At 40.8% G+C, this 72,089-nt stretch overlaps 1 protein-coding gene across 1 annotated transcript; it reads right to left on the reverse strand.

Annotated features, from left to right (window-relative positions):
- Positions 1–13,767: 13,767 nt before the first annotated feature.
- On the reverse strand, positions 13,768–59,925 carry Stmn2 (stathmin 2). The gene is made up of 5 exons (XM_005066780.3): positions 59,740–59,925; positions 32,137–32,232; positions 28,021–28,193; positions 18,313–18,504; positions 13,768–15,121 (listed from the first exon to the last, which is right to left on the reverse strand). The coding sequence occupies exons 1-5, from the start codon at positions 59,756–59,758 to the stop codon at positions 15,062–15,064; spliced, it is 540 nt and encodes a 179-aa protein (XP_005066837.1). The 5' UTR covers positions 59,759–59,925; the 3' UTR covers positions 13,768–15,061.
- Between the last annotated feature and the right edge of the window lie 12,164 nt (positions 59,926–72,089).

Here is a 72,089-nt window from a genome sequence, read left to right on the forward strand (position 1 = left end):
CAGTCTTCAGTACAGCAACATCTTGTTTCAAAATGTGCTCATTTGAAGTTGCTATCATTGGTTTATGGTACAGAGTCACAAAGTTATTGCTCTCTCTGCCCTGATATGGTATGCACCGACATGCTCTGTGACTGAAAGTCAAGTTGCTAAACCTTTTAAACCTTTGAGAGTTCTTATTTGGCATTTATTGGATTTAAAAATATTTTTTCATACAATAGATTGTGATCACATCCTTTTCACTCCCCCAGCCAGGTCTTCCTCTCCCTCCGGCTTCGTTCTCTCTCTCTCTCTCTCTCTCTCTCTCTCTCTCTCAAAACAAACAAAACCCAATAATCAATCAAACAAACAAAAACCTAAAAAGACAAAGAATATGAAACAAAACCCAAATCAAACCAAATAAAACCAAACAAAACGAATACAAAAAATAGGAAGTCCATTTTATGTCAGCATGGGGCTCACTCAGGAATATGGTTGATGTGTGTGTCACTCCATTGGAGAAATCCAATTTTCCTTTGCCAGCAGGTATCATTGCCAACAGTTTCTTGGTTAGAGGTGGGACTTGTGCCCATGTTCCCTTCTCTGTGCTGGGATTTGACCAGCTTAGCTTGTGCGGGTCTCATGTGTGCTACCGCAGTCCCTGTGAGTTCATGTGCACCAATCATGCTGAGTCTCAAAGACGCTGTTTCCTTGGAAGTCATCCATTGTCTCTGCGTATTTGGCTTTTTTACTCTTTGAGGACCCACCACCCAGCTCCCCAATAAATACACGGAGACTTATTCTTACTTATGAATGCCTGGCCTTAGTTTGGATTGTTTCTAGCCAGCTTTTCTTAATTTAAATTATCCAATCTACCTTTTGCCCCTGGGCCTTTCCCTTTCTCTATTTCATATACCTATCTTTTCTTCTTACTCAGTAGCTGGCTGTGTAGCTGGGTGGCTGGCCCCTGGAGTGTTCTCTCCTCTTTTTCCTTGCTCCTCCTCTTCATTCTTCTATCTCTCTGACTGTCAGTCCCACCGTTTTCTCTCTTCTGCCTAGCTATTGGCTGCTTATCTTTTTAGACCAATCAAGTGTCTTCGACAGGCAAAATAACACAGCTTTACAGAGTTAAACGAATGCAGTATCAAAGAATGCAACACATTTTTTTGCATCATTTAACAAATATTCCATAGCACAAACAAATGTAATACATCTTCAACTAATATTCCACAACACCTCTGGTTCTTAAAATCTTTCTCCCTCCTCCCTGAGCCCTGTGGGGAGGGATTTGACTGAGACATTCCACTGGAGACTGAACATTCCAAAGTCTCTCACTGTGCACATTGCCACGTTGTGGGTCTGTGTTGGTTTCCATCTACTTCAAGAAGCTTCTCTTATGGGGATTGAGCCCTGATCTATGGATATGTAATTATGTCATTAAGAGTGATTTTATTTCTATTTTAGAAGAATAATTGTAGTAGGCTTTTGTCAATAGCCCATGACCTATTTAGCCAAGGTTCTTGGCTAGTTTAGCAGTGTCAGGCATGGGTTCCATCAGAAATGACATGCAAAGAAAGGTAAACTATATGTATTTGTGTGTCTAACTGTGGACTTATGCACGTGGATGCAGTGTCTATGGCGGTCAAAAGAGGGCTTGACACCCTCTGGAATTGGAGCTAGGCAGCGCGCGCGCACACACACACACACACACACACACACACACACACTTAAAAATCAAATAGACACCCCAATTTAGAGAAGAACACTCTACAGTCTCTTATTCTCTGGAGATTGTGTCTGGGTCTCTGTGATAATTTGTGGTAGTTTGCTATCTACTATAAAAAGAAGCTTCCCTGATGAGGGCTGAATGGTGTAGTAACTTATGGATACAGAGATGAGTCAGTAGTAGGTTTAAAGCTATGTCTATTTAGCAGAATATAGTAGTAAGTTTCCTCTAGGGCTTGTACCACAGGCTCTTTGTCTCAATTTTTTTTTTTGGTCAGTGACTCTCATAACATTCACACCGCTATTGTTCTAGTGGCATATCTTGTCAGGTTGGTCATTATTGTAGCCCACAGCTGGGTAAGACTGGTGATTACTTTCCTCCTCCAGTAGAGTACACAGCACCTTAGATTGCCATGAAAGCTGAGCATCAGGGATGAAGCTTCCAGGTGAGCACCGGCTTGATTTCCGTGTTCTGTAACCTCAGCTGTGTGATCTTACCGTCAAGCCCTGAAGAGTAGCCAAGAACAATGGCAATAGCCTGTAATGTTTGGGGCCTAGGGGACCCCAATGAACAAAAATCTCCAAAGGATGTAACCCATTCCTGGCACTGAACTTTTGTTTTGATAGCTTATAGTGTCTAGGATGGGGAGCGTTGCCCTATTATCAGGTAACTTTCTATTTATAGGAAGCTTCTATGGCAGTAGGCTTCCATATGACTTTCTCAGGGCTCAGAGGTCATCATGGCAGAGGGGCATAAAGACTATAAGAGCCAGAGGCAGTGGGTGATTGCAGCATCCACAGAACACACAGCAGGGCAGTTGCACTTAAGCATTGCAGGAGTTGTTACTGCATGTGTAATGTCACTGCAAGCTCAAGCCTGACAAAGCACAAGCATGAGGTGTAGAATCACCCAGAAGTATATGGATGGCACAATATTGGATTGCATGGGTTAATAAACAAGGGACTAAAGATTGGGAACTGAGTGGGGAAGTCGGGGTAGGTTTAGGAGGGGGAGGAGTGGAGGGTGACTGTGATTGAAATCCATTGTATTACATTCTCAAAGGATTAATGTTAAAAATGAAAATGAATAAAATTTGAAACAATAAGAAGGCTTTTGTGTTTTTTTTTGTTTCAGCCATTCATTTTGTCCATTCTTTCATTCATTCCACAATTACCTATTAGGCTTCTGCCATGAACCTGTTACGTTGTTAAATGTTGTGAATGGTAAATCACAGAGCTTTCCAGAAACTAAAAGATGTGGCAGACGCTCCCTATCTACAAGACTGTAATTTGGGAATACAGACTCTCTTCAGGGGAAGGAAAATGACCAAAATATTTTAAGTGAGGCAAGGACACGAACAGATTTCCACATTAGAATCCCACCTTAGTTGGAGTGTGGAGCGAATGGCAATGGGTGAATTATTTGGCAAAAGACTATCCTGCTCTTTGAGTTTGAGGCCAGGCTGGACCGACAGCCTCCAAAACAATACAGATAAACCCTGTCTGGTAAAAACCAAAAAAAAAAAAAAAAAAAAAAAAGACTATCCTGCTCTTAGCACCGTTTTCCTTGTTCTCCTCCATTTGGCGTTAGCTTCATTCTAGAAAAGAGAGAACCCAGCCAAGCAAACACAAGCTAGTTAAATTTAGATTTCACTTGATGCTGCAATAGATCTTCTAAATGTGTAGATGTTGCCCACATTTCATAGACTTCCCACCTTCCCCTTCTGTGTTTTTGCTACTCCTTTTGTGACGGCTTGCTTTTTGCTTTGCATTAGAAATGCTGCTCCCTTCTTCTGTAACCATCAATTTCCAACCAAACAGTTATGGTTTCCCAAGATGTTAAATGCTGGGAAATTCTTGAGATGCTCTGTTTGTCCTCATTATTCCCTTTTTGTATATTGTTCATCTCCCAGGGGACAATGAAAAAGCCTATAAGCAAAATATTGTTTCCGAGTGAATGCTTGTTAATGAGCAGATGATTGGATCACACATGGAAAACTGCCCACAGCTGTTTGAATTTATAACCAATTCTTATGCTGCATTTTGCAATGTGTTTCCTTGCAAGAGTAAATGTAGTATATTTAGGTTTCAAAATGATCAGTGGGAATAAATTTACTTGTATTCTCTTCCAAAATTTATGTTATATGGGTCCTCAATATAAGGTAGTTGTGTTGTGTGTATGTCTAAGTGTGTAAATTTAGCTTCTTACTGAAGACACAAACTTAAAAAATGAAATTTCTAATAAAGCTTCCAAAAGACCCTTAGCAATGGAGTTATGACACACAACAACCTTTCAGAAAGTTATTTGAGATGAGTTTAACACAAAGTTCACAAGAGAAGAGCATTCACCTCCATGGATAAAAATTCACCTTCTGGATAAAAATGATGCAAATAACTAATACTTTACATTAAGGAGAGTGTGTGACTTACTAGAGGTCACCCATAGTTGCTAGTACTTGGAGTCACTAGTTCATTCCCTTCCTTCCTTCCTTCCTTCCTTCCTTCCTTCCTTCCTTCTCCTTCTTTTTTAAACAAGGTCTCACTCATCTCAAACTGTCCTTGAACTTGCTGTGTAGCTAAGGATGGTCTTGAATTTCTCATCCTCCTTCCTCCACCTCCTAAGTGCTAGGACCACAAGTACATGCTGCCAGCCTGGCTAATACAGCTCTGGGATTGAACCTAGGACTTTGTGTGTGCTAGGTAAGCACACCACCAACTAAGCAGCATTCCTAGCACCTCATATAATTTTCATTACAACTTAGTAACCTGATATCGTTCCTATCCTGAAGTTTATAACTAAAGAAATAGGCAAGAGAGGGCTAAATAATCTATTTATTGCTACATGACTGATAAGTGGTAGCAATGGGGCTTGAACCAAGCCCTTTGCCTGAAACATCTTTGTCCTCGCCCTCTACACCCTGCTGCTTTTGTATAGGTCAGAAGCTGACTCCAGAATCCAGATCCTCGATAGTGGAAGATTAGGTACAGATGACAGAGAATATGTACACATCTGTATCTGGACAGGGTTTGAGAATAATGTAGTTGTTGGGCATTTGTCCCAAGAGTTTAAGACAAACCTAAGATGATGACAAGGATTTTGACTGAGCAGTTCAAAAGATGAAAACAAAAGAGGATGGGAATGGAGGCAGGTTTGGGAAGGAAGGTTGGGAGTTTTGTATATGATGTCTTACTTTGAGATTGCCATTATCTGCAGAGATGTTGGGCCACCAGTTGGACACAGGAGACTGCAGTTTGGGTGACATATAGAGAGACAGATTTAGAACTGCTAGCATATGGGCACTGTTTGAACTGTAGTCTTGGCACAGTGCTCCGAGGGGGTGACAGCAGACAGAGGGAGGAGGAAGCTGGAGCACTGACTCCTGCAGGGGTCTGACTTGTACTCATTGGCTTGAAGAAGTGGGGCCAACACAGGAGACAGCGGAGCAGCAACACTGTGATGAGAGAAAGCCGGGAAAGTGGGGCCTGAAAGACCAAGGGAAGAAAGATAACGAGGAGGACCGAGTCGCTGGTGAAGTCAAACCGCAGGTTTGGACTGAGTCGCTGGTCTCAGGGCCAGTGGAATGAGCGTTGAGAATCTCCACTCTGCACCAGTGGGGTCACTGGTGACTTGACCGGAACCACACAGTTTTGGTAGAATGGGGTAAAAGCCGCATTGCAGGGGAATGAGGAGAGAAGGGAAAGGAAGAGAGGCCAGAGTGTGAGTGGAGACAGTGCTGCTGCAAAGTGCAGCTGGTGGGGATTTTTTTAAAAGAGAGATAACATGGCGAACTTCTGGAAAGGGAAGACTCTCTGGAGCAGTTGATCTGAGGTGCTGAGGGGAGCTGGTCCTGGAGAACAGAAGGAGAAACCTACTTTGCATAGCCCACCTGTAGCAGTGGGCCTAAGGCAGAGCATTTGAGTGGAGACGGTCAATGGGTGTTCTCATGGTCTAGACATGTATTAAAATTTCAAAGGTATCCTCTGAAAGTCCAAAAATCTGGAAACAGGGTCCCTTACGGAATCACATAAAAGCGGCTAAGGTGGATGAGGTAGGGGCCTGACGAGGATGTTAGGTCATGGGAATACCACCCTAGGAGGGGTTGACAGCAAGCTCGTGGGAGCAGGACAGGACTCATGCAATTGGATTAGGTCTCAGGGAGTGCGTTATTATAAGCTGGGGCCAACCCATGCGCTTCATCCCTTCTGCACAAAGCCGGCTCCCTTTGCGATTTTCTGCCTCATTGTAATGCAGCCAGCAGATCAAGACCAAAGGTTTAGATCCTCCAGCCACAAGTGGGCCAAATAAACATCTTTGTAAGGTATCCCAGTTGCAAGTATTTTGTTACAGCAACACAAAACGGACTAAGATAGGAGTCCTTGGGAACTATTGCTTCATTTCTTCAGGAAATCAAAAGGAACAGTCTTTAACGACACGACACGGTGGCAGATGGGAGTGCCAACAGGCTCTGGCAGTCCCACCCCTGCAGTCTAATTGGATGCAGCCCTCATGGCTGCTCTGGTCTCGCTGTTAGACTGGTGCTTGTCACTGTCCGAAGCTTCACTTGGTAGACACTCTGTTCCATGTTGCCGGCATCTCTTAGTTTCTTAGGTCTCCATCGAGTCTATCTTTCAGGGCTCCGTGCATCACTGCCTTAAGGGGATGTTCATGGAATCTGACTCTGCTCTGTGTGGTTTGAACTCTCAGCCTTTCCTTACGAAGCCGAGTGGAAGCCTCCACGATCCTGCAGCTCCAGCATTCTGTATGTGGATGATGTCACAGGGCTACAGATGGATTGGCTGGTAGGTCCCTCTAAGACATCATCTACAAGAGCCTCTGAGTGCCTGGGTGGCCGAACCTGGGAAAACACTTTGCTAGGTGATTCCCTGTGAGCAGAGCTCCCTCCTTCCCCTAGGTGCTGATACCCAAAGAAAAGCCTTTCTAATGGGTTTACAATACTTCCTTCAGCGCTTCCCAATATAGTACCACCAGATGGACCAAGGCCTTAACATCTGAGCCTTCAGGAGACTTTTCACATGTATACTAGCAAGGGATATGCACAGCACATCTCTCTGAGATCTGTGCAGACTGTGTGTAGAGGAAGCAGAGTCCATGTGAGACACACACACACACACACACAGAGACAGAGAGAGAGAGAGACAGAGAGAGAGACAGACAGAGAGAGAGACAGAGAGAGAGAGAGAGAGAGAGAGAGAGAGAGAGAGAGAGAGAGAGAGAGAGAGAGGTTTAGATGTTTAAAGGAAGACAGCACACAGGGTTAATACAAAATACCAGGGCTACCATGTTACCAAACCCCAAGGCCAGCATGGATGTATGCTTACCCATCTGAAGACAGCTTAGTTCAGTTAGATGCCACTTTGTCAGGAACAAGCGGGAACTTGAGGTTTCAAAGAGCTGCCCAGCTGCTGCCTTGTGTAACACGATTTGCAGATAGCCTGCAGCCCAGGAGATGGACTCACTGGGCACCAATATTGGCTTGGTGTTTGACCTTAAAATTCTACCTAAGGAGCTGTGTACAACTGGGTGGTAGAGATTTCTGTTTTTCACAGAATCTTACTTTTCTTGTCATTTAGAATAGTCCTTTGTGGGATGGAGAGATGGCTCAGTGGTTAAGAGCACTTGCTCTTGCTGGGGCCCCAGGTTCAATTCCAAACACCCACATGGTAACTTACAACTATCCATAACTCCAGTTCCAAGGTATCCAATGCCATCCTGTGACCTCCACAGGCACTAAACCTGGACTTGGTGCATAGACACAAATGCAGGCATAACACTCATGTACATATAAAACAAAATAAGTAAATAGAAAATAATAGTTCTTTCTATGATACAAAGCTTAACTTCAAGGTCAAGCAGTGTAAAAGCAAGTATCTCTATATTCTCTATCAGAATATAGAGAAACGAGGAAGTGGAACTCATAACTGTCTGTGGTGAAGCGTTACACTGAGTATTTTTCTCATTTGAATACATTAATTCATTTTCTTTGTTTGCTCAGCTACTCCATGTGGAATGTCTGTGTGTATTGAGCACTTATTAAATGGTAAAAACTCAGCAAAAAGTTGGAGACTGTCTCTTACAGGAGAGTATGGATAAATGAATAGAAAGTTTAGCAAATAGGAATTATAATAGTGTGAAGTGTATTAATAAGCAATAGCTACCCAATATTTCTTATGTACTGGGTTCTGCCTAAGCCCTTTTATACCAGCTCCCTTACTCTTCTTTGTAGTCTATCAATAGTATATGAATCATGTAGACAGATATTTACTGTCTGGAATATTTTCTTTGCAGACTGATGGTCAGCCAGGCTTAGTTCTAGGCTTTTGCTAGGTTCCACTCTGCCCCACAAGTCTCTACTTCCTCTTTGTTCCAGAAGTTTCTCCAGAACATGGTCTTATGGCAGATCATAGTGGGGTGCCAAGCTACTGGACATTTAAAATTCTAACCCAAACATCAGGTTCACCGTTACTGCACCGGTCAGTGTATGAATGACGCATGGCCATCAGTAAGATTGAGAAACTCATTGTTCCTCCTTTAGTGGGAGATACTGGATGCTACAAGCTCATGGATCCATGGAACAAGTTAAAAATGGAGTCCAGTGACTGAAAGAGAGAGCTTCTGTTCTGTCATCATTTGCTAGGGGAGAGATTTAATGAAGAGAGAACAAGATCGGTACACCTAGAACCCAAGCCTGGACGCTGGAGACCCCTGACTGAAAAGATTTTGCACAGGATGCTTTGTGGGCAGGTAGGAGCTTGGCTGTGTAAGGTAGACTGTGTAAGAAAGATCATGTTTGGGGCAAAGCCTGAGTGCTGTTGGGTCAGACTTCAAACCTAACTGTGGAAAACAACTGAGGTCATTAGCACTTGTGAGAACAGTATCCTTGGGGGAGGTGAGAACAGGCAGATGGTGGTTGACACGGGGGTGGGGGGAGTGGGAAGTGAAGGAAGAAGGCCAGCTTCTAGAGCCTGGCTAAGATGAGTGGGGAGTATCCAACAATGGGATCGAAATAGAGAGAAATGTCGATGTCGCCTTTTTGTTTTTCTTAAAAGTCGAGGTACTTTATGTACTTTTCGTCATCTATTAGCTTGGGGTCTAGCTTGTTGTTTCCTGAGACTTTGGGACTGGTCTTTAGGTTACAAGCTTCATTCTCCCTGGATTTTGTGTGTGGACTCTCATTGTTACACTTCTGTCTGAGAATGGCCTTTACTGTGTCTAAATGCTTTTGCTTTCATTGGGCTCTAAGCATTTTTTAATTTTCTCCCGGAGTTGTGTAATGTCATCTCTTGCTGTTGACTTCTAATTCTATTCCATTATTATGTGATGGGGTATAAGAAGCAGTTTTATCTCTTTTTGTATTTGACTTCCTTCACTGCCTACAATGGAATCTGTTTTGGAGAAAGTTTCATTGACTGCTAAGAGTGTGTATCTGCTGCTCTTGGATGGAATATTCTGTGGATGTCTATTTGTGTTGTTGATTTGAGGTAGGGTCTCAGGTAGCCTCGGGTGGTCGCAAACATGTTATATAGCCAAAGATAACCTTGATGGTTTTGAACTTGTAGATCTAACCCTGTAGATCAGGTTGGTTTTGAACCTGGTTTTGTAGAGGTCTGCCTGCCTCTGTCTCCTGAGTTCTGGAAGTAAAGGCATGGTTTACTCCCCTTAGCTACGTTTTTTATCCATTGCCTGTAACTGCAGTTTGAATTAAATTTTCCAGTTTGAACATGGTTTCAGGAAATACCATTCCATTTTTCAAGTGTTCAAATTTTTTTAAAGATTTTTAAAAAAATTTATCAATATACAGTGTTCTGCCTACATGCCAGAAGAGGGCAGCAGGTTGAATTGTAGATGATTGTGAGCCACCATGTGGTTGCTGGGAACTGAACTGAGGACTCCTGGAAGAGCAGTCAGTGCTCTTAACCTCTGATCTATCTCTCCAGTCCCACGTGTTCAATTTTTGTTACTAAACTCTTGTAATAATTATTATCTAGAACACTTCAGCCCAACTGATATATATCCATGCTCACGGTCAGAACATAGGGAATCAGTGCAGGTGTCATCAAAGATGAATGAAGACAATGTACTGTCCACAGGGGACTTTTATTCAGCTCTTAGAAAGAAAAAAGTGATTGGAACTGGAGGTCACCATGCGAATCCAAATAAGCCATGTCCAGAAAGACAAATGTCGCATTTTCTCTCATATGTGGACTATACACTACAAGGAAAACAAAACTTGAAAATAAAGAATTATTTTGGAAGAGGAGATACTCATGGCGGAGGGGACCAGAAGAGAGTAAAGGAGAAGGAGAGAAAAATCAAAGTATCCCTGCTTTTAATCCCAGCACTCAGGAGGCAGAGACAGGTGGTGACTAGCAGGGTGGCTGTCATTGGTGCAACTCACTAAACATTTTTGGTTTTCTTACTGAGATTATGATGGGGGTGAACCTTCTTGTGTACTTGATGTAGAATGGGCCCATACCAGTTGCTTGGGTGTTGTGTATGCTGCTTTGGGTGGAAGCTTGGAATACCCGGTGTCCGACAAGTCATGCTTGCAATTTCCCTTCTCTACAGTGACCAGAAAAGTCAGTTCCATTGGTCTTTGGCTTCAGAGTGAGAAACGGCACAGACATAGGTCCACACTGACCCATGTTAGCCATGTAGTAGGAATAGTAAGTAAAATATTGCCATTTTAATTCCTTGTGATTGTAAAATGTATTTTAAGATCAACAGCCTGACCATGACTTGAGTTGTAGTGAACTAATTCTATGCAGAGCATGGCATGAGTGTGGAGGTCTGAAAACCCACACTCTGTGTGTCAGAGCGCATAGTACTGTGCAAGAGGAGTGGCATTCTGGAGGAAAGAGGGACTCATGGGACACTAGTGTCATCCTGTGCATGAATGGGAGGGTAGTAAGAAGGCAAAAGGACCAGATCAGTGTGCAGAGGTGGCCGCAGACTGGAGCAAAGTGTGCAGGAGGTGACAGGACGTGTCTAAGAGGGGCCCGATGGAGGCGGCAGTTACAGGATGAAGAACACAGGATGCCGGATGTTGTGAAGGACTAGCTGATGCTACTTGCCGGTCACTTGGAGGTGATAATGGGCACACAGAGGAATCTGAGGGGGTTCTGTGGTTTGACAAGGCTAGTTTTAGGCTCTGCATTTGCCTCAGCAGTTTCCAGCAAATGGCCTGATAACAGGCCAGGGGTGGTTGTGTTGGTTGTTCAAGGCAAGGGCTCCAGTATCTCTCTTCAGGTTCTCTCCCTTAGTAGAAGAGCAGATGGTACAGTCATGCCTGTTGGCACATTCTCAACTTTATCTTCTCTACTGGCATGAGAAGCCTGGTGTATGTATTTAAGTTTGAGTCTAGAATGTTCCCTTAAGTTTCTTGTGTTAAAGTCTTGGCCCTGACACAAACACAAATCTCTCTCTCTGTCTCTCTCTCTGTCCTGTCTCTGTCTTTCTCTCTCTCTTTCTCCTTCCATACCTCCCTTCCTCCTTACCCCTAGGTGAGCAATTCTGCTCTGTCTTACACAGCCATCATTATTTGCTGCTTTTCCACGACCTCTAGCATAAGAGAATCAACCAATCATGGGCTTCAAGACTGTGAGTTAAACCAGAGCTTCTTTCTCGATTGATTGTCCCTAGTACTGGTGCAGCTCTGGTAGATATTCTGACACAGCAGGCTCTTGAGGAGAGAACAACATTTTTCGATATGTGGCTGTTGCATAAATTTTTGGGTATAGAAGATGCAGGAGAGACAAGTAACTCATCAGATCAATGGGATCTTGTGAGTTTTCACAGAACCTTTCAGTGGCATTTACACAATCTAAACAACTCTCAGCAGAGCTAGAGTGTGTTAAATATATCTGTAAGTAGATTCAGGCTACGAACTGGTACTTCTCTAAATGGTATGTCTTCCACAAGCAGCTCCTAGTTCATCTGTGAAGGGGCTGGAGAGACCTGAGATGTTGTTACCACAGCCCTTCCTGTACACCGTTCATTACCACGAAAGCAGCACTTCATTTCTTCCTGCTTGGACGCCTTTCCACCCCACCCCGAGCTTTGGAACAGGATTCCATGGGTTTCCCTTCATCCCCTGGTCATCATGGGACATGCCACCAGGACTCCGCCACAAAGCTGGAGCACGGTGTTTGTGGTGAGGCTTGGAGGAGACAAGCTGGAACCCCAGCATCCTCTGGTGGAGGTGGCAGCGGTGAACACTTTGGCCTCAAGATACAGAGGTCAGGGATAGAAGTCCTCCAGGTGGGGGTCTGCAATTTGGATTTTGTTTCCCTTTATTTTCCATTGCTGAAGATCAAACCCAGGGCCTCATGCATCCTAGGCAAGTGAACAACCAGCTATTACCCAACCCTCAAGACAACCCACTTTGAGAATTCCTGGTAGAGTAACTTCACAGACATAATCTGTCTTCACCAGAGAAATGAGATCTGAGAAGTGTTTGATGTAAGTATTTTCAAGTCATGGGAGGCAGGCATTGTACCTGGAGGCACGGCACTCACTGTTTTCTGTTTTGTTTGTTTGTTTGTTTGTTTTGAGACAGGGTTTCTCTGTGCAACTTTGTAGACCAGGCTGTCCTTGAACTCACAGACATTCTCCTGCCTCTACCTCTGGACTGCAGGGATTAAAGGCTACCACCAGCCACTGTTTTTTTTAAACATGAGACTAGCTCTTATTTAGGGAGGGACACACTGTAGTGTAAGTATGAGGGGGTGTCCACTATTGTAACATTCAGAAAGCCTCATGGGGATGACCTCTTTCCCTTCAACATGCTGAGTGGACAAGTAATATCACTTACTGTTTTGGGGCCATATTAAGTTTTGGGCTTGTGGTCATTCATGGTCATATTCTTAGGGGCCAGTGAATAAGCTCTGAGGTCACATTTTCCTACTGACTTATGTAAATTAGTGTGAAACAGAGCTTGTCCCACACCAATCAGGAGTTCAATGTTTAAAAGCATGTGCATTGGACTGAGAGATGCTCAAACACTTAGCAGCCCTGGCTGCTGTCTCAGAGCACTGCCTTCCAGTCCTAGGCCAGACATTGCTCACAACCATCTGTACTTCCAGTCCCAGAACTGACACCCTCTTCTGGCTTCCTGGGGTACTGCACACATGTGGTACATAGACATATAGGCAGATAAAACACCCATACACAAAAAATAAAAATAAATAAAATCTAAAAATATTTTTAAAGTGTGTGTATCTTTTTTTTTAAAGACATGTTCTTGGTGTGTAGGTTAGCCATTCTAGTACTTGGGAGGCAGAGGCAGATAGTGCTTTGAGGTCAGTTTGGTTTACATAGAGAGCTCCAGTCCAGCCAAGGCTACATCAGAGACCCTGTCTAAAAAGAAAAAAGGAGTATGTATCATTGATTACAGCATTGCACAGTGTTATTATTCCCAAATTACTAAAGGATATTCAAGATAGATATCAGGTGGCCTCAACCTTAAACTTGGCCAGTGTTCTTGTGGGTGATAATTCACTTATTCATAAATCTGCATTCTTTCAATTATTTATGGCTTTCTGCTCAAACTGTAGGTAGTTTTGTCCCGTAATATCCATCTGGGTCCCTGGCAGGACCCTGCTGTGTCCATGTGTGCACTGTGCTCATTGGCAGGACACAGTCTGGCAGTGTGGCAGGGAAGTCACACTTTAACAGACGGCCCAGGATGGGGGTGTCCTGTGGGCAGCATGAGAGAACCTGAGGTTGTGCCAGGAACCTCACAAGGCCTGGAATGAGGCTCGATTCCTCAGCACGACAGCCTGGACCTTCGGCTTCTCCTTCACTCGGCCTGTTGCTAAGGGGAGCACGTTGAAGGCCTTTCCCACTGCGTCGGCCTGTCCAGGGGAGGGAAAAAGCAGTGACCTGCTGTTTCACAAGGGAAGTCAACCAGCAGGCCGCCGGCTTCCTCCAAACTAATTACTGCCTGTTTGCTTGTGAGATGGGCCAGTCCAACAGCCACCCTATTGCAATCTGAACACCAGGGTCAGAACATACAGGGCCAAGAGACCAGACCAGAGCATTATTAGTTCACAGAACTCCAATTCTTTATTCATCACAGCTTGCTCACAATGACATACAGGAAAATAGCACTAATGAAGAGTAAATATGCAGGCAGCAACCTTCGGGAGTTGGGAGTTGGGGGAGAAACGACTTCAAAACTGCAATAGGTATTTATGCTGGGTATCTGCTGATTCTTTTCGTTGGCACAAATGCCCTGCCTAGCCCCCCTAACTGCGTCAGCTTCACAGATGGAGTGATTTGGTTTTGTTTTTAGGCAGGATTGCCCTACACTGGGGAGGAAAGACCAGCTTGAGTGAAAGTCCACAGTGTTTGCAATTTTTGTTTGTGTTTTTAATGCAACAACCAGCTCACAGTCTCCAAGTGGAAAAAAATAATCAGTAGCATCATGTGCTTGTACTACAGGCAAAAGCTGAAAATGCACATCATCACCCGTGGCATCCACAAATAAGCCACCCGACACGTTAACTAATTCATTCCACCAAAATAACTGAAACAAGAGAAGTAAGCCCACTTCATGAAGAACGATTCCAGGGCTCCTTGAACCCTTTGACCTTGCGTTTGTGTTCAGAACTGTAAAAGGTTCAGCCTTTTGCTTCTACCCTGATTGAGCTCACATCTGTCTTCCCCATCCATCCCTTTCTAAAACCTAAGCACATTTGTAGCACATAGTCCACGAGAAGCAGAAGTAGCTGCTATGATTGGTGGTTTTCCCTAGCCTGGCTTTGTGGTTTCTAGGCGGGGAGCCGTTTATGAGCCGACAAATGTGGAGGTTCCCATGGAGACACAGTACCTGCGATCTAGGTGTGGTCTTGGTCAAGCTCAGAGATTCTGAAGTCATCTAGGTCATTAGGCAATGGTGGGTTTCTAGCACCATAGACTGTCTACTGACCTCCTTTTTCTGTTGGAATGAAAGGGGCAGGGACTAGAGTTCCACATGGGGAGCTTAAAAAAAGAACCAACCTAGCAAATTCATTTGAGTGGAAAGACACAACATTGAAAGCCTGTTACAGGACATGTAAGATTATGAAATAACTTGCATAATGCAATACTTGTATTTTTTAACAAAAATGTAAATATTTACAAAATAAGATCCAAGGTACTTTTTTAAACACCAAGCAAAACATTCTGCAAAGGGACCGCATTGATTTTATTTTATTTTTGATTCTGTTTTTTTGTTTTGTTTTAATAATGAGTTCTTTTTAAACCATGTCATACATTTCCCATACTGATATCTCATGATCCATTATAATATAGGCAGGGGGATTTACTATGGGGGGGCGTGCCATACCCGCCATTGCTTCAGCCAGATAGTTCAACCTGGAGCTCCTTGTTCCTGCGCACCTCAGCAGCGTGCCTCTCCTAGGAAACACCAAAGGCAGAACAGATCAGTCCGCGTGGTTCTGAGAACGAGGAGAACCCCGCTAGCCTTTGCTGGACATGTTTGGTCAGAAATAACTCAGTGTGGTATCTACTAACGAGGAATTCCTGAAGGAATCTTCACTTCCCAAGGAAAATGTGGGGCCAAGAAACACCACGGTAGAGAAGATTCCAAGTATCTTTATTATCCTATACAAACCCTCATGCACCCTTGCTGCTGGTGATCAAACCCTGGAACCAAGTGCCTTGAAAACAACAGGCAAGCTTTTTATGGAGGAACTGTACCCTACCCTGGACTTCTAATACTAACAACAACAACAACAACAACAAAACTCTGTTCTTTGTTTAAACTCTGATCAAAAGGTCAAATGATTAATAAGAAAATCTTGACTTTTGTATAAATTCTGAAACTGGCAACAAAATATAACACTGTTGGTTTCCCCATCATCTTAATTCTCTAGTTCCTTTTCCAGACTATTTTAAGGAATCTGTGCTTGCCCACAGGCACTTTGGGAAACTGAGATCCACGGAAGACTTGGCACCACTTCCTAAAACCTTGTTTTGTGAAGCCCCTTCAGAACCTAAGCTGAGGAGCGTTTCCAACATGGGCCTGTACTCTCCTGCACACTGGCCCAGTCAGTTCAGCAGAATCATCTTTTCAAGCCACTTCGAATGTTTGGGGCTCCTACTCTCGCATCACTGATGGCTAAGAGTGTAAGTATATGCTCCAAGGGCTGGCACAGCCATCCTTTCAGCATTTCATGAGACCACAAAACCTATTGCATCTTTTTTTTTAAAAAGATTTTATTTATTTATTATGCATACAGTGTTCTACCCGCACGTTTGCCTGCATGCCAGAAGAGGGCACCAGATCTTATTTTAGATGGTTGTGAGTCACCATGTGGTTGCTGGGAATTGAACTCATGACCTCTGGAAGAGCAGCCAGTGCTCTTAACTCCTGATCCATCTCTCCAGTCCCTATAATTGCATCTTGAATAGAACACTTACATTAATAAAATCTTCCCTTTCATAGGGCAGTCACATGGTTCTAAACAGGAGATTTCGTCTCTTTGGCTGTGTTTGGCTATAAGATCTCCGCTGTCATTTCATAGCATAGCACATTGCATGAGGTTGTGGATATTTGTTTACATAAGGAACCTTACTATTAAAGGCACTAGTCTTGGGTTGGGAAGTGAACTTTCTACAGGCGGAGTTCCAGGACAGCCAGGGTGTTTGTATCGAGAACCCTGCCTCAAAAAACCAAAAACCCAAACTCACTCTCCCAAAACAAACAAACAAAAATCTCCTGAAACCAAAAACCAAAACAAAAAACAACAAAAACCATGCAGAAAATATTAATTGCTTGTTAAAAGCAACACTTCAAGAAATGCTAGTTGAAGTATCCACATTTTATGAACCAGTTTACAGAGAAAAATCAAGAGGAATATGCTGTTGGTAGGCATGCGTGTTATTTCAGAGTCAAAGTTGCTTCTAGGCTGCTAGTGATGCAGACTTTGCTATGAATGCTGAGGGTGAGGTTGAGTTAGAGAATGAGATCAGCATATTGTATCCTTGGCAAGTGCACTGTATGTATGTATGTATGTATGTATGTATGTATGTATGTATGTATGAATGTATGCTTTGCTGTGAGGTGAAGGCTTTTATGTTGCTCTAGGCTGTAAGTATGGCCCTCTGCTGTCCATGGTACTACTGCCGATAGTGGTAAACAAGGAGCTCCTCTGAAGAGAAGGGTAAACTGAGGAAAACGTGCCTGGCTCAGGATCAGGAAAGTAGATAACAACAGAGGGGCCTTTGCTGTCCTGGATCCCGGTAAGCACATGTTTTGGTGCCATCACATGTGACCTGTGTCAAGCCAAAGTCTGACTTGAGACATTGGGAGAGACAGGGAGCTCTGAAGCACATGGACACAACTGCTTATGCATTTAAAAAAGTCCATCGAACCTGATGGTGGTGCATGCGCTTATTCCCAACACTTGGGAGGCAGGGGCAGGCAGATCTCTGTGAGTTTGAGACTAGTCTGGTCTACAAGAGCTAGTTTCAGAATAGGCTCCAAAGCCACAGAGAAACCCTGTCTTGAAAAACGAAATGAACAAATGAAAAGTCAATGGAAAGTTGATTCTCCTGGCTTCTGCCCAAATCCCTAGGACTTGTTCACACATCCAGGGTCTTACTTCTGTGCTGGGACCTACATCCTTTCCCAGGCAGTGTTCCCAAAAATTAACGAAAAGCACATTTGACTAAAACAATCTCTGGGAAATAACATTTTAAAATGAATTTAGCTGGGTACAATGGTATGCATCTTCAATTTAAGCTCTGAGACTGGGGCAGGAGGATTACAAGCTTGAGTGTAAATTCTCAGTGCTCAGAGGATGACAGTATCTCTGCATCTGTAGGACCTGATAATGTAGTTGTGAGAATGGGCCAAGGGTGACAAGAATAGATGTATCTTTTTCAGGGTTCCTATTTTCCAAGATTAATCCAGTTTCCGGAAATGGACAAAGCAAAACTATCATAGTTACATTGTGTATTGTTTCAAAAGAATTCTTTTGGGAGATGGTTGTGTGTATGTGTGTGTATTTGCACCTGTGCAGGGGGATATGGAAAAAGACCTAAGGATACCAAACATAATGAAATCAGCCTGCTATGCTCCCATGCTCCAGATTTCCTTATAGATCTCTTACAAAATATTCATTTTAAATTTAAAAGTTTGTATTAAGGATATGTATTATTTTAGTGAAATATTATTTGTTAATTTTCTATTAACATTAAGCATTATAGCATTAATACAATCAGTTAAACATCTACACCTTGGTATTTTTGCAACACATTGGTTTGTACAGAAGTCATATACGTTTGAGACCAGCCTTCCTGAGTCCACTGTCAGGTGGAACATTTGATGAGGGCTCCAGTGCTTGTAGAATTCCCCTTTTCCATCACATTGTCAGGTCACAGAGCCAAACTACGTGATGAGAGCAGCCTGAGGCTGACTCTCCCACCTCATTCCCCAGCACATGGCACCTCCAACTGTACATCATAGGGCTTGGCCCCCAGCTGTGCTGCACAGACACGCCCCCCAGCTGTGCTGCACAGGGTTTGTCGTGTCCCATCCGGGCCCCCGCCCCCCCGGCCGCTCAGCAATCTGGTGCCCTTACCTTTTCCTGCAGACGTTCAATGATAGCAGCTAGATTAGCCTCACGGTTTTCCTTAATTTGTTCCATTTTCAGGATCAGCTTCTCCTCCGCCATCTTGCTGAAGTTGTTGTTCTCCTCCAAAGCCTTCTGGAGGACTTCTCGCTCGTGCTCCCTCTTCTCGGCCAATTGTTTCAGCACTTGGGCCTCCTGAGACTGGGGAGGAAAAACATCCATTTCCAGTTATCTGGATGCTGACTTAGCTGAGTGCTAGTTGGTGCTGCAGCCATGAGCGTTGCTGTCCAGCTTCTTCTCGCTCGTAGACTTCAGCACTTTCTCTAGAATGTGTTGGTGGGGAATGTGGCTCCCTGACTTTTCAGCTTTCAAGGTTTTAGATGATGTCTTAGAAATAGCATGAACTCTCATTGACGAGTTTCCTTTCTTTCATTTTTTAAAAATATGATGCTGCTAAGCATTTGTGCAACAGGAAGTGCTACAATGAGCCAGGGGACCACAACATTCTGTGGGAACCTGAAGACAATGTGAACAGCCCGGGGCCTGGATTTCCTTTTCTTCTGCCCCTTTCTCTACCCCACTGTTTTCTGAACAACCATAGGGTGGACCTTATAGGAGTTCTTCAACTCTTGCCAATCAGATTCACTTTCTGTTTGTATTACATGCCTGTCCTTCCCCTTTCTCACTTGCTCTTAATAATGTCTCTCTGGTGCTGGAGATATGCCTCAGTGATAAAGGGCACTTGTTCTTGAAGAAGATCAGGGTTCAATGCCTAGAACCCACATATCGGCAAACTGTCCTCAACTCCAGTTCTAGGGAATCCAATGCTGTCTCTGGCTCCTTGGACACCAGGTGTGCACATAGTGCAAGACATACATGCAGACAAAACATGCATATACATAAAGTGTAGAGACTTCACAACATTCACACAAATTTAGTGTTCAGTATCCTTTTAGCCAAAACCAGCAGAAAGCCCTGAATCTGGCTGTCACTCTTCACATGGACACCCACAGGAATTACTGGGACCTTGTGAGTGAGAGCAGAACCACTGGTGCTAGCTGCGCCTTGTGTGTATTCTCTCTCTCTCTCTTTTTAGTATCAGCAGGATGTAAGGATCTCTGCAAATGTAGTTCCTGGGGGCTTGATAATGATGGAGAACCTGGTATCTGCCTGCTGAGATCCATATCCAAGACTCTTTAGTGAGGCTGAGTAATCTATGCTTTTGGTTAACAATTCCAGTGATTCTATTACTGGTAGGCCATAGTCTACCCTTTTCAAGACACATTGGCCATTTTCCCGATTCAGTCTCTGAGTGCCAAGATTAAAGGAGTGACTCAGCACATCTTACAGTATTAAACTCTGTGTGTGTGTGTGTGTGTGTGTGTGTGCAATCATGTGTGCAAGTGCCCTCCCCTTTGCAGGAATATGTGGAGGTCAGAGAAGGTATTGGGATGTAATCTTCAACTATTTCTCTGCTTTATTTATTCACTTATTTTTGAGATGTGGTCTCTTGCTGACCCAGGAACCTGCCATTTTGTAGACTAGCTGGCCAGTGAGGCCTAGGATCCATCTACCTGTCTCTGACCCCATACTTGGGCTATAGACAAGTGCCTGTATTTTTACATGGATGCTGGGAATCTGAACTCAAGTGCTCAGACTTGTGAAGCAAGCATTTCACTCATGGAGCAATCTTTCCAGGCAGGGCACTTGATGTTCAGACAAGTCCTTCCCTAGATCATAGCTTAGGGGCTCCTGAGATCTCCATACTTCTACTGAAAGTCAGACTTAGGACTCCACTATTGCAGCGAGATTGACTTTATTCACCTGTAACACCCCTGACTTTATTCCCTGGAGAAGTCAACTCTCCCCTGAATTTGGCTCACTCTTGCAGCTGTGCCATCCAGGAAGAAGATTGGTTTCGGTTGCAATATTTGTATCAGGGAACAAATAAGCAATCACTTCAGAACATTATGCAAAATATGACATAAAATGAGCGAGAAGCTGAACAGCAACACGTGCAGCATGTTCCTACCTATGTGTGGGAGTAAAGTTCTCCCTGAGAGGTGTTGCTGCTCTGTGTGGTGACTGGGCAGATTAGCAGCAAGGCTGGTAGTCTGGGTGGGTTTGGACAGAGGTGGAGATTTGGACCCTGGTAAACATGGTTGCATATGAAGTATTCAAAGATAAATTGCGGCCTTGGAGGACTATGGCCGAGAGGTTGTTCCTGACACAGAAGCCCTCTGAGGACTGAAATGGAGAATTGGGCACTGTTGCGGGCAGCTGGTACAAGGCAGAAGTGAGCCAGGGCAAACACGGAGCTGAGTTATTCAAATGTGCCATCTGGGGGGATGGGAGGTCCCTGTCTACCTCATGGCTTGAGACACTGAGGGAGATTGCAGGTGAGCACATCCTAACGTAGAACTTGGATCACTGGAATGGCGATGCTGAAGGTACACGGAGGCACAGTAATGAGACAGGGAGAAGAGTTATTGTCCATTTAGGAACACTTGAACATTTTGCAAAGAGGTTAATTAGCATCTCTTATGCTACTGAGTCTAAGAGTTTAATTACTGCACAAATGAATTGGATGATAAATCTGAGTTAACTGGTCTATAAAACTCACTTTACATATATATAAAAGATTTAAGACTACTCTGTTGAGGCCACCCGTTTCCCATTTGTTTCTGAAGTACGCACACTCCAGCCACTCCATCTTCTTGTCCCCTTTCATCATTTGTGGGATATATTACTGGACACCCAGAGTCATTCATCAAACAGTAAACTCCTTAGCTCCAAAGTACCTTCCCACTAATAGTAGGTTGGGTGCTGCCATGTGCATATCAGACTTTCTGCTAATACTGAAAGAACATTGTTGACATGGCTAAAGAGTGTACTGAAATATGACAATTGAGTGTAGTTGTGTGAAACAAAGACCACAGCACTCACCTCATGCTGAAAAACCAGGACTACAGAACGAGAGTTAAAATGACAACCTGGAGTTCATAATGAGCTCTGAAGCCTGTGAAAAAGGGTCTGTGTGCTCCTCTTGCTTGCCAAGAAAACCACAATACAAAGATTTTATGACAATGAAGCATGATGGCTTCCCAAATACCGAACTGTGACTATGGAAAAACTACTCCCTTTGTCCCTACATTCCATCTCAGGTGCCATTTACCAACTCAAGATGCCAGCTGCAGATGACAATCCCCGAAAGAATGTGAACTTGCCTGATGGTTCCGAATAGACTGATTAGGAGGAACTTCAATGTGAAGTGTCAGAGTATTGCAGAGCTAGGACTTAATTAATTGCAAGTTTACTTGGTATTTGGGGAAACTGGAAACTGTGTTTCTGGACCATGAACGTTCATAACTGACTTGAAAGTAAACTCTTTATTATCCCCCATTTAAACTGAGAGTTGTGTTTGTGTGTGGCTACAACAGGTCACTGGAGGAGAAGTTATTGCAAGAATTAGAAGCTCCTCCCCATAAGGACCGAGAGCCAGCCCTGTGACAGGGTTGGTAACCGTGCAAACTGCACCTGCTTCTGACCTCACAGAAGTCCTGAGCTGGTAAATGCATGGTTTTATAAGGGGACTAGAGGGATCCATTCTAAAGCTTTAGAGTTACAAATGTAGACATTCAGGCTACCTGATTTGCCTACTAATGGTTCCTTTTCACATCATTTCATTTGGAGCAAGGAATTCACTTCTCTTTCCGAGGTTCATAGGTCATTAGAGTTCACTGTACAGTGATGTTAATACTTGAATTAACTATTGATGGACAATTTTGAGTGGGGGAGCCTTTTAATTTAATCTATTTTAGTGTACAGTTTTATCAAGGTCACAAGTATCATTAAATTTTCACCTTTCATAATATTAATGTTTTTCTTTTCTTTGTTTCTTTTTTCAAGACAGGGTTTCTCTGTATTGCTTTGGAGCCTGTCCTGGAACTTGCTCTGTAGACCAGGTTGGCTTTGAACTCATAGAGATCTGCCTGTCTCTGCCTCCTGAGTGCTGGGATTAAATGTGTGTGCTACCAATGTCTGGCTAATATTAGTATTTTTCAAGCCAGTTTTAGTTAAACTAACATACTTATGCATCTATTATTAATCACCCTGATTATTCTATGTATTATGATAAAGACTACTTATATTTAAAATATTTATGAAATGTACTATATGGCAGCAATATTAATCAAGGACAACTTTCCTTTGTAAAATCATTTACTGGACCATAATTTTTGCAAAGCCAGACTGGGTGCATTCTATCCAGGAACAGGCGATGCCTCATGGTGTTCCTTCTATGTGTGCAGAGAGCAACTTCTTCCTTCTCACCACTCTGTGTGACATGGGACCTTTCACAAGTCTTTTCATAGAGGAGAGTGCTGGTCGGGTATTGTCAACCTGACACCTGGGAGAGGGAATCTCAGTTGAGGGATTGCCTCCATAAGATTGGCTGTGGGCATGTCTGTGGGTGTTTCTTGATGAATGGTTGGTGTAGGAGGGCCAGCTCATGGAGGGTGACACCACCCCTGGGCAAGTGGGCCTGGGTTGTGTAAGAAAGAAAACTAAGCAAGCCTGTAGGCAGTGTTCATCTGTGATCTCTGCGCCAGATTCCTGCTTGAGTTCCCAACCTGACTTCTCTCAGTGATGGAGTGTGACCTGGAAGTGTAAGGAAATGGACCACGCCCCTTCCTCTCCAGGCTGCTTTTGGTCATGGCATTTATCACAGCCACAGAAAACAAACTAGGATAATGGGCAAAAGAAGACAGAGTTTAGATGACTGCACAAGGTCAGTAGTGATTGCGTGGAGGGACAGGTTCAACTGTGGACACTGATAATCTGTGTTCTTGGGATGGTTTCAAAGGGCCCTATAAACACCGTGGTCTGCTGGAGACAGACCACAGCCCACCTATGCTGGGGCATGTGGGAAAGAGAACAGCAGAGTGTGATGGATCATCCCCTTGGGATGTGTGGAAGCCTACTTCTGCTGCCTCTTGCTATGTGAATGTTGAATGAATGGGCACAGTGACCAGCGTGTTAGTATCCATTCCCAAAAGTGGTCAGTTGCAATATGAAGACTTTAATTTCAAAAAACATACACTGATTTCCAGAGATGCTTCAATAAGGGAGAAAAAGCAAGAGAAAGTTGTATTCTTTTTAGAATATGTTTTTCTATCAGCTTTACCAATGAACATTAGTTCTGGCTGGAAGGAGCCTGTGCAGTTCCGTCCAAGTTAGTCACCATATGGTCAGTGCTGTGACTGTGAGCAAGTAGCCTAGGGACTTGGGGAAACTGCCAGGATGTTAATGCACAGTACATCTCATCTCCTGTGGAGACACATGGGTAGCAGCCTTCCAGCCCTGACTTCAGAGAGCTCTGTCTGCATAACTTGGGCCCCAGGCCCACAAAGGGCTCCTGGATTCCCAGGGACAGGCTTTAAAGATCCTAAAAATGGTTTTGTGTTTACAACATTCTAATAACCACTTCTCATACCTCTGCCCATATCTACCCCTGTGTTTACGTGGAGTTAGGACTCTGTCAATTTAGTGAGAAAATGTTTACTATCTTAAGATAATTGGGGATACTGACTGGCAGGAACAACTGACTGTTTATAATAACAACAAAATATTATCAATACACATGTGATACTATTAATGCCATGTGATTCTGGGGGAATTATTTAAAAACTTGTGATATATGGGAAAGAAAATAGACCCAGGGTAATGTGACTAGGCTAAATCCCGTTTCTCAGTTTTCAGCTTTTTAATATGTGTTAAAGCTTATAATATTTATTGATTTTTCAAGACTAATTTTCTCTGTGTATCCATGACTGTCCTGGAACTTGCTCTATAGACCAAGCTGGCCTTGAACTCAGAGATACACCTACTTTGGCTTCCCAAGTGCTGGGATTAAGGCATGGGCTACTACCGGCTGGCTGTTTTTATTTTTAACATCTGGAAGCATTTGTTTTATGCAAAAAGTTTAGTATCTCTTTACAGATTAAACAGTGGAGTCTGACCTAATGTTCCCTCCCGACTTGCCTGTCCACTAGTGCAAACCACCATCTTCAAAAGATTTTCATTGTGGTTGTCTGCCTCTATGTGTCCTTAGTTAGGAAACTTTAGTGGTGTTTTCTAATCTATAACAGTGTCCCATTTTCTCTATATATCTAACACCATTTTTCTAGTTTGCCCCTTTAAAAAGACCTTTCTTTAAAACTGGCCTGTGATTCACATTAAATGCACACATGGTTTTATCTTCTTCCTCTGCCTTCCTTTCGCTCAAAGCCAAAGTCCTCAGGGCACTGCCTTCTGGCCTTAACACCTGTTCTTTCCTCTGTGTTCACCACTTCAGCCTCATTGGTCATCGTGGTGTTTCCTAAACACACCAGAACCCACCAACCCCAGGGCCTTTGTACTTGCTGCTCTGAACATTATGTTATCTTCTCTTGCTCATGCTTGATGTTGTGTTTTGCCACGGTGTGTTTATGACTGGCTATTGGTCCTATTGTTCCCTTAGTGAGAGGAAGCTTAGTGAGGATGTCCTTAGTTCCTAGTGTCAGGGTTAGGATAAATAGCTGGTCCCAGATAAATGTTTGTCAGTTGTGTGATTTTAATTCAGGAGATGTCACTGGAAATTTATTGCCTATAATTTTGCTTTGGGATGGGAGTATGGAATACAAAGTTTATACAGCTTATATATTGTTATCTTAACATTTATCCATAGCAACTTAAATGTTTTATTCACTTAAAAGAGTAAAATTTGTAGTGATATAGCCAGACACTGTTAACACACATCTCAACCCTCATGAAGTTTAATGGAGGCTAAAGTTAACTAAACAGTTAATGCAAATAAAAATATACTTTATCAATCACGCTAAGTATTGGGAAGGGAGAATGGGGTATTGTTAATACAACAGAGACTAAGAAAGGACAAGCACCTGGTGAGTGACAAGGATGAGACAGAATGTGGACAGAGACTATGGGAAGCCAGGAAGAAGGTACGGAGCCACAGGTTCTAAGTGCTCCTGTGCTGGCCTTGATAACACAATGAGGAAATCACAGCTTGGGGCAGTCTCTACTTTCTAAACTTCTATGCCGTGGTAAGTTCCAGATATCACATATTTCAAAATGTTGAATATGAGTAATTATTCAGTATCAACTGGAAAAGTAGATGCCAAGTTTTCCCATTGCTTATAGAAGTTGTTAGATCTACCGGTGTGTGGAACTGTTCTCTTTAGTGACTACTGGCCACAGATGCACAGTATGATTGTAACTCTTCACAGGGTAAACCACACTCTAGACTTAAAACAGTATGACAAGAAGAAATGCCTCTATTTCAATGTATTTCTTTGTTGATCACACACTGATAAATGTTTTAAGTGTGAATAAAGTATTAATAAAATTAATTTAACATGTTTTTGTTTTTAATTTGACCACTAAAAGTTTTAATATTTTCATTATATTTCTAACTAGTAATGCAGCATGTGCACAGATCTTTACTTTGTATTTACATAAAAACAACCACATCGGACACCAGCAGGCAAAAGAACTACACATTCAATAGCATACAAACTAAATGATCATCCTGGTTGTCACAGTAGCACTACGGTTTGCAGACAACTATGGATACCTGCAGTTTTGTGTCTCTAAGCTCCACCCCCATCTTTTTCTGATGAAACCTTAATTTTCTTTTGCCCCACACTCAGATTCTGCTTAACCATCTCTGTAGGGCAGAGGCGGGTGACTGGACCAAGTCTGAGCATCACACTCCTGCATCCCCTCAGCCACAGAGCAACCATGGCTGCAAACAGGTTGCAAGGCAGAGAAGCTCTGTTTCTGCCTGAGCTGCTGTGTCATTGGAAAGTGACTGGGGACTGAGAGTAACTAAACTGCTCCAGCAGTGAAGTCATTTAGAGGACAAGAGAGAATGGTGGCCTGAAATCAGTTTCGGATGATAGTACAGCAACATCTCAATTGAGCTATCCTTATTTCTTCAGTCACTCCTGGACTTTTCAGTCTCATACCCACTGCCTCCTTTGGCTAGCACAACTGGATTGAGTTATTTGTGTGTCCCCACCTGGACATTTGCTGAGATGCATGCTGAGGGCTCTTTAAAGAGAATGAACATTTTTTCACATGAGTGCATCAGTGCAATCCAACAGAAAAACAAAATCAATGGATGAATGTTTAAGTCAGTGCTCTCTCTTAATTAGCTGTGCTTTCTCCTAATTAAAAGTCTACTACTAGACCATAATCCAAATGGCGATTTCTTCATTGAAAAACTTCCAAAGTGCACAAGAAATGTAATGGTATACACCATTTAAAAAAAGGTTCTTCCATTTTTTTCTGAATATCAAAATTCTGGCTAATTCTATTTGTCAATGTCCATTAACCTCACAGTCAATTTCTAGTTTGATTTAATTGTTTAAATAACTGTTAATAGTTTACTGCTTCCAGGATGTAAGAGCTTTACCAGAACCATTAATTAGTTGCCTCAGGGAGTTTTATAAATTAACACCTAGTTAATTTTTATTATCTCTGTGTTCTTTTTCCTTCAGCCACTTTCTGTAAATTAAGTACAGTAGCTGCAAAGTGTGTTAACCTAGGAAACTGAACTTTGCTTTCTGAATATCAATTTTAGATCAGTCACTGATTTTGTATTCTGAAGTCTGTGCCAACTTTGGACATGTATGTGTGTAGGTGTGTCCCATGTACATGTCTTCCTGTGCTGTGCTGTGCCCCTTATATAGAGAATGCCTCTGCTGAATGAGAACTTAAATTGCCCAAGTGCAACAAGCACTTCAGGGCTTTAGACAAGGCATTTGGTTAAATCTACAAGCAACAGCAAAAAAGGTTACAAAAACTGAAGTCGTGTGCATTTACTTGGATTAGTATCTCAGTTTCCCAATTTACAATCTAGATTTATAACAATATCAATAGGTTATAGTGTTTAATATATTGCCGGATTTTTTTTGTAGACAGCATAAAAGGAATTAAAATGCAGAGTTTCATTCGTATTATAAACGGTGTGTGCAGAATACTCTTAGTGACCACAGGAGTCTAATACATCATGATAGAGCAAGTGCGATTTACAGTGCAAGGATGAGTTTTGTGAAAGAAGACAGTGGGAGGAAATACCTCCTGTTGGGACAGATACATCTAGCTTCTTCAACACACAGATTTGCTAGGATATCTTATGCCCTCAGAGGGTGGGGGTGTTATGTACATGGGAGTGTAGATGCCTGTGGAAGCCAGAGGCAGTAGATTCCCTTAGACCTGAAGTTGCAGGTACCATGAGTCCCCTGAAGTGGGGGCTAGGAATGAGACTTGTGTCATCTATCAGAGCAGCAAATGCTCTAAAACCATCCCTCCAGCTCCTGCCTTCAAATCTAAAGGTTCATGGCATTCTTAGTATATTACTGCAGAAAATTTAAGGTGTTGAGATAGTGCGTTCATTCAGGTATCGTTCTCTCTTGGAATCTCTGCTTGAAGTCTGTGTGTACGTGTGCATGTATGTACATACACACACGTGTGTCTGTGTAAAAGAGAGGACTGGAGTGGAGGGAAAGAAGGAAGAAAGGAGAGATTTTGAAAATCTCTGTGAGTTTGAGGCCATTCTGGTCTACAGAGCAAGTTCTAGGACAGCCAGAGCTACACAGGGAAACTCAGTCTTTAAAAACCAAACCAAACAAACAAGACAAAACTTAGAGTTACCTTTCTTCTTTCCTCTGCAGCCTCCAGCTTTTTCTGGATCTCCTCCAGAGACAGGTCTTTCTTCTTTGGAGAAGCTAAAGTTCGTGGAGCTTCTGAGATGGGAGATGGTGGCTTTAGGATCAGCTCAAAAGCCTGGCCAGAGGCGCGTTTGTTGATTTGCTTCACCTCCATATCTGTGGAAGAGACATTGGAGAGTGTTAAGTAGGCAGATGAATCACGCAACACTTTAATGACTTGGAGTCCAGCAGTTGCCAGAGGCATCTTTTTCTAGGAAACAGAAACCAAATACTGCACAAAGATAATCAGCTCTGCCTTGTTTCCAGCGTACGTGAATTCCCACAGCTCCACTGCACATGTACTTTAACAGTATAAATGCTTCTGCTGATAAAGTTAGTAAATTCTGTCATTTGCAACATCACGGATAAACCTGGAGTGCATTGTATAAGAGAAAGCTAGGCACAGCAAGACTAAGATTGCCTGTCCTCATACATAGAGTGTAATGTGCCTCTCAAGGCTAATGGATCCTGGGGAGATGTTGGTTAAATTGTAAGAAATTTCAGATGAACAATTAGAATATATCCATGAGCGTGTGCTAGTTTGCTTTCTGTCACTGTGACAAAACATCATGATCAAAAGCAACTTTGGAGAAAAGGATGTATTTGGCTTACAATTCGACATCATAGTCCATAATTGAGCGAACTTAAGCAGAAACCTGGAGGCTGAAACTGAAGCAGAGACCATGGAGGGACACTGTTTAACATTTCCTTTCCATGGGTTGTCCAACTTGCTCTCTCATAAAATTCAAGACTAGGGCTGGCACCATCCACAGTTGGCTGGACCCTCCTACATCAGTTAAGAAATTGCTGAATAGACATGTCCACATCTCAGCGTGATGGAGTCAATCTCCAATTGAGCTTCCTCTTCCTAGGTGACTCTAGATTGTGTTAAGCTGACAACAACTCAACTAGAACAATTGTGATCTACAGTGATAATAGTAATAATAGTAATACAGTGATAACAATGTGTTATATTATTTTTGTGTTTAAAATTGTTAGCATATGTTCACTGTACAGAATGATGGGTAAGATTATGACTTTTCCAACTTTCTTATTATGCATTTTACTCACATTTGTACCCCCACTGCCCCCTCTTTTCTTTCTCTGTCTCACTCTGGTTGGTCTCCTTCTTCCCCCCAAAATTCCTCCTCCTACTCTCATACCATATATATATACACACACCCATGAAGACATCTGAGCGAAAATGAGATATGCACTTTTCTGAATGTGATTTATTTTACTAATAAAACAGTCTCCAGTTCCATCTATTCTTGCAATTAACGATTTTGTTTTTTTATGATGGAATAACATCCCATTTTATCACTGGTCTAAGCATTTTTAATTTACTCTTTCTGATTGGGTTCTTGCCATGAATGCATGGCAACACATGAAATAAGTACATGTTAAGTAACTTGGTTTAGTCATTATAAAATACATATTGTGATTCAAAAATGCACACTGTAGGGTTGGAGAGGTGGCTAAGTAGTTAAGAGCACTGGTTGCTCTTCCAGAGTTTCTGAGTTCAATTCCCAGGAAACTCATATTGGCTCAGAACCACCTATACTGGGATACGATGCCCTCTTCTGTTGTGCAGACCCACAGGAAGACAGAGCACTCATATACATAAATAAATCTTTTAAAATGCATACTGTATACATATAATTTTTAATTGCTAATTAAACAAAAGAGTATAGAAAATTTTTAGCCATGCTGATTATTGGCATATATACTAACACAAGTAGATTACCATACTTTCAAGTTTTAATCTTACGTAATATGATTGATAGGCTTATTATCGTATTTAATCCTGTGCTATCATTTATAATCTAAAATAATCTATAACAAAACAGAAATAGGCTGTGTCTTTGAGTACATTTATGACTTCATAGCTCACAATTTAGGAAAATGTACTGATTTCTTTAAAACTTCACTGGTCAGTTTTAGCCTAGTGCTTTGGTTTGAGCCCCACACCTCAACCCTCTGGTCACAGTCCACTGATCTTTGTTTGCATCCAGAAACTTCTTGGGATTAAGTCACTGTTATGTGTCACTAATATTTCAAATGTGGGTGTCTCCTGTTACCCTCTAGAGTGGTTCCAAGACCCCCAGGGAATTCTTGAACACTCAATGGCCAAATCTCTTACTATGATGCATGGTGGTGTACTTTCATGTACACTCCAGAAAGAACACTTCATGTGATCTCTACATTGCTCAGATAATTACCATAAGGGCAGAAATACAAGGCCAAGTAGATACTCTGGAACTATGAAAGTCTCTACTGAGTATTTTTGAAGTAGTGCATGTGTGATGTGCAGTTGTCTCTTCAGGTTCAAACAGCTCACATAGATTTGCTTTCCTGCCTCTCAGTCCCAAATTGGTAGAAACCACCCCAGCTCTTGGGTCTCAACAATTTGGTGCTCTCCTTGTGTATTTCTAGACTCTTCTACAGAGCCCCGAGTCCCAGGAAGGCAAGGGCCATGCTGAATTCATCACCTGATCTCAGTGACAGCACAGCGCAGCACAGCACAGATTTTACAGTCTCTTAAACACAGCCAGATTCCTACTGACAGCAACATCTGACAGATAGTCCGAATCTATGTAGTTGATTTATTAACTCAGTGAACTTACAGGAATTGGACATGCTGCGTGCATTCTAGTGTAAGTTGTGGTTGGAGATGGATTGGTTACATGCACACAGAGACAGCTGCTTCTGGAAAGTTAATTAGCCCTTCTAATGCTTGTGCCATCAGAACAGCACCGGAAAAAGAATGGCTCTGAGTTCTTCTTTTTAATGATCTTTACATATGTGGAAAGGCAGAATAACTGTGAGTCTCTCATACATCAAAATGCCACATGTAGATCTGGCACAGATAACTGCCCTATTTTGATGACATTAGTGGCTGAATTAGGTGAAGTTTTCACTAATAGTGTTGATAAGGACAGAACAGTTCCTGGGTTCCTCTTAGGCAGCAGGCTATGACATGAAATACCCTCTCCACAAATCCTTAGAAGGAGAGAGTAAATTATGTTCAGAGAGCCAAGTATCTTCTTGCCTGGGGCCATACACACACGTTGGAAGATCCAAAAATGAAACCAAACTAGCCTAATCACCATGAATTGGCATAAATCATGTTAAAAGGTTGCATTTCAATAAAGTCAATAAGAACACAGTGGTGCAAACCTTTAATCCTGGCACTTGAGAGGCAAAGGCAAGAGGAACTCTTGAGTTTGAGGCCAGTCTGATCTGTACAGTGAGTTCCAGGACAGCCAGGACTATATAGAGAGACCCTTTCTCAAATAGCAAAACAACAACAACAACAACCCCCCCACAAGCAAAGCAAACACAAACAGAAAATAAAGTCAACGGTCACACCAACTGTAGAGTGTTATTTAGCTTTCTGCAACAGGGTCTTATGTTCTCTAGGTTAATCTTGAACTTGCAATCCTCTTGCTTCAGTCTTCTTACTGTTGGCGTTTTAAGTCTGAACCACCACAGGTGGCATTACATTATTTTCTACTTAGTTTCTGTTTGCTTGTGACTTCAGTCATAAGTCAATTTTATGTATGACCTTGATTATCATTATTAGCTTGTTTTCATTTACTCACAAAACATGGGTACTGTACAAAAAGAAATAGTGCTGATGGTAGGTTTTCTACTCTTTCAATGATCTATGTAGAAAAATAGTTTCTTGCAAACTAAGATCTACTATAATTGTAGTTTAGTGTGTTTCATTAATTGAAAAGACATCCTGTAGATCATGATATGTTGCTCTTGCTGCTGCTGCTGCTCCTGCTGCTGTTGATGATTAGGATACTGATGAGGATGCTGGGAACAAGCCAGCCATGCCTCTTAAGAGACATTAATGTGTTCTTATTAGCACTGACTTCAAACTGTAGTGAGCAATAGGCAATCAATAAGATCTAATGGCTTGATGCAGCAAATCAACACTGAGATCTATAAAATGCTTATCTAATTTGTTAGGAGCTCTGAGAGACAAGCACATATATTCAAACTCCTGTCAATTATGCCGCCAGGGGTGTCTCCACTGCAGGCAACTTACCATCATAAGTGTAGATGTTGATGTTGCGAGGCTCCGGGTAGAAGCATGAGCAGATCAGTGACAGCATGGACAGCTCCTTCATTTTTTCCTTGTAGGCTGAAAGTGAAGATTCAAGATTAGAATGCTTTGTTCACTGGATTTCCTCTTAATGCCTCTCTAAATCTGAACAATAATTATAGCATTCTGCAGAAGGCAGGCTGCTTGGTTTGCTTTCCCAGTGAATGAGAGATGTAAACAACTCTGATGTATATATTCATCCCTATAGAGGATGTGAAGTGCATATTATAGTAGGTTAAATAAAAAGTGAAAGTAAAGTAGGTTTAAAAAAAAAAAAGAACTTGAGATCCAGCAGGAAGGAAGACAGTAAAAACAGTGAAAAAGGAAACAGAGGAAATTAGCAGAGACGGGGCTAATTAACACATGTGTGAGTCTTCTTCATACAAGTTAGGATTCTCGGGGGTTCATCCTGCATCACCACTATTCATTTGGGGATAGTCGCAAACTCATCTAGAGAGTTGTTAAGCAGCTACATTCTCCAGGGACCTTTGTTGCTGTTTTCTCTTAATCCCCAAATGCACCTTCTTATCTCACCTTCTTCCCAGATGCTGAGATCTGATCAGGACCTCCCTCCCTCTGAAACAAAGTATGGGTACCAGCCTCACAGAGAAGGTGTAGGTTAGCCTGTCCTGGTCTCCCTCCTTCTTCCTCCTCTCCATTCCATTTTCCTTTCTCCTCTAATACTACTGCTCTGGTAGACCTGGCGAGCATTTCATGGCTAGCACCAGGACAAATGTTTCCAGACAACAGAATTAGAACGAGAGGGTGGGACACCACCATTTTTGGTGGTTATTTAATTAATGAAATTAATTAAAGAAAATGGCAGAGAAATGATGAGTATAGTGTATAGCAGCTTGTGATATGGAAATGGATGTCTATGGTCTCACAATGTAACCTCATATATAACATCTGTGAGTTGGTGAGCTCTTTTAATAATCACTGGGTTCTTTTAAATATCCAATGGACAGTATCTAGACCTTAGGGGAAGAAGGAATTCCTAAACAATGAATTTAGACACTATTGACAGATACATGATGTATTGGTGAGCAGGAAGCAGATCCAACAGATGTTTTACACTTGGACTGTGACCACATGTCGTTGAGAGTAACTATGAATGTAGTCTAGCCTAAAACCACATTATCTTTTTTGTAATTCAACTGTGCGTTCCCCTGCCTGACTTTTGCAGATGAAATGCCATAGTCAGGAGACTGACTAAGAAGTTTTAAAGATATTTTAAATCTATAGTCCATCTACTCAACTACTGATCTTGTAAGCAAGGAAACTGAGTCCCACAGAAGCCAAGGTTATTTTTGACTGATGACAAAGATGGGTCCCCTGGATAAAAGGCAGTAGAATGATCTCTACCAAAGCTGTCAAGGAGACATCCAGGTCTACTTTTAGAATGAAGTCCAGGGGCCTCAGGGTTGTGTGTCTGAGAGTAAGCTCCAACCACACACAAAGATAAACACTGTCAATTCCATAGTTTAACTAGCACACCCAGATCATTGCTGAAGAAATCTCTGCTAGTTTATTTCCTAAAAATGAAAAGCACAATTTGCTCTGTGCAATGGACATTTTTGACAATACCCATTTTGAGATTTTATTACATTTTTTCAATTTTAGAAGGTTGAACTATATTTCTTAGTCTTGTTTCTTTACTTGGTTAGTCACTTAAAATATCTAAGGTTTTCACATAGATGCTCTTTGTGAATCATAATTTCTACCAGAGAATAGTGTATTTGATGCCTTAATACATTATATAAACTGACTGAAAATAATATAGCCAGGCTTTGTATGTTAGGATTGTTACTTTTTTGTGAACAAATACAGTATGGTACTCAAACACTTTGTAAAATGAAGTATCCCTCCACATCTTTGGATTCTATACCCATGAATTCAACCAGTCTCATATTGAACATATTTGAAATAAAAACAGTGTGTACTAACTATGAACTCAGTATTAGATCAGTATCATTCAAAGCTGCTTTGTGTTGAATAGATATATAAATGTTTCTCTTATTACTTAAAAGTATAATGATCATTTGCACAGTGCTTACATTGTATTGGGTAATCAATACATTCCTTGAAGTAAGGAGAGAATATGTATGAGTTCTAGACAAATACTATACCATTTTAAATAAGGGAGTTGAACATCTCTAGATTTTATATCCCCAGGGGGCCCTGGAAGTGATTTCCATGCGTACCGAAGGATGACTGCATACCATAGGCACATTGTAGATCCAAATTTTACCAAAAAGTAGTCTAAACACAAAACTAAAAGATTTTCCAGCCCATAAAGCAATATTAAGTTAAAGCTCTAGAAGACATAAGTTTTATACTAGTCACTCTTCATGTCTGTCATTAGTGACTCAGTAATGAACACCAGTAATTTTCAGTAAGCTCTCCTAGCTAGTGAAGTGTGTACAGATTGCCTATGGCTGACACATGGGGAGCCCTATGTATAATGAACAGTAATTTATGCTAATAACTGAATGGTTTCTATCCTCTGTCCCCAAAGTCAGAGGAGAACTTCAACTCCTAATTTGGTGATACTTAGATATAGCACCCTTGAGGACCAGATATTAAGTCCAAGTCTTCATGAGTGAGTCTAGAGCCCTTGTAAGGGGCAAGAGAGTTGGATTCATCTCTTTCTTCTGGGAAAACACAAAAGAAAAACAACATTGTCTGCTTCTTGAAATAGAACTATACCATAGAGCCCCACCATGCTGCTACCAGCTCACAGATCCCTAGTCTCTAGAGCTTTATAAAATCATATCCATTGTGTTGGCCAGGGCTAAAACACCGACTGAAATATTGGTTTAGTGCTGTCCTGGTGGTCTGGGGAAAATGTAACTGAGCTCTGTGAATGATTTCTTTAACAGTGACCCTACAAAGTCTCTCTATGTAGCTTTGGATGACCTAGATCTCAATGTATAGAGTAGGCTGAACTTGAACTCATACATCCACCTGCCTCTGCCTCTGGAATTATAGGCATGTGCCAACATCACCAGTTTCAGTAATAATTTCATCAATTTCCATAGTGCCTGTGCCTGAACTTTCAGCAGGTAGCATCACCCCCTGGATTCTATTTGCTCATCTAGATCTCCCTCAAAGTTGCTCTTAAGTTAGGTCCCCTCTTCTAAGTATCCCTTCTCTTATGGTGTTTCTCATGGTTTCCAGTGGGCTTATGATATCTCACTGTTTAGGGTCTTTTGATACTGTTTTTGAACATATAGTTTTTGTTAGTTAAACTATACATCCTTTGAAGGTACACACGGTGTCCTACTCATCGACAAAACAATTTAGGTAATAGTTCTGGAGAGATCAGAAAGTGGTTGCTCAATAAATTATAGTTGTCCTGGTCAGTGACTTTAAATAAATTTCCATTAACAAGTACTTAGGCTCACCATCTGTGGGCGGGTGTTTCTGTGAGACAGTCTAGAAGTACACAGACATAGAAGACCATTGCTGTTTCTGGGTTAGGGAGGCAGGGTGTGGCTATAGAGAGGACTAAGCCAGATGGAAACAGGAAAGAACACATGAGTGCAGATGTGATTTAGAGAAGCTGTGAAGAACCCTCAGCCTGCTGTCATAAGGTGAGTGACAAAGAAGGACTTTGTAGCCAGAGTTTCCAAACCTCTGTGAACAAAAATACAGACCACTCCGTTAAGGTTTAAGAAAGGTACTGCCCAGGATGTACTGACCATCACCTGTTGTTTTTCTGAAATTCCTCTTTAAGCGTGTGTACTGGGTGTCATATGGTGACGAGAGACAGTAGACCTGGAGTGTGGAGACTGAACAGTGGTAATCAGATATGATTGCTCAAGCGTGTACCTTAGCACTCAGGAGCCTGATGTAGGAGGATCGCCATGCCTTTTAGGCCAGCCTGGGAGACCTTGTCTCAGACTTCTCCCCTTCCTGCTAAATAGGATTGACTTGTTTTTAAGAACATAAAGAAGAAAAGATGGATTTATTTTGTTGATTTGTAAATGGGTTCAGAAGTGACAACATGTAGGACCGCATTAGATTTGGCCTGCTCCCTCTTCTTGTATTTTGGATGGTCTTCTCTGCACTCCAGGGGCAGCCTTTTTATAGGTACACTCAACTGGGCTTCTAGACATCTGCCCTGAGAGTAGGTCTTCCTGGGTGTTTATTCTGTTCAAGGATTTTGGGTAAGACCCATGAGCTTTTGTTCCCTTCATGCATTATGCTTACATTAGGAACATGATTATGCATGGTGGTCTATGCCAGAATATCATAGTATCATGAATAAGCAGGTAGGTTAAAAGAAAGTTAAGCCTGGGAATTGAGTCTTCAGGTTATCTGTAGGAGTCTTCTGTGAGCTATTTTTAAACTAAAATTATTTTTATTATTTTTAATTATGTGTAGATGTGTATTCTCATGTAGGCATGAGCATGCATAGATAATGTGTATTCTCATGTAGGCATGAGCATGTGTAGATAATGTGTATTCTCATGTAGGCATGAGCATGTGTAGACAATGTGTATTCTCATGTAGGCGTGAGCATGTGTAGACAATGTGTATTCTCATGTAGGCATGTGCATGTGTAGATAATGTGTATTCTCATTTAGGCATGAGCATATGTAGATAATGTGTATTCTCATGTAGGCATGAGCATGTGTAGACAATGTGTATTCTCATGTAGGCATGTGCATGGGTAGATAATGTGTATTCTCATGTAGGCATGTGCATGTGTAGATAATGTGTATTCTCATGTAGGCATGAGCATGTGGGTACAGTTGGCTGTGAAGGTCAGAGGCACCAGATCTCCTGGAGTCAATGGAATTCCAGACAGTTGTGAGCTGTCTGATGTGGGTCCTGGGAACTGAATTTGGGTTCTCTGGAAGAGCAGTGAGTGTTCTTAATCACTGAGACAACTGTCCCAGCCACTGAGAAAGATTTTGAGAAGTTAATGAGGTGACAATGTGTCATTGGTCACAAGTCCTGGTTTGTCTCCGCAGTTCCAGTTTATGTATGTTGGTAATGGTCTCTTTCAGTGTTAAAAGCCTCCCAGGTAGCCTTCATTATCAATTTAGAAGTAGGAAATCACTAAATACATTGAAAGAAGTTATTTCGTGAAAACCTTTCTGCCTGCCTTCCTTCTTCCTCCTCCTCCCTCCTTCTCTCTCTTCCTCCCTCCCTCCCTTCCTTCCCTTTCTTTCTGTTCTTGTTTTGTGTGAAAGCCAGTGTGCAGACTGTGGTGTGTGTGTGTGTGTGTGTGTGTGTGTGTGTGTGTGTGTGTGTGTGTAGGTCAGAAGACACCACCTGGTGTCCGTCTTCATCTTTCACCTTGTTTGAGACTGGATTTCCTGTTTATTTTTCCACCAACTATGCCAGGCTAGCTGGCTTCTGAATTTCTGGGGAATCTCTTGTGTCCATCTCCTATCTCCTCACAGGAGAACTGGGATTATAATGTGTGCAAGTGTTATGGTGTCTGGACTTTACAGGGATTATGGGGATTTGAACTTGCACAACAAACACTTTTACCTATTAAGCCATCTCACCAAATCCTCTCCCCTCTTTTAAGGAAAGTCCTCTTTATTGCTCCTTTATGCAGGAGACACGTGAAAAAAACAAAGAAAGTTCAGGAGGTGACGTGGCGTGACGTAGCTTAGGAAATGTGCAGTACAGAGGGAACAAAGAAGGAGCACAAAACTTCATGAAAACATTGCTAGGAAATAACAGAGTTTGAGACAGAGGTCTACAATAACACAGAAGGAAGGGGAAAAGGTCTCTGTAGACAGTGGTCAAAGGAGAATTTCCATGCAAAATGTAACTAAACTGAAGCTCATGCGATGGGTTTGCTTGGATAAGAATTGTGTGTGGGTTGATGTTCTGAAATATAAATAATTGGAACATTTTTTAAAAGTAACAACAAAGGACTCCCCAGAAAATACCAAGTGCTACAAGAAACATGCTTACGATTTCACTATTGGTATTACATCCATTGAATTGACAATCATTTTTTTTCTTGAATTTTGGAGTCAGTGTATGTAAATACTTTACCATACCTCAAGACCAGGCAGAACTGAATTCATCTTTGTAAGGATGGGTGAGTTAATAGGTAATTCCATATATCCCTTTCTGTGGTGGGATGGTTGGCTTAGCTATTAACTATTAATATTTACAAATAAGTGCATTTGTCTCTTGAATTCATTTAAAATTCAGACCACACAAATTATAATAATTATATAGTAATAGTCTCTTAGCCTAATGATGCATGAACACTAATTATACTTTTTCCATTATTCCAAATGGCCACAATGAACCACGAGTAATGGTAACAGATGCTTTGCTGAGCACAATGAACTAAGGCATTGGTAGGCATTTTCGTGTTTAACCATGTCAGTAATGCTGAGAAAGGTCCAGTAATAGTCCAATTTATAGGTGAAGAAAAGGCTCAGAGATGTAGGATCAGTTCTGTGAATTCTGATGGATTTGGAAGAGCGATGCTTGGTTTTCATATTTGTCTGTCTGACTCTTTCCCTCCTTAAATACTGCTTGATGCTGTTCATCTCCCAGTCAATTGTTTTCTAGGTCCCTACCCCCATCCCTCTCTCAGTCCTGTCTCTCTGGTGCTGGTGTTGAACTCAAGACTTCGTGCCTGCTCAGCAAGTGCTTCACCCCTGACCTTCACACCCAGTCTTACCTTTCCAGCAGCTTGCTTAGGCAGTTTCATCAGCCACATATTTCCCACGAGAAATTAGTAAAATAAAAGTCATAAGCCTTTGGCATTTCCTCACATACTTCCCACATATAAACCATTGAGCACACAGCTAGAAATACAGCTGCCCAGGCCTCTGTATGCACAGAGGAATGGTTTTGGGATCCCCTGCAGATATTAGGATCTGTGGTTCTCAAAAAAAAAAAAAAAGAAAGGGTATAGTATTTGCCAGTTACCTCCAGGATGATTTGTTTCATTTTTGAGATCATAATATAATCACAACGTTTCTTTCTTCCATTTCTTCCCTGCAACCCTCATCCCAACATACCTATCCTTGCTCTCTCAGCTTCATGGCCTGTTTTTCACTAATTGTATTGCATGCATATATGCATATATAGCCTGTATACTGTCACATATTTATGTGCATATTTTTGTATACTTTATACCATCTCTTTATTATTTGCATATCTAATAATTTAGCAATCATGATATGGTAAATATTTGTTAGGTCTATGGCCCAGGGAATACTGATATGATTTATTCGTGTGCATGTGTTCAGTACAGAGACCTTTTTGTTTAAATATTTTCAATTTGTGATTGACTCTAGGGATACCAAAACAGAGGGATGACTGGATATTTTTACCAAAAGACAATGCAACACTTATTGATGAACGGATTGTCTATGGGTATAAAATACTGGTATAGAAATGGCTGGAAACTTCAAGAACAATTTCTCAAAAGGGTACATGGAGTTAGTAATCTGCTTTAATCTTAGATTAAAGCATCAAGGAGATTAGTTTACCTTAGAAAATGAAACATGAGCATATAAAGATTTCTAAACCATACACCAAAATCTCTAATCTTTACTTGTGCTTTCAAATACATCTTAACTGTGTATGTGTCTTCCTTTAAGTAGAAAATAATATACATAATTCATGATGTTATACTCCATTATTTTTTAAAGACCCAAACAATTAGAAGTAAATGGCTTAAAAATTTTCAATTTTCCACTTCATTTGGCTTATGTGGGAGTAACCATTAATATGCCATTTCATACATATGATTTTGTTGTTATATAATTTGGAATTGGCAGCATTATATAAATTCTTCCTGGATATTCATCCTGGGCAACATTTTATCTGAGCCCTTAGTTTTGACTAATATTTAGTGACAAAAAGGAGTAATATGTCTTAGACTTCTTGCTAACAGATGAAAGACAGTTCTGGAAATTTCAAGTGTTAACATATTACGTTAGTAGACAATATCTGCTTTAAAAATATTTCTTCTTAAAGCACAGTGCATATATAGTTAAATTGTATTTGGAAGCATGAGTTTAGAGCCCAGAGTTTGTGATAAATGTCTAAAAGAGAGAAATATTTATTTGCATATACTTACTGGATGCTTGTCTGTGTCCTGGTACACTGACTTTCATTTCCCTCCTAACTAACATTTTATTGGTCTTATGTGGTAAATTATTTTGCAACGATTATAAAACATATAGAGGCCACCAGCTACAATAAATGGATGGCCAGTATTTCTTTTTGTTTTTTTCGAGACAGGGTTTCTCAGTGGCTTTGGAGGCTGTCCTGGAACTAGCTCTTGTAGACCAGGCTGGCCTCGAACTCACAGAGATCCGCCTGCCTCTGCCTCCCAAGTGCTGGGATTAAAGGCATGCGCCACCAACGCCCGGCTGGATGGCCAGTATTTTATTTATTTATTTTTTTAGGATTTAATAAACAATTTACTGTAGTAAAATATACATAGCACAAAATTTATCATTTTAACCATTTTTAGGTATATGATTAACAATGCTACATACACATTACCACTGTTCATTTCCTGGCTTTTTTTTAATCATCTCAAGCACAATTCTGTGCCCATTAACACTCATTCCCCTTTCCTTTTACCCAAGCCCCTGGTATCTTCTGTTCTATTTTATATCTTTATATTCTAGGTCTCTTATAAAAGTGAGGCTAGAGCTGTTAAGATGGCTCAACAAGTAAAGATACTGACCTGACACCTGTTATGATCTGAGTCCTCTTTCACTATGGAGACAGTCAACCCCCACAAGTTGTTTTCTGACCTCTGCATGCCTGCTGTGGCATGTATGTGTACACACAAATAAATAAGTACATGTTTAAAAAACGAAGCACATAATATTAATTATTCTGTATATGTCTTTCATTTAGCATAGTGCTTTTAATACATATACATATGTATGTGAATAATACTTTAATAAGAACATGCTATATTTCATTTTTCCACTTATTTGTTGATGGACATGTAGGCTGTTTCCACTTTTGGGCTGTTGTGAATAATGATGCTGTAAACATCTGACACAAGGATATATTTGGGCACCTTGTTGGACCACCAGTATTTTATTTTTAATGATGGCTTGCTTTGCAAGAATTCAGTTCACAAGAACACAATACCCATAGGGCCATTTAATAAGAGCCTTTTCCTTTCCCTCTATCACTTCATAGACAGAGAGCTAAGCATGAGCTCTAGCATTTTCTTTGTTATTTATTTATTTATAAATATTTTTTACATACCAATCCCAGTTTCCCCTCTCTCTCCTCCTCCCACTCTCTCACCTTTTCCCCCATCCCACCTCCCATCTGCTACTCAGAGAGGATAAGGCCTCCCCTAGGATGTCAGCCAAGTCTGCCCCATCACCTCCTTGAGGCAGTACCAAGATGTGGCCACCATGTCTAGACTGGAGCTCCCCCATTTTCAAGGGTGTTGAAGTGAGATCCACAAAGAAAACTGAGCTTTGAGTTAAGAAGAAGAGCCAGAGGTCAGAACCCAGAAGTCCCCAATCTTTACTCTTTGTTCTCAATGACGTTAAGGGCACGGTCACTCAGAGGACTGGATAGCTGGCCCTGGCCCCAGGCTGGCTGACGAGCACCCAGCGTCAGCCTGCACACTTCCTGGATCATCCTTGACCTTGTTTTGGGTGTGATCATGTCAGTCTAGTAGGGAGGGTTTCTTGGGAAGCCCTAAACAGTCCCTTTGGATTCAACCTGAATTTGGATTCCAATTTCTTTAGGAAGGTCTCTGGGGGCAAAGGACAAAATGAGGCACCACAGAATGTAAAATCAAGGACTCTTGCACTGTGTTTTATGGCAATTGGATGGCCTGGTTTCCTTCTAATAGAAAGAGCAAAACTTCTTTGGCTGAGACTTATCAATTTATATAAGCAGTGACAAAACACTGCCTTAAAAAAGAATGACACTGTCATTTCCATGCAAAAATATCTTTAGTACTTAACTAGGGACCCCGTTTCCCTTACAGTCTCTGCAGCTTGTTCCAAACATCTACTTCATTGATTTTTTCTCCTTTGAGGTGGAGTCTCACTATGTAGATAAGGCTGGTCTTAGAGATCCTCCTGCCTCTGCCTCCAGAGGGCTAGAATTAAAGATGTCTGCTACCATGTTCGACTCATGACAATAGATAATGAGAAAAAAACACTGCTCTCTGCTAGCTGGTTCTGAAAAGACCTGAGACTCACAGCCCTGACTGTTACAAACAGTCACTAACAGCGCATTTCCCTCCTTACTCAGGTCTTCTCATAGCTAGGAATCAGCTATCTGGTAGTAGGGTTTGTGTGTGTGTGTGTGTGTGTGTGTGTGTGTGTGTGTGTGTGAGAGAGAGAGAGAGAGACTATTTTAAAATCCCCGCATTTTGCACATTTCAGCTCCTGCTGCTTGCCTTAACTACATTGGGTCCATGCCGTGTGTGTTCAACAGTTTTTTCAGTGGCCCACTAAGTCAAGGTCAAATCATTTACTTTTCACTCAGATGCACCACTTTATCTAAGTTTATTTAATTATTTAATTATTATTTGCTGATTTGTTTTTAAGACAGAGTCTCATGTATCCTAGGCATTCCTTGAACTTTGCAGCCAAAGATAATATTGAGCCTCTGATCCTCTTGCCCCTGTCTTTCAAATTCCTGGGTTACTGGCATGTGCCACCATGTCCAGTTTATGTGGTATTAAGGATCTGATCCAAAGTTTAGTTCAGGCTAGGCAAGGCCAGTGCCCACTGAGCTACACACCCAAGGCATTATTTAAGATTTAGATGCTCCCTGCAGTGTTTAAAGACAAAATAGATAGGGCTTGAGGAGACGCTTTAGTTGGTGAAACATCTACTGTATAAGCTTGAGGATGCTAGTTTAGATCTGCAGTGCTTACATCTGTAACTTAACTATCAGGCATGTGTGTGTGTGTGTGTGTGTGTGTATGTGTTTGTGTGTGTGCTTGCATGTGTGTGATTGCATGTGTGTGCATGTATATGTGTGTGTTTTTGTGTATGTGTGTGTGCTTGCATGTGTGTAAATGTGTGTATATGTGTTTGTGTGTGTGTGCTTGCATGTGTGTACATGTGTGTATGTGTTTGTGTGTGCTTGCGTGTGTGCACATGCATGTGTGTATGTGTGTTTGTGTGTGTATGTGTGTGCGTGTATGTGTTTGTGTGTTTGTGTGTGTATGTGTGTGTGCTTGCATGTGTGTACGTGTGTGTGTTTGTGTGTGCTTGCATGTGTGCACATGCGTGTGTGTATGTGTGTTTGTGTGTGTGATTGCATGTGTGTACATGCGTGCATGTGTGTGTATGTGTTTGTGTTTGTGTTTGTGTGTGTGTGTGTGTGTGTGTGTAAGACAGGTACACCCCTGAAGCCCACTCAGCCAGGCAGCTGAGCCCAATTGATGAGTTTCACCCGGAGGCTCTGTCTCAAAAATAAATGTGGAACCTAACCATGGAAGACACATGACATTGGCCCTTGGCCTCCACGTGCATGTACACACACATGTGCATACATACTTACATGCACAGATGCACTAACCACTATAACAGGTACATATACCACACTACACCACACACACAAAGAAATAGACTAGTGTGAGTTTGCTTAAGGTTCTTCTTACATATAACATTAATTTAAATTGGGAATATTAAAATAGTTTTATTGATGAATATGTAACTGAAGATCTAACACTGAAAAGGAAAACCAAATAATATCCAAATTTAAAGGTCAGTTTTAACATCTTAGAAAAACATTGATATGAGGTAATGTTTCCAGATATTTCTGCTGGGATGATGTAATGTTAATCAGTTTTAGTGTTAGCTTAGATTCAGTCCTCTTTCATTCTACCCATTTCTATCCCCAGGAATTACAGTCTCCAAAGCCAGAGAGGTTCTGAAAGAACTCATATGTTGACTAGTCAAGGCATTCCAGTTCTCAAAGTTCTCTCATCAAACAAAGGGACTTTTAAGAGAGCCAAAGCAGTAATAACTTCTCACTGGCATTTACAAAAGCACCTGAAGATCTTAAATTTTAATTCAGTAAATTCTTGGCACAAGCAATAGTGACAAGGGGAAGAAATGGACTGATGAGAATCAGCCCTTAACCCACAGAGGAAACAGTAAACTGTGTCACCTGGGAACCTCACAGTTTAAAGTAAATTTTGTCCATGGGGGGAGGAAGTTGTTCCTTAAATGTCCTCCAATGAAAGATCTTAAGGTCCACGAAGGCAAAGCTACACTGTGACTTAAAGAAATCTTAGAAGCACTTTATTCTGCTTATGTGTCAAGATTTTTTATCACCACACCTAATTGTGAGCACTGGAGAAGGATTCCTCTCACCTTAATCCCTACAAACTGCTAGGAAGTAGTGACCATCTTTGGATAAAGAGATATGCTAATCCTTGTAGAACTCTGGGGAAAAATTCAATCAAATTAAGGGGGGGGTTCTACAGCAGCTTGTGCTACAAAGCTCTTGTAGTTGTATTCTGACTTATTTCTGCTATCCATTTGAACATTTCTTGAAAGTCCAATGTATATTTCTAGAAGTTCTTGCATGTAAACCTCTACATGAACTGGTAGAAAGTATCAATACATTTGAATGGCTTCATGTCACTGTTTTAGTTCTGAGTATATCAGGTGGTGACGGTACATGTCTTTAATGCCAGCACTTGGGATTCAGAGGCTTGTGGATCTTTGTGAGTTCAAGGCCAGCATGGTTTACAAGAGCTAGTTCTGAGTAATATCTTTAAAAATCTCTGCCTTGAGATATGCTTTCACAAAGAAACCAGGGGAAAGCCAGAGAAAAGTGTATCTGCTGAAGATAGACTAGAACTTTCTGTTTTATTTTTCCTTGGTAAAAAATTCACTTTGTGATTTATTTCCCTCAGGTTTGGGCATTTAGTACACAGATTTTATAGGTGTTTGTACTTGAAATCCTTATTTGGGGAAAAAAATCTATGCTATAGTCAGGTGTGGTGGTGCATGTCTTTAATTCCAGCACTCGGGGCAGAGGCAGGTAGATTTCTGTGAGGTTGAGGCCAGTCTGATCTACCCAGAGAGTTCCAGACCAGTCAGGGCTGTGTAGTGAGATCTGTCTCAACATCAAAAAAGATCTATGCCATGTATACTGGTGTTGATATCAACTGTGAATAAAAGTGTTTTAATTTGGTATTATTGCCAAATGATACTTGTGATGTTTCCGCCAAATAGAATTCTTGCCTGGGTAGTGGTATTTAAATTGTAGATACTTGTGATTAATAGAAGGTAACTATTTCAGGCACAAGCCACAGAAGCTTTATGTGGGGATCAAATTTTGCCTGTTTCTCCAAACATAAGAGGAACACTAAGGTCTCCATTGACACTGTGTAAAATGCCCTGTACACAGAATCTACTCAATAGTGTCCTAGTGGCTGGATCTCCAAGTCACACTCATTACAGTTTACCCTAGTCAGTCATTGAAAAAGTGTGTGCTAAGTGTTTATGCATGTATGTCATGTTTATGCAAACAAAGCACAACAGACAGAAAAGATCTTTCTGAATGAAAGCGAGTCCTATGAGTCTGGCAGCTACAGTGATGTCTATACTTTATGCTATTTTAGAACACAATGAAAGCACATATGAACAGACACAAGCAGGAAATATGGATGCTGTCAAAGGTTATAACTATCTTGTTTTACAAATGATTTCAGGAATTTTATCATAAAGAATTGTATAGCTGGCAAAAGCAAATGTTCTCAGCACACACTCAAAGGTAAGTGTGGGCTGAAAGACATGTTGGGCTTCTTAAAAAACCATTTCCCAGTGTACAAATATGTTAAAGCATCATATTGAATCACATGTATGCATATATATTTTGTTAATTTTGTCTTAATGAAGGTGAGAAAAATATAATTTACATTTAAAGAAAGGGCCAATTTTGTCAGCAGTTAGGTTCTGTGTGCTGATAAAATAAGGCTGCTATTCTTTCAGTACCCAACTCTCACCATCATGCCTTTGTTTGTAAATGATGCACATGGAACAGAGAGGAGAGTGCTGCTGAAGACTGGATTTGGCTTACTTGAAATAATCATCTATACAATGCAGGAGAACCGAAAAGACTTAGGAGCAAGGCAGCCTTTCTGCAGATGGTTTGACATAATCATCTATACACTACAGGACAACTGAAAAGACTTAGGAGCAAGGTAGCCTTTCTGCACATGGTTTTCTAAGCACAGTTAACCTGAAAGATAACAGTAAGGATTCCAGTAAGATCAACTTCTCTTTGTGTCTCCGGGAAATGTGTTGTGAGGAGTTTTATTTATTTTGGTTACTGGATCTTCATTTTTCTCCCTTCTTTAAAGAACTGGTTGACTCAGATTGGTAAGTATTCACTTCAAGGAGTTACTTTAAATGTACTGATAGAGAGAGGCATAGATTATTGACAAGTTGACACTTGGTTTCATGCAGTTAAAACCACCAGGCATGGCATTCCCAACTTCAAACAACAGAGAAAATTAAGTAATGATGCTCTCGTATTATAGATAAGGCAATCAGGTCCTACGACATTCATTTGTGCTTCACCCTGGGATCCTCCCTCGCTTTGAGGTGGTGGTTAGTATGTTGCTAGAACAGTATAGTAGCAGGAACAGGGTGGAAAGCAAATGGGAGAGAGATGTGATGACTAGAGAAAGGTAAGCTTGTGAAAGAAACCCGTGGTTTTTATTTGATATTTGACTCTCCTGTTTTTAAGTCTGCATGTATGTTTTTAGTGTTGAATAATAAAAATAATTTATTTTCCTAGTGGCAGACCTCTGTAGTCAATAATCTCCTACAGAGAACTTAGGGAAGACTTTCAAAGGAGTCACATGATGCACTCTGTCCTGGGGAATTGAAGGGAACTCTGAGGATGAAGACCGGAGGATTCATGGGCATGCAGGATAGAGGATGAATCCAGGTACTGCTCAAGGCTACTTCTGGCCATGGACAGTTACTATTTCCATGGTCCCCACTTACAAATCTTGCTGAAAATGGCATTTCTTTTTAATTTTATACATGTGTGGAATGTGTTCTCACTCTTTCAAGTGAGATTATGCTGTTCATATAGGTCTGGATTGATTTTTTTTGTTATAGATAAGAACATAAACTGTGAGGTGCAAAATGAGTTTTAAGAAAATTTCAAACTTCAAGTTCCTTATCTCTCTTCCCTTTTTTGGTTCTTGGGATCAAGTTCTCTACCAATGGGCCACATCTATAGCCCCAAAGGTCTGCACACCTTGAGCATATCTGCCTTCTCAGAGTTGAATGCAGATCAAATCACACCATATATACCAAGTGCCACATGTGACCCAGATAAAGATTTAGAGTTTGCTTGAGTTTGTTTGTTTTTGGAAGACAGGGTCCCTCCCTAGTTCCAGGACTTCACACATGGATGTACTCCTCTGTATCCTACTAGCTGTCATACATAGTCGGTTTTTAAATACTCAATAGATTTTTAAATGGAGTAATTTTCCCATTACATATACTTCATGTTTTATGAAATAAAGACATTCTTTATCTACCTTATGTTAGATGAATTATTTTATGACACACCATATTAAAGAAAAACGAATATAACTTTCATATTTATGTCTTATAATTTTTTCTTTCTGGATCTTTGTGTTTCAAAATGGTTATGTGTGATAGCATATTATCTAATGCAACAAATGCTTCAGGAAGCAAAAAATGTCTTTGATTTCAAATTGCTAAATTCTCAGAGAAAATCCACTCTTCTCAATGTTCTGTGGAAGGTCTATTTTTGGCTTCAAATATTCTTCCTCACAGGCAGAAAGTGATCCATAAAACATAAGTCATTTGCATGCCATCTGGAACTCTTTTGAGAGTCATTCTTATACTATGAAGATTGCATGCTGGTGTAACTGGATGGAAAGATTAGAATGGCCTATGGATTTTACTTTATTTGTGGAAGCAAATACTATTTTCATTGGTTACAAACACAATAAAAATAGAATTACGCATTTGATCTGCATAGATAAATATGAATTAGAATTTGGCATGGTAACTTGCTACTATATAAATATCACCAGTTGGTGAAATATAAAGTCAAAGACACAATGTTTGTTCTTCTTTATGTTTTATTTACTCTGGATTTATTTATGCTAAGTATTTTTCACAAAAGTAGGGTTTTCATTGGAATATAGCTTATATTTTTGAAATTCAGCCAAATTATTATACGTTGAGTGGACAGGTCTATCAAGTGGGATGTGATGACCATTTGCAAATGTCATGTAGTTCCCAAAGCTAAGTGTGTATTTCCTTAAAACCAGAATCAAACTTCAAGGTTGTTATTGCAAAGGCTTTGGGGGTGCCTTAGTTTTACAGGAAAACAGCTGTTTTCCTGGCTTGCTCCCCACCAAGTTGCCCATGTTTTCCTCTATTTTCTTCATTTACTGCTCATTTCTTCTTAACCATGCATTTTTTGAGAGTGAGGGAAGGTGTCTCTTCTAATGTCTTCTGGATTCCCTTGCATGTATGCATGTTCAGTAGTTAACAGATGTCCCCCAAATGCTTATCCTTTAGTTTCTGAGCAGGGAGGGACTGCCATTCATGTGTCAACAACAGCTGCTGAGTTTGTAAGCCGACTGTCAGACTGAATTTAGCTGGAGGTTAATAACCAGAGGTAGGAGCATGATGGAGCTCACTTTTCCCCTTGAAATTCACTGGCTTTGCATCATGCTGCAGGATGGGGTATCTGGAATCTTTGATGTGACCTCTGATTGTGTCAGGAGAAAAAGGGCACTTGTAAATATTTCCTCTGTGTTTATTTATATGTTCTCTTTATTACTCCCTCACTAATAACTAGAGGTTAGCAAATAGGCCCCTAAAGTGATGGAGAAAATAAAGGTTGGAATTCAAAACTTGTGTTCCAGGTAAGGATCTAAGCGATCTTAGATAACATTTTATAACTTCTGAACACAAGTTTGTTCATCTTAGATAACATACCTTCTAAATATGAGTTTGTCTACAGGTTGGGATAAAATATTATTGTAGTGACTGAGATGATGTGTTGAGAAAGTGAAATGTTGACATATTACTAATAAAGATTAATCATCGTCAAGTTGATCTTTATTTTTTGACACTTTAAAGGGCTATAGCTAAATGTGCTGGCTGGTTTTATGTCAACGTGACACAACATAGAGTCATGTGGGAAGAAGGAACTTCAATTTAGAAAATCTCTCCAGCAGATCAGTCTGTGGGCAAGCCTGTGGGAGCATCTTCTTGATTAATAATTGATGTGGGTGGGCCCATCTCACTGGGGGTGGTGCCACCCCTGGGTGGGTGGTTCCAGAAGGTGTAAGAAGGCAGACTGAGTAAGCCACGAAGAGCAAGCCAATGAGTGGCACTCTCTCATAGTCCTGCATTAGTTCCTGCTTCTAGGATCCTTTCCTAATTTCCCTTATGATGGACTGTGATGTTGAACTGTAAGGTGAACAAACCCTTCCCTGGAGTTGCCTTGATTGTGGTTTGTTTTATCACACCAATAGAAATAAAGATACCAAGTAGGTGAAACTTTGATTCTTACAGTTCCTAGTCTTTAAAAGATATTTGTTTACTGCTTTGTTGCATATATGTGTATATGTACTTTGATCATATCCTCCCCCATTATCGTCTCACTGAACTACTCAATGAGCTACTTCCCAACAAGATACCCCCATTTTCACAACTTTTTGTTTGCGATTCACTATGTGTTTCCATTTCTCACTTCACTCTTACCACAAAACCACCAAACAAACCAGAACCCCTATTCTGTCCAAGGAGACTGTAGGTTGGGGTTAACTAAATGGGCTCTGGATCATGGTAATTTATTTCAAATTAGCAATTTTGTTTCTCCACTTTTCTCACCTGTAAAAGTTAGGTGACAATCCTTGTAATGTTCTTGACATAGTCATAGCAATAGACATAGCAAGAGTCAGTGCATATTAGCCCAATGTTGTCCTGCAGGGAACAAAGCTGCCACAGTGAAGAAAAAGTAAGAGAATGTGTCTGGCTTCAGACAAGACCCAGGTGCCGTAGAAAAGAAGAAAAAGAAGTGTCTCATGTGGAGACAAAAGAAAAAGCATTTCACGGTGCAGAGCCAGGAAGGCAGAGGGAAGGCTGTTGGCTGGTGAAGAAATAAATGATAGGGAACATGAAAAGAAAAAAGCCATATTGAGACTACATGGCTAACTGCCAAGTTGGTCATGAGACAATTTTGAGAAGTTCACAGGAAGGAAAGTTCAAAGAAACCTGGTTAGAGATCGGCATGAAAAGCAGCCACAGTTTGTTCAGGAACAGAGTACAGCAGCGATGAGAAACCTTGACTTCCTAGCTAATCAGCCTCCATCAGTGTCTTCACGGTTATACAGTTTATCAAAAGTGATAAAATGTGTAACAATCTGGATAGAACAGCATCATAGCTATGGACTTCCTCAGGAGCAATAGCTTCCAATTTTGATCTATTTAAATGGGTCACTTTAAAATTCTTGCAGTCGTGAGAGGCAGATAGAAGAGCCCAGTGCTCCTTCTCAAGTGGCATGCATGCATGCAAGTATGAATGTGTATTTGCATATGTGTGTGTGTGTATGTATGCATGTGAGTGTGTGCGTATGAGTGTATGTGCATATGTGTATATGCATGTATGCGTGAGTGTGTATGTATGTATGCATGTGAGTGTGTGTGGACATAAGTGTGTTAGTATATGCACATACACTTGTGTATTCCTCCACACGAAAGAAGCTCTTCCTTTTTATTATTCCATGTTTATGAGAAAGTAGTACACCATCTGAATTCTATAGCCTATAAAGTTGAAAAAATACTGAGTTCTTTTTTTGTAGATTATTAAAAGCCATATCCAACCTGAAACATACTTGCAAATATAAGTACAGATTTTTCTCAAGTTATCTATACTAAGGTTCATTAACATAACCTGTTGTTTATATACCAGGAGAAATAGCAAGTTATGTTGGGAATTGAAGTGGGGGAGCAGGGATATTGGAGGGTGGGGAGACTGAACAGAAGGCAAGAGAATGGGGGTCTGGGGAGACAGATGGGTCAACAGCATTTTAGGAAAGATAGGGTGCATGTGTGCGTGTGTGTGTGTGTGTGTGTGTGTGTGTGTGTGAGAGAGAGAGAGAGAGAGAGAGAGAGACAGAGAGAGAGAGTTTGTGTATTGTAATTGTCCCCTTTCTTACTCTTTAGGAGGCCTAAGTGTAGACTTATATGTTTGGAGTTAGTTTTAATTTCTATTGATTTAATTGACAACTTACGTTGAGAACCTTTCTGGGTAGACAAGAAGACTCAAATTTACTCTTGTTACCTACATTATTAAAGTATGATGAGATAATAATGCCAGGGAAATGTGACAGAAATAAATATAAGAAAATTCACTCTTTTTTTTGCTTATGGTATTTTGACCTAGATGAAATTCATTAACTATTAAAATTTGGCCTTGCGCAGAATGGATTTGTCTTGGACATTTACTATGTGGGCAGCTGTGCATATAGCAACCTTCTTTCTGCTACAAAGAATTCTTGAGTAGTGACCATTTCTAAAGTTGCAAGTACTCCCCAATAGTTGCCATTATGTATATAAATTAACATAAGAATCAAGATGTTTAATTTAAAAATTATTTTTACTTAGTCTTTCGTGATTGGTTCAGGGAATCAGAAAAGGTGGCCAATTTCCTTTGAAATTGTCAAATTTTAGTATTCTGTTGCTTACCTAGTTCTCTCAGCGCATAAATAGGCATTATTTCCCTATTTTGTAATGGTGCGAATTGTATTAATACTGTAGACTCGATGAGTAATCTGCTCAGGGCTTCTCAGGTGGCGAACAGAACAGGGTCGAAGCCACATCTATCTAATCTACGCATCTTTGAACCACTGCAGGTCCCTCGCACCTGGAACAGGCAGTAGTTTTTGGGATCTCAAGTGCTGTGTTTTCGTTCCCACGGGGCTTGGCTTCTGTTGTGCTCCATGTTCTGTTTTACTTTGTCTTTCTAATGCTTCTCCCAAAAGCAGGTTTTAACGAAGCTTCCAGCACACACGGGCATTGGGCCTGGGCGTTTTCTCTGATAATTGCTAAGTGGGCACTCTTGAAGGCACTGCAGCATGACCCAGCAAAAATGAGATTCAGTCATAGACAATGTACTATTGTACTATTGAAGCAAACCATTCTTAACGTGTTGAGAACAATAATTATCTATTTGTTGTCAAAAGCCAAATTTTGGAACTTATAATTTCCCTAAGGTCACCAACACTGTACATGAAAAACAAAAGCAAAACTCTTAAGGATTTTGTTCTGCTCTCCTTTGTAACATGGTATGGGGCTTCTCTTAGGCTGTTTCCCGGTGACTAGCAGTGATGAGTGCCAGGGTGCATTAATTAACCTTTGAATTGACATAAACGTGTTTTGCAAGAACAAATGTACACAAAATATTGTATTTAGTCATGACTAATAAAAATGGGCTATTGTAAACACAGGTTTTACTGCTGCAAATGTCTCCTTGACAAATGACAAGGCCTGATTCTTTTATTAAAGATATTTTAAAAATTTGCACAGGGGAGTCAGAGCCGTTCCACAGATTTCTCCTATCTGTCTCCTTTTGAACTAGTAAGACAATCCTGCAGTAATATATAGTTTTATTAAATGTATATGTCGAGGCTGTATTTCTTTTAGATTTAACATTCTTTCATAAAGCTAAAGATTGAAATTAAATTCCTGTCTATGGAAAGAATGAAAGATGCAGTTTGTCTCTACCAGGAAAATGATTCTTAAAGCAAAGCTATAGCAAAATTGTTGGTTAGAGGAATAAAATCTTGTTCAAGGCCTTCAGTTTAAAAATTGTCATCTCCAACTGTTATTTCTATGACCACCAGGAATTAACTATTTAATACACACAACCTCTGTATTGCTGTCATATCATTCCTTTCTTTAAAGCAACAAAAAATTACCCCACAAAATAATTCCCCTAAAAGTGAACTTATTGGTAACTGAAACAATCTAAAGCAGCAGTTTTCAACCTGTTGGTCTCTATCCCTTTGGGGTTACATATCAGATATCCTGGATATCAGATATTTACATTATGATTCATGACAGTAGCAAAATAACAGTTATGCAGTAGTAATGATTTTTTTTAATGGCTGGAGGTCACCACAACACCAGGAAATGCATTAAAGGGTTGCAGCATTAGGAAGGTTGAGAACCAGTGATCTAAAGTTTCCAACTTCCAGAGTCCTAGAAAGACCTGTTGAAAACAGTAGCAAACCAAAGACTCACCTTACTCCAGTTTTACACTGTCACTGGATTCTACCTTCTGGGCCAATTTTTATCTGTGATAATGTTTTTAATGCTTTATTTGAGACTTTTGTGTTTAGTATCATTTTTGCAGGACAGAATTTCCAGAAATGTAGCAATGTCCTCATGGTCTGTCACCCACTTCATGGGTAAACTGACATGAAATGTTTGATGATATTCCTTGAAGACCTGTTTTTTTCCCTTCTAGGCCAACTTTCTTTCGGAATAATGGAGGCCCCTTATTGACTTAAGAAGAAAGAAGAAATATTATTTACTTATTTGTTTTAAATTAGTGTCTTTCAGTGTAATCCAGGCTGGCTTTGAACCTAAACCCCTCCTACTCCAACATCCTAAGTGATGGGAATTACAGGCATGTGATACCATACAAAACCTAATCTTTTTTTCCAATATAAGGTCATTTATAACTCAGAAAATGCCTTACAATTCAGTGAATTCTTAATACTTCTTTTCATGTAGTATCTAGGATGAAATGTTCTGTTGGAATAACCTGGTAAGTAATAACTATGCATAAATACTAACTTCAGTATGGTTTAATCTTGTTTTATTTCATTTCCCATATGGACTATATGTGCTGAATTAACTGTCTGGTAAATTGCTCATTATCCTACATCCAAAAGGTTCTGGGTTGAATTTCTCTTTTGCATATATTTGAAAATAACAGTAGTCTCATATGATTTATTATCCCTCAACTGTGTCACTAGCTATATTCTATTCACAGACACATGTATACACAGAGCCAAACTCTTATTTCTCCCACAATTGCTCTTGAAGTTCTTTTGTTGAGTCCTTTAATATAAATATATTTGAAACAGTCTAATTAAGAGTGATAGCGTAGAATACATAATCCTCAGAGGAATTAAATCCCTATGTATATGGGTTTGAAAGTGAAATATTCTGTAATCCATTGCCACAGATTTAAAGATGTTGAGACCTAATATTGGAGACTCGTATGAGGGATATATGCATATCATAACTTTGTATTGTAACAGTGATGGCTTGGTGGTCAGAATTGGCATCATTTAGCAGGTTGTCAGAACTAAAGACTCACCTCTACCCAGTCCTACCCCATGAGAATCGAAACTGCAATCAAAACCATGCTAAAGTTTGAGAAACACCTTAATATGAAACTATTAAATACTTCAGAGGTAGACTATAGTTGTATAAAAGTTCATAAAAGGGATTTTCCTTCTCTTGAACATTGAAACAGTTTACTTTGATAATCATCACAATTAGTTTATACTTGTTTGTTTCTTCTTCCTTAAACTGGATATCAATTATTTACTAGATCAATAAAACTATTCCAAAGTTTTAAGAATAATTTTTTCCATCATCTTTCAAGAATCATCAACTATAAATATATATACTTATAAATTATCATTTATAAATTATGATTGTTGAAAATGCACAAAAATTACATGGCAATCCTGCTGGACTTGTTTAAAAAGGTGTCCTTTAAGAATATGGAAAAGCAGTTGTGGTCAGTTTGGCTATGTTTCCTCTGGATCACATTCTTCTGCTTGCTTTACTTACTTCCTTTGCAGCTTCCTCGGAGGTCCAGCTTCTGACATTAGAGCTGTCCCCAGCAAGGGGCATATTTAAATAAATGAATAAGTAAACATGATTGTAATTTATGCCTTTACTTACAAATTTAAAACATCTGTTCCTAAATAATTTTGTTATTACTACTGACATTTTCTAGCATTTATTCACATACAACCCCAGAAGTAACATAAATGATATAATAATTATGCTGTAATGAAACTAGAAAGAAAGATCATAAGGGACTAATTATCCCGGGCTCTGCCAACTTGTAGATTACAATCACTCATCTCACTGTAGAGATGTACGTGCCCTTCTCACTCACTAGGGTAAAGCATGACATTACTTTATTAAATCAACAATTGAATGATTGCAATAAAAGAAAAGATTTTATCCGGTAGTTAGTGTTTGAAGCCAGGCTTAAATCATACTTAGGGAAACTGAATGCCCTCTAGTGGGGTGAAAAGTTAGTGCAGACTCCATGGACTCCGATAGAGAGAATCAGGGAGCAAATTCTCTGGAAGCATTTATATCACTATTGAGTGTTTTCTTTTGGACCAGCACGTTCTACATATTTTTACAGATTGCATGGTAGCAATAATGTGTGTTTTTCCACAAACAAAAGAAAACAGGTGAGAGCTGGGGATTAACTGTCAGTGTGGGGCTGACCACACCCAAGTCTGGGTTTACGCTGTTAGCTGCCACATGCTCTGAGATCAGTTTTATCTAGCCTTATGCAAGCAGCTAGCTACTGGAGTGACATGGACATACAATTCATCTCAGTTAAGGAAATAAAAACATCAATGGATAGAACAACGGCAATTTCCCTAAAGATATACTGTATTTATTAATGAAAAGGCATTCAACATGGATTTACCTTCCATTTTATACTTAGTTACTTGGGTTTTATGAAAAACCTTGCTTGATAGGTATCATTAAATAATCACACAACTAAGCAACTATTTTAATCTATTTTAGTATATGAACCAGCCTTTTTTTGTGATATCCTGGGAGGACATGTCCTGAGTCTACACAAAATGGAACTTCTTGCAGCATTTTTTCCCAACAGTGGCAATCAGAAATTTGATGAAAGTCATATCTTGCCAAATGACCTAATGCCTATTTTCTAAATCACTATTTAGTCCATAAGCAATTAAAATTTAAAACCAAAAGTAATAATAAAGCTTTTAAGCACAAGAAGTGAAATCCTGCTAAAATTTTTTAAATGACTAAGCAAGTAGCAACAGTTCTAACAACAACAACAAAAATCCCATATCTCCCTCCTCTTCTCATAGAAAATATACCCCAGATCTGTCTGTAAGTCAGTGCAAAATCATTAGGAATTTTGAAGAAACAAAGGTCTAGATTTTAATTTTTTAAAATTACGTAGCATTCAGTCTTAACCATCATTTTAAAATAGGCTTTCCTTCATAGCCTTTTCTTTTAACATGCACAGGCAAACACCACCAGATGCCCTGGATACACACCATGGTGCCAGCGACTGCCCACTAGCTTCCCTGGTCACAGCCACGCTTGCTGCCGCCCACTTAACTAGTATGACTTAGATATGTGGAATCAATTGACAAAGCTCCGTTTATTTCTTTCAGTTTTTTTGAAACCCTGGTAAAATCTTCAGCTTTTTATTTCTAGCTACTTAGGCATCAATTTATACTGCAGTCCCATTTGAGACGGTTGTAGGCGATACAATATGCATTTAGCACAAACATGCAGAACACACTAATTGTTCAATGAATCAGGAGACAAGCTCTAGCCTTACAGACTAATTGATCATTTTTTTTGCAGTTGGGGGTGTTGAAAAAAACCAAATCAAAACAGAATAAAATGGCACTTTTCTCACTGCAGAGGTAGTGTTTCTTTTCACATTCAGAAGTGCAGCCTAATTATGGCAGAAAGACCTTTGCACCTGTCATATATGGGGTGGGAGTTTCATTGGCTGGCAGTTACCATTTCACGATCCTTGTTTCTGGGTAGAATTGAGACTGTATCAAAAAAGCACTTTGAAGAGCAGATTTGGGGGAAAACAATAAAAATCGTGTGCAAAATCTATATTTAAATAGATCTACCCTCTTGTGGAGGGCATAATCTCAGTTGTATATAGTTTTTGCCCATTGAAACCACAAACAATTCTCCGCGGAGAATTTTTCAGCGATCTTTGGCACACAGGTTGTTCTTAGCAAGTACCCCGCACACACGTCGCAGCCTCATGAACATGCATAACGGCGGAGGGAAGCCGAAACATATTTGCTTTATAGAAACTTAAATGAATAACAGGAGACAAAAATCATCTTTGGGTTGGGGGTGGTAAGGGAGCGGAGGCAGGTGAAGATGACCAAGAAGAATTTGTGGCAAGGGATTAATCCTATCAAAAGGGACCAGCATCCTTTTTGAACAAGTGAGACTAAGGGGAGAGTAAATCTTGGAATAATAATCAGGATGACTTGGAATGACAGTTCTGGTGATGACGAGTAACTAGCCTGTCCTCTGCAGCTGAAACCTCTTGGTGGGAGTGCAGTGCATGAAGATCACCCTCCACCCCCATCAGAACCCCTCTGGACATGCGAATTGTGGCAAGCGGGAGTAACTCAGGACACTGCGCAGAAGAACCCTCTCCTGGGACGTCCTGCGGGGGCGAGCGCCCAGTTCCAAAAGGCGAGAGCTGCAGGGCTGGCCACGTTCCACGAGCGCGATCGCCACGTGCACGAGAGCCAGGCTCGCTGCTCCCGGTCTAGCAGTGAGGGGTGGGGCCGAGCCACGCCCCACTGGAGGACCCTCAGTGGGGGGTCTCCTTCCTGGAACACAGTGGGCCATGGGCTTCGGCTGGGGGAAAGATCCTTGGGTCTGTGCGTGGGCGAGGACACCTTTTCGAACCACAGAGAAGGGGGTCACCTCTGTGGTCCAGGGCCTGGCAGGGCGCGGCCGCGTCTTTGTGTGGCCGGGCGGGGCTCGCCTTTCAGCACAGCCATCTATCAGGTGGGAGGGGCTTGGCGCTGCGACCGAGAGAGCTAGGCCAGGTGTCTGCACACCCTAAGGGATTCGGGGCTGTTCTGGAAAACGGGGCTAGAAAGAGGGGTTCCAAGACTGCTGACTGTTCAGCAACCCCACCCAAGTTCGTGGCCAGCCAGCCTGGAACCTGAGTCTCTTGGGCTCCGCGGACTGGGTGGGGCAGGGCAGGGTGGAGCCAGGCCACATCCTTTTCCCTGTTCCGCATCCACAGTCGGGCCTGGGGGAGGGGGCCTTTCAGCCGCCTCTGGGGTGCAGGCCCCTCCCAGTCTACACACCCTTGGGCCACGCCAGGCACAGGACCTATTCTGAACGTAGGCCCAGCATCTGGAATCTCTTGCGGTTTTACATAGCCCAAAAGATTTACTAATAATTGGCCCTGTCCGACCCACAAAATGGAAATTGCACGTGGCTCATCTTACAGACCTTGACCTCTTTTGCTTAATATCATGCTCACACATCTTTATCAGTATTATTTTTCTGTACACCCTTCTAGTTTCCCTAAGCTTCCCTCCCCTTCACCCCCTCCCCCCAAAAAAACGATCCAAGGAGTTTGGCTAACCTTTTTTCTTCTTTCCCTTTTCTTTTTGCTATTATGCCTAAATACCCTATTTAATGTGGTTCTGAAAAACATGTTAACCCCCCTCTTTCTAGCCCTAAGGGAGAACAATGAGGCCAGGGTGGGGCAGCCGAGGTTAGCGGTCAGGTATCTGGCTTAAGCAGACTGCTAGTGAGTGCGTGGGGTGTGGCGGGGCTCCTCTGTCCCCGCAGGGCTGGCTTCTCTGGTGTCGCGCTGCGCTTCCCACCCGGCCCCCTTCCCACTGAGGGCGCGGAGCTAGCTCGGGGTGGGGACCGCTTGACTCCGTCCAGGGCGGGGCAGTCCGCACAGTGTGCCCAGCGCTGCAGGTGCCCCCCCCCACCTCGGGGACCGTAGCTCCACACACAAAGAAACCCCACCCCAGCGCCTTGGGAGCCCAGTCCCTCTACCCCTCCCCACCATGCACGCTTCTCCGCCCCTGCAGCTGCCCACCCGCGCCCTCCACGCCCTCCTCCTCCTTCCCCTCCCTCTTCCTAAAACAAAGGAGCTAAGGTCCTACTCCACCCCTCTGGCCCTTACCTCCCCGCACCGCGCCCCAAGACTAGCGGTTTTTCCAACAGAGACAATACCATTAAATGTGTCCACTCCCCTCCCCCGTTCCCACCCATCTCTCAAACTGCTGGGATGGGACTGCTTTGACTTTGCATTTTCTCTTTTCTCCCAACCTCACCCCCTTTCCGTTCTATTTTCTTTTTAAACTACAGAACGAATATAAGACACTACAAACCACTTTCTGAAATGTCCCTTCATCTCACTGAAGGCAGAGAGTTAAGGTAGCCCCCTCCCCTCCCATGGCGTTTTAATTTTAAATATGGAAGTAGAATAAAATTCTTATCCATCGGAGGGCAACTTATCTGCTTCTATCTTTTAAAAATTAATCATTTGCTTTAGCTTTTCAAAGATCTCTCTCCTTGCCCTCTCATCTCCTCCCAGAGCTGCCTCCGACCTTCCCAGCTCCCGTAGATCATAAATGTCTTTTCCTTTATAAAATACCTATTAATGTCTTCAGAGTCCCGAGAGAGAGGGGCTCCAGATTGAGCCTGGGGAAAGAGAAGCGAGATTTCTTACCCATTGCTGTTTTAGCCATTGTAGGGATGTGCACGCGCGGAGCGGTGGCGAAGGCAAAGGAGAAGGGTCTGGCTGTAGCAGCGGAGAGAGCGAGAGAGGAGTCTGAGTAAGGCACTGAGTCTGCAGAGTGGGACCGTGCTAGAGAAAGAGCAAGAGGCAGGAGCCCATGAATAATTATCACGCAGAAGCTCAAGCAGATTGGCTCCCAGGGTCCCCTGACATGACTCCCGCAGAGTCAGAATCTCCAAGCATTAAATATTGATCGGCCAATGGTGCTAGAGTACAAAGTACCAGAATGCAGTTTGAAATGGAAATTAGCCCTTGCCTGGAAGCTCCCCCCATTTTCGAACCCAATAGTACAGTCCAAGTGGAGTGGCGCCTTAGCCTAGAAACCTCCTAGGAGCTAAGGACTGGGCTGTGCCTACCTGTACCCAAGACACTATACTTTGCTCATATGTGTCATTGCACAGACTGACAAAGAGAAGGCAAAGATTCAGGGGCCAAGAAGTCATCCCAGGGTGCTGAGTGTCGGAAGCATGTGTTTCAAGTCTGCCTGCGTTGTTACCTTTTCTTGTTTTCCCTTTCACCTTTGGCCCTGTCCTTGGTGGATGCTGGCCTCCCAAACAGAAGATGAACTTCCCAAACCAGCCTATGTCTGGCTGTGGTGGCAGCTCAGAAATGGTCAGGGCTACTGTTTTCTTTCCTTCTGGTGTAGTTGGACTCTCCATGAATTCAGGAGAGTCTCATAGGAGGAGGCCTGGCCTTTTTCTCTCTTTAGGACAGAGGAGAGAACCCTTGACTAACTGGGTACAGAGATGTGTTCCATCCCAGGACGCCATGCAAGACAGCAAGAGAACTTGGACTAGGTGTGGTTTTCCTGCATTCACAGCTCAGATTAAGCAGTATGGCATGCTAGGGCCTTCAAAACCAGCTATAAACGAGGAATTTATTCAGTCACTTAAAAATATTTTAGTGAATTCCCATTCTTTCTCAATTCATATATTTATTGAGAAGGTTCACAATACTGAGGAAACAGCAGCAAGGATAGCTTTTGGACTTGTGCTCATGGAATTTTTTAACCCACAAGACTGAATTCTATTTTACTGCCATCGAATCGACTTTAAACCATGGAGAAATTGTGGCTTAGGTATTTAAAAATAGCAAGAAACAGCTAATTCCATCTCAGAGATGAAAAAAAAACCAGAACATTGTTGCATCCATGAACATGTATGAACCACTGTCTAATTTTAAAGGTATAGAAAGTTAAGACTTCTCCCATTAGTAATGTTTTTTGGTAGCTATTAAATCACATTTTAAAATTTCTTTTTAGCATCATGCACAGTATGGCGTTCAAATGCACCGTGTGTGTGTGTGTGTGTGTGTGTGTGTGTGTGTGTGTGAGAGAGAGAGAGAGAGAGAGAGAGAGCGAGCGAGCAGAGCACTCTCCTTGGTGCTGAAATTACTGTTAACTTGTAAAGGCATTTTAACACTCTGGATGACTTGCTAAATGATAGGAAGCTCCTGGAACAGCAGCATTTCTGACCTGCTGAATCACTGGAAAAATAAAAATAAAGTGGAGATCAATAAAAATTATTCGTTGAGCAGGAAGATCAGAAATTATTGTTCCTGTCATTGAACAGGCCTACGACTATGATACAGCGAGAGTACAGTGTGGAAATTGGCAGGGTCTGGAAATAAATTACCGTTTTCTCCCTCTCAGAATCCATTTCCAAGTATAAATGTGAGAGCACCTTCCTTTCCAGTAGGGTGGTTAGCAGCCATAGGATGAGGAATCTTCAGCATGCCTGTGTGACTAACATCTTTCCCCGCCACACCCTTCTTCCCAGGCTGTGTGTCATTCCTACACATACTTCAACCTCCTTGGAGGACAGGGCCTTCAGTCATGACATAATGTCTTTAACAGCTACAATTGGCAACGAGATCTATTGCACTTGTGAGCACAAAACAAAACACTTGTCATACTGTCCTCATTTTTCACTCTCTGGTGAGCATGCCCACCTGATGGGCAGGAATGTGAGAAGGAAGTCAGTGCGAGTGAGGCAAATAGAAAATAAGTGGCTTAATTTTTTTAAATTTTGGGTGCTAGCCACATCACTGCAGTTCTGTACAATTTTTCCAATAATGTTAAGTAGAAAGGGGACAGGTTAATATAAATTACCGCAAAGCAGAAAGAGTGAATTAGTGTCAACCGGAGAAGAGATTGAAATGAATTAAAACATCTGAGTTTATATTAATAAAAGCCATTTATTATCCTTTGATGCTGCAATGTGCTACCATGCTTTTTGCTCAGGGAAGTTCTGGCAAAATAGGAACAGGGAAATTATTTCATATTCAGTACTTTGCCCATTTATTTACTTCTTCGGCTGGTTCATCGACTCCACAGATACCTATTTAATGAAGGTTTGGGTTTTATAAACCATGAATTCAGTTAAGCTTCTCTTTATTGTCTAAAAAGTATAAAATGAATAAGAACGCAGACCTCCTCCTGCAATAAAATATTAACTTTGGAAGATGGCGCTCATCTTTTGATTCAGTTAGGGCCCAATTGCTTGCAAAGAAAAAAACACAACCAAACAACTGCACGTTGCCTCTGAAAGTGAAATGTGATTTCTTGGCTCATGTAACTACAAAAACAGAGTTCAATCTAGTCATCTTTTCCTGAAACAAATGTTTTTGATAGTTATTGGAGATCAACCAGATTAAAGAACAGGCACCCCAAAGGCCACTGTAGAATAAAGACAGTAGCACAGGGATTTTGGTTAACTGACAGGTTACCATATAGAAGTATCCTGCATTACTATAAATACACTATAGATAAATTGTAGGTTCTGTGACTGTGTTTATGGCTTCTAACATACTCAAATATTTTAAAAGTAAGGGCTGAGTGACAAATACCTTTATTAGTTTCATCATAACTCTTGAATTATAATTTACATGATAGATCAACAAATGTTTGACAACAACAACAACAACAACAATAATAAACACATTGTTGAGATGTTTCAAAAACCATATCAGTGCTTACAGTCACTTTTGCTGAGTTCATGTTGAAAGCATGTACAAGACTATTTGATATTATTTTTTTTTATATCTTGTCTATTCTTCAAAGGTTAGAAGTGGATTGGGTTCATACTAGTAGGAGACCAATGGCAACAAGTGGAAGCTGTGGAAGTGAAAGTTGTGTTGATGCCCTTTTTATTCTTCTAGTTCATCCTAGTGCACTTATCTCTTAGAAGAGGCTGGAGGGGTTGCTTTCCTTCCAAACTAGAGAATAACAGTTGCTTGGGTGCTGATACCACCTAATACCGTCACACAATTTTGCTATTAATAAATCAAATGTCTGGGAAAGAATCCTACAGTAATTGTTAAAAGTTACTAAGATATTAAAAAAACATCGCTACACTTGAATTGTTTGGATTTGACTTTATCTGACTACAAAAAATAATTGAAAGAAAAAAGTCGAAGATGTTTTTTAAGTGCATAAAAACAGGATATTTTGTATTTACAAAATCACACATGAAAAAATAGCTTATTGGTAAGTAGTTATATTTTTGACCTATTTATATCCATATAGATTAATAGGCAATAAAAAGGCTATCTTTTAGTAGAAATATACACTATGCCTTCTTTGACAAGAAAGTCAGTCCACGCAGAGAGATTTCGTGTTCTTTTTTTTTTTTTTTTGGTAAATTACTCACTTTATTACATTAGTGGCATTTTTGTTCTCTAAGTCCTCCTAAGGAAAAAAGTGCAGAGTGTAGAAACCACAGTCTCAGTTGTCAGTGGAAATGATAGTTAATGGCACCTTGTTGCTGCTGGGGGCCAGTTCTTGGAAAGAGGAGAGCCGTGAACTCAGTTTCCAAGTCAATGGCTGCTAGCATGCTGTGGTGAAAGCTAGCTGACCCAGCTGCTGTCTCACTTTATTTTTTTATATATTTTATTTTCCAGTTTAAATTTAGATAACCATGTTCTTTACCAATAATAAAATCTGTATTGTTTAGCAATATGTTAGCATTATTTTTCTTCATTAGCTTTTTGAGGATTTAATATCATGTATTTTTGATTAAATTCACCCCTACACAACTACTCTCAGATGCACCCCTCCCTACCCACCCAACTTTGTGTCCATTGGTTTTGGTTTTAACCCATTGAGTTCAACTGTGCTACCCATATACTCCTGGCTGTAGGAGTCACATACCTAAAGAAAAAATGATACTCCCTTTCCAAGAATTGTCAAAAGTTCCTCCTCTAGGGATAGGGTGTTGTGTCTACCTCTTCTCTCCATGCTAATATTGCCTTGCTTGAGCTTTTGCGTGTCTTCTGTGTCTTGTCACTTGCCCTGGGAGTCCATATATGCCTCTTCACTGCTGTGTCCAGAGTCCATATATGCCTCTTCACTGCTGTGTCCAGGAAACATGTGTAGTCATCATCTGTCTCTGGCTTGCAGTCTTCCCACATTTGTATTGCCACTGTTTGTGAAATGAGGAATAAACGGTATTTTATTGTTTTCCTTAGAAATTAATTATCTACAACTGAAGAACACTTAGTTAATTCTTATGTCCTCTTCTGTACCTAAGGTTTTCTTAATGCCTCTGTGGGGCTTGTGCATATTAGTAATTAAAATAATTTGTCCCAGAAGCAAAGAGACTTACTGAAATTAGTAAATCCTACTGATGGTTTTGTAATTCAACTTCCAAAGATGAACTTGCTCTAATCATAAGAGACTGGTATGAACCTAATAAACTTAATCTTTTCATTAAATTGGAGATGGTGAAACATTATTTGCTGTCTTGGCAGCCATTACTGCAACATTTCCCCTCTCTTTTTGAGTTGGTTTGCAGCTTAAAATCCAGGGGGAATATTAGTTGGACATTATTGGAACTAAGAGGTTGGTTTCCCTAGGAATTACACCCAGCGTCTTAGTTTACAAGTTTACAAGTCTTGAGTGAGCACACACGTGTGATGATCCCCAGAAAAGAAATCTGGAACTATGTCCCACTCTATTTCTCACATAAGGTCTTCTCTTCTCTTCAATATAAGAGCCCTATGATGAATATTTAACTAGCATTAGGTGTTAGTTGCCTACAGATTCTTTCCAGTCACAGTAGGTGGGGAAGGAGGAGGATTTCCAGAGGAAAAGGACCCTAACTCTAACTCTAAAAGAGTTATATGGCACTGGCTTGAGGGACCTTTTGGTGAGTTCCTTATTAACTAATTCTTTGACCTCTGACTTCCCCCACTCTTTCCTACTGTATTATCAAATATAACAAAATGAATAGACACAGGCAGTATTTTTTGAAAGGCTACTTGATAAAAAATTCAACTCAGTAATAACACAGTCTTGAATGAAACCGAGGAACATAGAATCTCATTTCAGTTTTCTTTGTCTTTTCACATCTTGAAGAACTTTCTTTTTTCTCTTTTGGGGGTGTGTGTTGGTTGTTTAAGAATTACAGGCTGATAAACCTCCCCTAATATTTTTAGGATTCTGTTCCGCAAAACCAGAGCTCTGTGCAACTCTTTCTCACTTATTGTAGCATCAAATAAATTGCTATCTTAATGGGTATCTTGTTGAGTTTTGATTTAGAATGTGCAAGAAAGTCCTCTTCTGAAAGACCACTCCAAGAACTGTGAGCTCTCAAATATTTATATCAAAGTATAAAAGCATTAAGCTTTTTTATGTTGTCATGGTCTATTTGAATTGACCTGGAAGAAGGACAGATAAGGAACATATGTCAGAGAAGTTAAAAGGTTGCCAAGGTTTCCTTCCTTCCTTCCTTCCTTCCTTCCTTCCTTCCTTCCTTTCTTTCTTTCTTTCTTTCTTTCTTTCTTTGTTTTGTCTTTGAGACATTCTTTAAAAGAAAATCTAAGACCTATTTAAATTAATTCTTAATATGTATCCTTAATAAAATACTCACACTTCCGATGCAAATTATAATCCATTGATACCATCTAACACCCAGTTCCCAATCACCTTTTCTTTTTTTTTTCTTTTAGTTTTTCGAGACAGGGTTTTTCTGTGGCTTTGGAGGCTGTCCTGGAACTCGCTTGGTAGTCCAGGCTGGTCTCGAACTCACAGAGATCCGCCTGCCTCTGCCTCCCGAGTGCTGGGATTAAAGGCGTGCGCCACCAACGCCTGTCCCCAATCACCTTTTCATGATTATCTCAACAATGCTATTCTGTAGAAGCCTTGTTTGGAGTAGGATCCAAGTACCACCCACTGCAAGTCTGAAAACAGTTTATTCCGTGACACAACTCCATTCCTTCTGTCCAGATTCCTGTCAGCTGTTTATTATGGAAAGTATGTTAATTGCTTTACTGAAATTTCTAACACTTTGCACGTGACTGTTTGTATCCAATGTGATGGTCATTTAATTTGTTCCACTGTTTTATGTAAATGGGAGCCAAACATTGAAGTTTTAGATTCAAGATCATCTTAGAAAAGAATGACTCAGGTGTACTTAGCTTAATTAAAAGCAGGGATGCTGTTTAGTCACATGTGCCAGGGCTAAGTTGTAAAATAAAGGAAAGGGACTGTAATGCAGAACTCACTGCAGACAGAGACACACTGAAGTATGTTTTCGTCCATGGACATGCTGATTAGTCAAACAGTTAGGGTAGCTTTTTTTTTTTTTAATAAAGGCGAAGTTTACTGCAAAATACTGTGACCAAAAGCATTACAAAGCAGTGATCTATTCTGAAATGTGGTTGTTCAATTCTGTCAGATTTCTGCTGAACACTTCATACCATTTCCATATTACGATAATTTTGGACCTCTTTGGTTCAAAGTCTGCTAGTTGAACCATAATGTCTTCGTAATTTTGCTGTGGAACTATAATGCATTGAAGTTTACACGCATCCTGAATTCATATGCTGGAGCCCTACGATGACAGAATTATGTGATGACCTTAGAGAGTGGATCCTTGTAAATGAGATTGGTGCCTCATAAAAGAGACCCAAGAGAGTGCCCTTGCTTTTCTGTGTGTGATGATTCAGCTAGAAATTTGTGCCTCAGTCTTAAACCTCCTAGTATTCAGAACTATTGGAAACAAATTTTAAATGTTTATAAGCCTCCAGTTTATGGTATATTTGTTATAGCATAGTGAGACCACAATGTGGTCAGCATGGCATAATGGCAGTGTACTAATTTTCAAAATCTTCATTATTCAGTAGAAAAATAAGTATAAGGGCAATCATAAACATTAAGAAATAACTGAACGCTGGAGAGATAGCTCAGTGGTTAAGAGCACTGACTTCTTTTCCAGAGGACCTGGATTAAATTCCCAACACCCACATATCATCTTACAACTGTCTGTAACTAAACTTCCAGGGAATATGATGCCCTCACACAGACTATAAATGCACATTAAAAAAGAGAAATATCTGAGGTGCTGGTCCATAATCTCTGTTACTTGGGAGGGCTTCCAAGTTCTGGAGCCAACTGTGGTAGACAGAAAATTCAAGACCATCCTGGACAACTGAGTGATTATGTTTTCAATAAAAAAACAAACTGGGCGTATGCTTTTAGTCCCAGCAATTGGGAGGCAGAGGCAGGCAGATCTCTATGGGTTCCAGGTCAACTTGGTCACAGAAGGAGTTCCAGGACAGGACAGCCAGAACTGCATAGGGAAACTCTGTCTCAAAAAACAAACAAAACAAGCACTAAGGATATTGTTCAGTGCTAGAGCTCTTACCTAACATGAGACCCTAAATTCAATCCCCGGTACAACATACAAACACTCACTCACTCACGCATGCACGTGCACATGGTTTGAAATACCAGTTTTTATCTAGTTTTCAAGTGACCTAAAACTAGGAGAGTGGAGAGCAGTCTGGCCGACCTTGAACAACTTTGAATAAGTGTTTTTTTTTTTAAGATAGGGGTTCTCCATGTAGCCTTTTCTGGTCATAGATCTGGCTCTGTAGACTAGGCTGACCTTGAACTCACAGAGATCCATCCACCTGCCTCTGTCTCCTGAGTGCTGGAGTTAAGGTCATGTGCCACCATGACCTGGCTTTCCTTGAAGTTCTTATACAGGTGGCTGTTACTGTATAGATTTAATAGATTGTTGGTCTGCAAATAGTTTGAGACAATTTTATTAAGTAGGATTATCCTAACAAATACATGTATGCTGATAAGGCTTTTAAATCTTGGCCTGTTTTATTTGTCTTCAGTTCCAGTCTGCTCTAAGTTATGGACCACATATTTCAGTCTGAATAAGAAACTCTAGTAAAAGTATGGTGTTTTGAAGCCTTTCTGATAAATCACCATGCGGTATTACTCCAGATACAAGAAACAGAAGGGTTTGTTCTCAGTCCTTGCAATGGTAGAGTGATCTTGACAAAGTATAGGTCACATTTTGATGGCAGTAGCCTGGAAAGACCATCCCATTATGCAGGAAAAGTGATCCCTTGGGTTCGTGTTGAGAGAACATAAAGATAATCACCCGTTGATGTCAGTTGCTGACTGAATGCATTTTGGCCTAATTCCAAAGAGCAGGCAGATAGGTCAGCTTCAGGAAATCAGGTGATAGTTCTGAGTTGGTTGATGGGAAAATAGTGACCATAGCTTGCAGTATTAGTCACCCTTCTCTTTCTGTACCCTGACATTCTGTGGTGAATTTGAGGCTCCTAATCAATAAATAATATTAGTAATTCTGGCATGAGGCTAGAATTCAACTGAAGTATATGAGCATGAGGCTAGAATTAAACTGAAGTATATGAGTTAGATGTGCTAAGGCTAATACTTTTTGAAAGGGCGTGGGCTACATGAGAAATCCATAATTGACAGGCTGACTGCTGTAGCAATTGTCTGTTTATTTCTGTCAACTTTTAGCTTCTGTAGGTCTTTAAGTGAGTTTAGGATTAGGTTTCCAGTGCTGATGCGTATTCACCCAGTATTATTCTTGTATTTGCATTGAGAAGGGTAAACACACAGGTTGTACTCTCTGGAGTTTGAGAGCTAGCAACATTAGTGGTTAGAAACATGATTTTTTTCAATGTAGTCCTAAGGATGGGTCATAGTGGTGTCTCTTTGTATACAACCACTTGGTGGGTATCATAGGGGTGTGCTCATAGGCATCTCTTTAGGAAATGCAACATGCACCTGTTTGGTATGGCTTTGTATTTGACCACATGTCTTAAAAACACTCAAATAGATGAAAATACAAAAAGCAATACTAGTCAGTTAAGAAATGAAGACTTTTGGAGGGTTTATAATGATTTTACATCATCAGTAATGTCAAGATAAGGGGTATTAACGCCTTTTATAAACAAGACAATTGTGATTTGAAGTAATAGTTTATAACTCTTAAACACAATGATTTTATCTCATGTCTTTAAAGAAAATCTTTGGCATTTTTGAATAATTTCTGTTTATATAGTACAGTGATGAAAATCCAAAGTCATTCTGCATCCATAGTAAGGCTAAGAAAATGAGTTAATGTAGTCTCCTTGTTTGGGTCCAGGCGTCTTACAGTGGGTTAATAGAGATACACATGCGGAACTGGAGAAGTTAGAAAAGAATCTTGTCATGTTAGTAGAGTTAGAGGTACATAAATCCATAATATCATACACGTTTATACTTACACTTTCTTAATCTGTGATTTAATGTATACCAAGAGCCTATATTTCTTTTATTAAGAATTATGTTTTTCACTAGGGAATGTCCAGAGATCCACAAGGATGACTCCAAGTCAGAATCTAAGCAATAGTGGAGAGACTACTTTAAATGTCCTTCCTCTCTAATGAGATTGATGACTACCTTAACTGCCATCATAGAGCCTTCACACAGTAGCTGATGGAAGCAGAAGCAGAGATCCACAGCTAATTGAACTGAACTCCTGGAATGCAGTTGTAGAGATGGAAAAGTGATGAGAAAAGGGGTCAAGACCACGCTGGGAAACCCACAGAAACAGCTGACCCGAGGAAGTGGGAACTCACAGACCCCAGTCTGACACTGGGGAACCAGCGAAGGTCCGAACCAGGCCCCCTGAATGTGGGTGTCAGTTGGGAGGCCTGGGCAGTCTATGAAACTTTTGGCAGTGGAGCCAGTATTTATTCCTACTGCACGAATGGACTTTGGGAGCCCATTCCTTATGGAAGGATATTCTCTCAGCCTAGATACATGGGGAGCACCTAGGCCCTGCCCCAAATGACGTGATAGACTTTGATGCTCCATCATAGGAGGCCTCACCCTCTCTGGGGAGTAGATGGGGTGTGGGATGGGAAGTTGGTGGGGGACATGGGAGGACAAGAGGGAGAGAGAACTGGAATTGGTATGTAAAATAAATTGTTTTTAATTTAAATAAAAAAGAACACTGTCTAAATAGGGGGAAAAGAATTACTTTTTGTTCTTTTAAATTTTTGTGTATGCATGTTTGTTTGTAAAGGATGTATTTGTGTTATTACAGTTGCCCGAGGACAGACAGCATGTCAGATCTCCTGTTGCTGGAGTTCCAGTAGTTGTGAGCCAGCAAACATGAATTCTGGGAACTGAACTCTGGTCCTCTGCAAGAGCAGTGTTCACTCTTAGCTGCTGAGCCATCTTCTTCATCCCTGAAAGATGCCTAAGAAGCATCAAAACTCAGTCCATGCACTGAGTGAACTTAGGAGCAATTATACCCTTGTCTAATGGACACAAAGAACACCCAGATTCTGTTTTGAAATAACTCAATATTGTTCTACTCTATAAAGAACTGGTGTAAATTAAATATTTCTGGAAGAGGGATGATAGGTCACATTTCCTAACTGCATAGGAGAAAGTATTCCCACACTTGGAACTGGAGTTTGTATTTGATAACTCCAGGCTTCTGGGAGGAGCTCCTGTGTAGGATAGCCACAATTAAACTCTTTTATATGAAAGTGTAATATATTATCATAATACAATGCAGTCACACACATATGCACATATATCACATATATTATGTCAACTTTACAATAGTAGGTGTCCATGTGGCTTTCTCAAGCATCCACCATGTTAGTTATCTCTTCCTTCCCATTCCTCTCCTCTTTTTGGAGGAGCCACGTAGAAGATACCAAGCACCCTCGTCTTTTAGGACCAAGATGCTCTAAAGACAAAGACAGTGAGTCAACAATGTGATATTCTTTTTTTTTTTTTTTTTTTTTTTTTTGGATTTTACGAGACAGGGTTTCTCTGTATTGTTTTCGGGGCTGTCGGTTCAGCCCAGCCTCGAACTCACAGAGATCCGCCTGCCTCTGCCTCCCGAGTGCTGGGATTACAGGCGTGCGCCACCACCACCCTGCTGCAATGCGATATTCTTACCCAACATATGTAACAAATGGTGACCAAACATTAAAAATGTACATTAAGAAGGAGAGTCCATTTAATAATGAGCATGGTAAAAACAAAGAAAGGTAAGAAATGATTTTAGGTAATTGCAGTAAGTGATCATAAATTAGATTCTGGCTCAAGAAAACGAATTTATATAAAGATTGCTTTGGGATACTTCGTGAAATTGTAACACAACTTGAACATTATACTATATTAAATCAGATGGGATTTTCTATATTTGATGTCTGTACTATTGTTTATGTATGTTCTTATTCTTAGAGGTGGCAAATATAAAAGTATTTAGGAGTAAAGGGACATCATGTAGGTGATCAACTTTCAAATAGTACAGCATTGGTTATGAAAATTTTATTATTTACATGAAATATGAATATAATTATTCAAGAGCAAGAAAGAGAGAGCTATGGACATTTTTTAGCAAAATGTTAAAATTAGTGAGTGTAGGTGAAGGTATACAGTTCATCAAAACATTTATGTACTATACTAATAATTTAGAACTTTCAAAATAAAATGTGAAAAGGATATAATTCAAGAATTTTATCTTTTTTAGAACTTTGAGGCTAATGGCCAATGAAAATTTTGTTTCACACACTTTTGAAGGAAGAAGCTATAACCTCTAAAATATGTCATCTGTTAAGAGAGAATTCCAAGCATGCAACAACTCTCTCCAAAGGAAGAATATTATTCTTACAGTAAGAGAAACCTTCAGCATGACCAGAAGAGTTAAAAAATATTACCAAAATCTGTTTAATTCTTTTGTGGGGTTGTAAATCTTGTCTTGTCTTTGTGGTTCCCTCATATTTATGACAATTACAAAACAGGCAAGGGTTGTTCACTTCTGTACTTCTACATGAGGCTTCCCAGAAAAAATACATACGTATATAATATACATACACTATATAAACATAAGGTTACATACTCTATACATTTTGTGCTGGAGTTTGTACTTGTAGCCTTGTACATGTAAGACAAGTGTTTTGTGACTCAGATATATCCTTTTCCCAGGACTCTTTTTGAG

Source organism: Mesocricetus auratus, unplaced genomic scaffold (assembly GCF_017639785.1).
Source record: "Mesocricetus auratus isolate SY011 unplaced genomic scaffold, BCM_Maur_2.0 Super-Scaffold_6730, whole genome shotgun sequence".
Lineage (NCBI taxonomy): Eukaryota > Metazoa > Chordata > Mammalia > Rodentia > Cricetidae > Mesocricetus > Mesocricetus auratus.

What these genes read in the sequence shown, in the direction of transcription:
- Stmn2 (XM_005066780.3), bottom strand. An exon ending in CAACATCTACACTTATGATG is followed by an intron (nt 28,194 to 32,136) that starts GTAAGTTGCCTG and finishes TCTCTTCCACAG; the next exon opens with ATATGGAGGTGAAGCAAATC. An exon ending in TTGAACGTCTGCAGGAAAAG is followed by an intron (nt 15,122 to 18,312) that starts GTAAGGGCACCA and finishes GGTGTTTCCTAG; the next exon opens with GAGAGGCACGCTGCTGAGGT.